The 71964-nt window shown below is 38.6% G+C and overlaps 2 protein-coding genes across 4 annotated transcripts; one reads left to right on the top strand and one right to left on the bottom strand.

Annotated features, from left to right (window-relative positions):
• Positions 1–8149: 8149 nt before the first annotated feature.
• Positions 8150–13859, top strand: RAB39B (RAB39B, member RAS oncogene family). Its single transcript, XM_023193644.1, has 2 exons — positions 8150–8665; positions 11425–13859. Exons 1-2 carry the CDS (start codon positions 8451–8453, stop codon positions 11849–11851), a joined length of 642 nt encoding a protein of 213 aa, XP_023049412.1. The 5' UTR covers positions 8150–8450; the 3' UTR covers positions 11852–13859.
• Positions 13860–34795: 20936 nt separating this feature from the next.
• VBP1 (VHL binding protein 1) lies at positions 34796–57965 on the bottom strand. Of its 3 annotated transcripts, none has more exons than XM_023193641.2 (6): positions 57732–57965; positions 54082–54206; positions 47148–47214; positions 45973–46071; positions 38250–38388; positions 34796–35846 (listed from the first exon to the last, which is right to left on the bottom strand). In XM_023193641.2, exons 1-6 carry the CDS (start codon positions 57948–57950, stop codon positions 35776–35778), a joined length of 720 nt encoding a protein of 239 aa, XP_023049409.2. In that variant the 5' UTR covers positions 57951–57965; the 3' UTR covers positions 34796–35775. The 3 variants fall into 3 exon arrangements, with proteins under 3 accessions (XP_023049409.2, XP_023049411.1, XP_023049410.1); XM_023193643.1 differs by having other exon boundaries at positions 54082–54202; positions 57732–57870; XM_023193642.1 differs by having other exon boundaries at positions 54082–54226; positions 57732–57853.
• Positions 57966–71964: the final 13999 nt, after the last annotated feature.

The following is a 71964-nucleotide window of genomic DNA, read 5'->3' on the forward strand; positions in this document are numbered from 1 at the left end:
AAGAGAAGGCAATAAAAGATATTCAAATTAGGAAATCAGAAGTCAAATTATCCTTGTTTGCAGATGATATAATCTTATATTTACAAAAACCTGATGAGTCCACAAAAACTGTTAGAACTAATAAGCAAATTCAGTAAAGTTGCAGGATACAAAATAATACATACAAAAGTCAGTAGCATATGCCAAGAGCAAACAACCTGAAAAAGAAACCAAAACAGTAATCCCATTTATGATAGCTAAAAATAATAAACTTGACCAAAGAAGTGAAAAATTTCTACTATGAAAACTGTAAAACATTGATGACACATTGATGAAAGAAAGAAAAGAAGAAAGGATATTGCATATTCATGGTTTGGAAGAATAAATATTGTTAAGATATCCATACTACCCAAAGCAATCTACAGATTCAATGCAATCCCTATCAAAATTCCAGTAACATCTTCACAGAAATAGAAAAAATAATTCTAAAATTTATGTTAAACCATAAAAGACCCAGAATAACAAAAGCCATCCTGGGAAAAAGAACAAAACTGGAGGAATCACAGTACCTGACTTCAAATTATACTGCAGAGCTATAGTAACCAAAATAGCAAGGTACTGTCATAAACGCAGACACACTGACCAACAGAACAGAAAAGAAAATCCAGAAATAAATCCATGCATTTACAGTCAACTCATTTTTGACAAAAGTGCCAAGAACATACATTGGGAAAAGGACAGTTTCTTCAATAAATGGTGTTGGGAAAACTGGATATCCATTTGCAGAAAAATGAAACTACCCCATATATAAAAATCAAATCAAAATAGGTTAAATAATTAAATCTAAGACCTGAAATTATGAAACTACTACAAGAAGACATTGGGGAAACATACCAGGACATTGGTCTGGGCAAAGATTTCTTGAGTTAAGACCTCAAAAGCACAGGCAAGCAAAGTAAAAATGGACAAATGGGATCACATCGAACTAACGAGCTTCTGCACAGCAAAGGAAACAATCAGCAAAGTGACATCGAATGGGAGAAAGTATTTAAGAATACTCATTTGACAAGAGATTAACAACCAGAATATATAAGGAGCTCAAACAATTCAATAGGAAAAAAACAAATAGTCCAATTTAAAAATGAGTAAAAGAGCTGAATAAATGTTTCTCAAAAGAAGACATATAAATGGCAAACAGGTATATGAAAAAAAGTGCTCAACATCACTAATCATCAGAGAAATGCAAATCAAAACTACAATGAGATATCATATAATCCCAGTTAAAATGGCTTTTATGCAAAAGATGGGCAATAACAAATGCTGGTGAAGATGGTGAAAAAGGGGGAGCCTTCATACACTGTTGATAGGAATATAAATTAATACAACCACTATGGAGAACAGTATGGTGGTTCCTAAAAAAATAAAAATAGAACTACCATATGATCCAGCAGTGTCACTGTTAGGTATATATCCAAAAGAAAGAAAATCAATATATTGAGGAAATATCTGCACTCCCATGTTTATTGCAACACTATTCACAATAGCCAAGATACAGAAGCAACCTAAGTGTTCATCAACAGATGAATGAATTTTTAAAGTGTCTGACAGGTACACAATGAAATATTACTTGGTTATAAGAAAGAATGAAATCTTGTCATTTGCAACAACATGAATAGAACTGGAGTATATTATATTAAGTGAAATAAGCCAGGCACAGAAAGACAAAAATCTCATGTTCTCACTCATATGTGAGCACTAAAACAAAATGGAACTAATGGAGATAGAGAGTGGAATGATGTTTTCCAGAGGGTGAGAAGGGTAGTGGGAAGAGAATAAAGTGGGGATGGTTAGATAGAATGAATAACATCTATTCTTCAGTAGCACAATAGGGTGACTACAGTTAACACTAATTTATTATGTATTTCAAAATAACTAAAATAGTAGAATTCTAATGTTCCTATCACAAAGAAATGATAAGGGCTTGAGGTGATGGATACCCCAATTACCCTGATTCAATCATTACACATTGGATGCCTGTATCAAAACACCACATGTAACCCATAAATATATACAACTATTTTGTACCCATAATACTTAAAAATAAAAAATGAAAAATGGGAAAAAATGATTTATCACTTACAAGGGAACCCTAATAAGATTAACAAATGACTTCTCAGCAGAAACAATGGAGGCCAAAAACAATGAGGTAACATATTCAAAGTGATCAAAGAAAAAGAGTCACCCAAGAATTTTATATCCAACAAAGCTATCGTTCAGAAAAAGAAAGCAAATAAAGACATTCCCAGATAAACAAACAAAAACTGAAGAATTTGTTGCTGGCATATCCACCTTACAAGAAATACTGAAGGAAGTTATTCAGACTGAAAGCAAGTGATCTCAGATGATAATTCAAATCCACAGAAACAAATAAAAAACCAGAACACCAGTAATTATGTAATTATAAAAGACTGCATAAATGTATATTTTTCCATTAATTGATTAACAAAGCAATTCCATAACATATGTATATAATGTATTATTCAGTCCATAACATAGAATGCAGTATATTTGCCAAAAGCAACACAAAAGAGGTGGCTGAGAGCAAAGCTATATTGGGATAAGGAAATATAGATGATAAAGCAATAATTATAACAATGTATTGATAGGTTTGTAACATTAATAGACATAATATGCATAATAGTAGTACCATAAAAAGACAGAAAAGACAATCAAACTATATAGGAGTCCGGGCATGGTGGCTCATGCCTGTAATCCCAGCACTTTGGTAGGCCCAGGCAAGTGGATCATTTGAGGTCAGGAGTAGCCTGGTCAACATGGTGAAGCCCTGTCTCTACTAAAACTACAAAAATTGGCCAGGTGTGGTGGCGCACGCTGGTAGTCCCAGCTACTTGGGAGACTGAGGCAGGAGAATTGCTTGAACCTGGGAGCTGGAGGTTGCAGTGAGCTAAGATTGCACCACTGCACTCCAGCATGGGTGACAAAGCTAAACTCTATCTCAAAAAAATAAAAAAGAAAAGAAAAGAACTATATAGGAATAATGTTTCTATATGTCACTACAATAAAGCTAGTGTAAATCTGAAGGTGATTCTGATAAGTCAGGATATATATGGTAAGCTCTAAAGCAACCACTAAAAAATACTTCAAAATATAGTGAAAAATTTTTAATCAAGAATTAAGAAACTCAAATGGTACATCAAAAAATATTTGCTTATTGCAAAAGAAAGCAATAAGAGAAGACTAGAGGAAAAAAATATTAAGACATACAGAAAAACAAATAAATGGCTGACATAAATCCCACTATATCAATAAATAACATTAAATGTGAACAGATTAAACAATCGGTTTAAAGAAAGACAAAGATTATATGGCTAGATGTTTTGAATGATACAACTATATGCTGTCTACAGCAGACACTTTATATTCAAAGATACAAAGTGATTGAAAGTAAAATGATGGAAAAATACATATCATGCAATCACCAATCACAAGAAAGCTGAAGTGACTATACTAATATCAGAAAAAATAGACCTCAAAACAAAAACAGCTACTAAAAAAGGACATTTCATAATGATAAAAGGGTCAATCTATCAGAAAGATACAACAATTACAAACATATATGCATCTAACAATAGAGCTCCAAAATATATGAAGCAATAACTGACAGCTAAAGTGAAAAATCATTCTACAAGAATAGTTGGAGGCTTCATTTTCCATTTCCAATAATATGTAGAACAACCATACTGAAGATCAACAAGGAAACAGCAGACTTATGTCTAAGTCTTTATAAACCAACTAGACATAATAGATATATATATATAATATATATATTTTATATATATATATAAAACAGCAGAAGATATATTATTTTCAAGTGCACATGGAGCATTACCAGAATAGATGATACACTATGCCAAAAAAACAAATCTCAAGAAATTTAAAAGGATAGAAATAATACAAAGTATGTTTTCTGACCACATGGAATGAAACTAGAAATCAATAGTAGGAAAAAGATATGAAAAACTCACAAATATGTGAGAATCAAACAAAACCCTCATAAATAACAAATGGGTCAAAGAAGAGATCAAAAGGAAAATCAGAAAATAGTTTCAGATAAATGAAAATGACACAAGAAAGATACCAAAACTTATGGGGTTCAGATAAAGCAGTGCTCAGAGGGAAATGTATAGCTGTAAGTGCCTGTATTAAGAAAAAAAATCTCAAATCAATAACTCAACCCTACAACTTAAGAAACTGGAAAAAGATGAGCTAACTAAAAGAAAATCAAGCAAAAGGAAGAAAATAATAAAGATTAGGGCAGAGATAAATGAAACAAAGGGAATAGATTAACAATAGAATCAATGAAACCAAAAGTTTGTTCTTTGAAAAGAACAACAAAACTGTCAAACCTCTGTTTTTGGTTCCATGTGAAATTTAAGGTAGTTTTTTCTAATTCTGTGAAGAAAATCAATGGTAGCCTGACTGGTCATTAGAGAAATGCAAATCAAAACCACAATGAGATACCATCTCACGCCAGTTAGAATGGCAATCATTAAAAAGTCAGGAAACAGTGGCATGTGCCTGTAATCCCAGCTACTTGGGAGGCTGAGGCAGGATAACTGCTTGAGCCCAGGAGATGCAGGTTGCAGTGAGCTGAGATCATGCCACTGCACTTCAGCCTGGCCCATGGAGCAAGACTCTGTCTCAAAAAAAAAAAAAAGGAAACAACAGATGCTAGAGAGGATGTGGAGAAATAGGAACACTTTTACACTGTTGGTGGGCGTATAAATTAGTTCAACCATTGTGGAAGACAGTGTGGTGATTCCTCAAAGATCTTGAATCAGAAATACCATTTGACCCAGCCATCTTATTCCTGGGTATATACCCAAAGAATCATAAATCATTCTACTATAAAGACACATACACATGTATGTTTATTGCAGCACTGTTCACAATAACAAAGACTTGGAACCAACCCAAATGCCCATCAATGATAGACTGGATAAAGAAAACGTGGCACATATACACCATGGAATACTATGCAGCCATAAAGAAGGTTGAGTGCATGTCCTTTGCAGGGACATGAATGAAGCTGGAAACCATCATTCTCAGCAAACTAACACAGGAACAGAAAACCAAACACCACATGTTCTCATTCTTAAGTGGAATTGAACAATGAGAATACATGGACACAGGGAGGGGAACATCACACACTGGGGCCTGTTGGGGAGTGGGGGTGTAGGGGAGGGATAGGATTAGAAAAAATACCTAATGTAGATGACAGGTTGATGGGTGCAGCAAATCACCATGGTACGTGTATACCCATGCAACAAACCTGCACGTTCTGCACATGTATCCCAGAACTTACTATTTAAAATAAATAAATAAAAACTATTAGGACTAATAAGCAAGTTCAGCAAGGTTGGAGGATATAAAATCAATATACAAAAATTAAATTGCATTTTATAAACTTGCAAGGAGCAATCTAAAAATGAAAATAAGAAAACAATTGCATTCACAATAGTATCATAAATAACAAAACACTTGAAGTACAAAACTTATACACTGAACACTATGAAACATTGTTAAAACAATTTTTAAAAACCTAAATAAATGGAATGATATCCATCTTGTGCTCATGGATGGAAACACTTAATTTTGTTAAGACAGCAATACTCTCCAAATTGATCTACAGAGTCAAATCAATACCTATCAACATTCCAACTGCTTTATTTGCAGAAACTGATAAGCTGTTCTTAAAATTCATATGAAATTGCAAAGGGCTCCAAATAACCAAAACAATCTTTGAAAAGATTGGATCCTCCTCAGTAGGAGGACTCACACTTTCTGATTTCAGAACTTTCTACAAAGCTACAACAGTCAAGACAGTGTCATACTGGCATAAGGGCAGATATATAGACCGATGTGTATTGGCCATTTCATTTCCTCTTCTGGGAATTGTCTCTTTATATACTTTGTATTTTTTATGTGTAATCTTTTATCACTGCCTTACTGTTTTAAAAAAAATCAGCTTTATTAACATAGAAATAGAAAGTCCAAAAATACATCCATACGTCCACGGTCAATTGATTTTCCAGAGTGTCAAAATCATTCCATAGAGAAAGAATAGTATCCTCAATAGAGTGCTGGGATAGCTGGATATCCACATGCAAAGGAATGAATTTGAACCCCTTTGTCACACCATGCATAAAAAATGAACACAAAATAGATCATAGACCTAAATGAATGAACGAAAACTATAAAACTCTTAGAAGAAAGCATGAGTAAATCTTCATGACCTTGGATTTGGCAAAGTATTCTTAGACATGACACCAGAAGCATGAGCAACAAAATGGAATCTCGATAAATTGTACTTCTTAAAAATCTAAAACTTTGTTTGGACACCCTCAAGAAAGTGAAAAAAAAAAGAACACACCGAATTGGAAAAAATATTTACAAATCATATATCTGATAAAGGACTTGTATCTAGCATATATAAAGAACTCTTACAACTCAATAATACAAAGACTAGCAATCCAGTTTAAAAATGGGCAAAAGATCTAAGAATATTTTTCCAAGGAAGATACACAAATGGCCAATAAGAATGTAAAAATATGCTTGAAGTCACCAGTCATTAGGGAAATGCAAATCAAACTACAATAAGGTACCACTTCACATCCGTGTTAGACTGTGGAGAAATTGGAACCACATATGCTGCCATTGGGATGTAATATGGTACAACCACTGTGAAAAAGTCAGGCATTTCATCAAAGGGTTAGACATAGAGTTGCCACAGGACTGAGAAATTCCACTCTTAGGTATAAATCCCAAAAAATTGAAAACAGATATTTAAAAAAAAACTTGTACATGAATGTTCAACGGTAGGATTATTTAGAATAGCCAAAAGGTGGGAACAACCCAAATGTCCCTCAATGAATGAATGGATAAACAAGATGTGGTCTATCCATACAATGGAATAGTATTCAGCCACAAAAAGGAATGAAGTACTGATACTTGCTATGGTGTGAATGAACCTTGAAAACATTATGCTAAGTGAAAGCAGCCAGTCACAAAAATGCACATATTATATGATTCCACGTATATGAAATGTTCAGAATAGGGAAATTTATAGAGACAGAAAGTACATTAATGGTTGCCAGAGGCTGGAGGAACATGAGATAGAGAGATGATAGCTAAAAAGTTCTGGGTTATTTTTTGAAGTGATAAAAATGTTCTAAAATTAACTGTGGTGATAGTTGTACATATTTGTGAGTATATTAAAAATCTATGCTAAGAATTTTTCACTTTAAAAGGGTGAATTGTACAGTATGTGAATTTCCATGTTAATAAGGCTGATTTTTTTAAAGAGTAAGGCAATGATAAAAGATTACACACAAAAAATACAAAGGATATGAAGAGACAATTCCCAGAAGAGGAAATGAAGTGGTCAATACACAAGACTTGGTATTGACCTCATCAGTAGTCAGAGAAATGTAAAATAAAGCAATGAGACGTATTTTTATTTAACTACATTCTATTGACAAGAATTAAGAAAGAATAAAACATACATATGATGCTTGAAATAATGCAGAGCAATGACCTTTTCACACATTGTTGGGTAGAGTTTAAACTGCTAAATAGTTTTGGAAAGTAGAATGGCCATGTCCATTAAATTTAAAATACTCATACTCTTTGAATTCATGGCCCCTCTTTTAAGACTCTAGCTCATAGAAATAAAATACGTGTGACTACATTTTAAAGAATCTTTATTGCAGCATTGTTATGACAAAAGTGAAATTAGGTGGAAATGGAAAGATATTTATGATGCTTTATTAACTGCAGAAAGCAATTATTAATTGAAAGTAAGGCCTCAGTTTAATTTTTTGTAAAAACAAACAGCAATAAATGTATATGGGAATACAAACACATATAATATTTGTGTGTTTACGTGAGCATGGAAACACTTGTAGACTAATATATAATTATGTACCTTCCCTTTCTTGAGTAGTTTTGTATTGCTTTGCTAGTTTCAATGAAAAGGTATGACATTTGCAGTTTGAACGACAGAAAACATTTTTAATTAACAGAGGGTGGGTGGGGTAATTAGAAAGGGAGGGAACGCGCTAATTTTGCAGCCATTTTGTGTGCGCTCCTCTTACAGACAGTGCGGCGGCCCAGGCGTCGCGTCTACGCGGGGGATTACAGTAACCCGGTTGTCAGTGATGAGTCAGAGTGCGTGGTGCTGATGCTGCTGCCATTTCATCACCTTTGCGAGCGCAGCATCCATCCCTCCGCTATCCGGGCGCCTGGGCCTACCCAGCTTAGGGTTCCCAGGTCAGCGATGCGCTCGCAGCTGAGCTAGATCCTGCCGAGCCGCGCTCTCTGAAGCGTCGGCGGGGCGCCCCCTCCCGCCGTCCCCGGTCCGAGCCAAGGAGACCTGCAGAGCCGCGGCCATGGAGGCCATCTGGCTGTACCAGTTCCGGCTCATTGTCATCGGGGATTCCACAGTGGGCAAGTCCTGCCTGATCCGCCGCTTCACCGAGGGTCGCTTTGCCCAGGTTTCTGACCCCACCGTGGGGGTGGATTTTTTCTCCCGCTTGGTGGAGATCGAGCCGGGAAAACGCATCAAGCTCCAGATCTGGGATACCGCGGGTCAAGAGAGGTTCAGGTGGGAGCGCAGTCCGGGCCCGCAAGCAGTGGGAGGGTCTTCGGGGTTTACACAGCCTCTGGGGAGAGAGAACTTCCTGGTCCTAGTCGCGGTCCAGGAGGGCAACACTAAGGGTCTTGGGGATTCTACCGAAGCCCACCTTTGGCTAACCCGGAGTTCAGTGCAAGGAAAGAAGTGCCCTGGCAGGGAAGGCCGGTCAATAACGCATATTGCTTGCACCACAACTCCACCAACCTGCCCCTTGGTGGCTAATAAACTAGCTGGAATTGATTTCTGTATCTGTAATTCATCAATCTCAGTCCCTATGTTATGTACTTTCAAAAATGTTCCCAGGTCCTCCTAACACAACTGACAGAGATTTAGATACATAAATACATGTGTATTATGTTTTATTTCCATATCTGTGTGTGTGCATATATATGCTAACATATGTTCTAACATAAAGGAAATACATACGATTGATTCCTTCTTGCAACCAGCACACATTCAGTGATCATCTACTATGTGCCAGACTCCGGGCTTGTTTCTGGGAAAACAGTGTGAGGAAACTCACACAAGGGGATGCCATGTAATCAAAACAGACAAAGCCCCTTCACTCTTGGAACTTCTGTGCTAACATAGTTGAGGGAAATAGATAATCAGCAATTACAAAAATGTGTCTTGCTCATATTTGTATGCCCACTCCCTACTGTAACACTTGGCACATAATGAATATGCTTAACTTCAATGAATTCATTGAATAATCAATGAATATGTTTACTTTCACTCAAAACCCTTTGCTTTTGTAGCATGTATTATTTGTAATTAAATGTATGAACACAGAGGAGGAAAGGTTAACTGGAGAAGATGAGACCGGATGAGTATGACTGCCCAAGCAAAGACAGGAAACGCCCAGGGATAGGAAACAGCATGAATAAAGACAGAAGTGAGAGGGAGCAGAGTGTACACAGAAAACTTTGCAGGGAACAATTTGAACTAAAGTAGAGCAGCAGGAACCAGATCAAGAAAACTCAATAGCCCAAGTTTATGATCATTTGCTCATTTATCTATTGAAAACTAACTAAGCATAGAAGATACTGGTTGGGTAACTGAAGAGTGGTAAGGAGAAATAATTACAAATTTAAGTTGCCTCCAGCTCCTCACTTCCACAAACAACACTGTGGAAAATTCCTTGTACAGGTTCACTTTGAACTTGTGATTGCATTTCTCCTAAGCAAAGAAAGGTATCTTTTATGTGTTTGTCGGAATTTCTTTCTATATGAACAGCCTGTTCACATCCACTGCTTATTATTTATTGGGCAGTATGGACTTGTAAGAGTACTTTATAGATTAAGAATATTAACGCTTTCCTGTCATGTATGTTGTAACATATATTCCTAGTTTATCATTTGTCTTTTCACATTAAGATTTTTTAATGTAAGGAGGAATTTAAGGTTTATGTAGCCTTATGTCCATGCTTAGAAGGCCTTTGTCACTTTCTTTGCTAAGTACTCACAAACAATTGATTTCTTGAATCAAGCTTTTCACAAATCAAAACCTTTGTTTGTTCATGTCTAATTTTCTGGTAAATCTACCATTCTCCATGAATATTCAAACCTAAGAGACAAGAAATGCTTTCAGTCCCCAGGGCTGATTTGCCTGATTCTGGAGACTTAAACTCATTTGTAAGTTTTACTTTTACCATCATCTAGCTTGGACTGTAGGTCCCTGGACAATGCTTGTTCTGTTAACACTGGGCCATTTTCCCTAAGCTATTGAGTCCTTCATTGTCTATCTTCTTTATCTGAGAAGACAGAAAACCTAAAAATAGACATAGATTAAAAAAATCACAGTAGTCTAAAGCAAGTGATTGCAGAGACAAATAGGTCTATACCCTGTAATAAGCTTTAATACACTGTAAGCAAAGTGCCATAATGTATATTTATAATGAGGCTCCTCAAGTCAAGAAGTTAAAACATGTGAAGTTTCTTCTGATGGCTCCTGAGTTGGCCTCTCTGAAATGTGTCAGGAAATAGGGCTGAGAGGCACTTTGCCTGAACCCTTCACCATCTTTCTTTTTCCATTCCCACAGGCCTGGAAAATAAAAAATAAAATTGTGTTTCTCCTCACAGAAGAGATTGAGGATCCCTGTTAGCTAATAGTAATAATTAATAATAATAATAATGGAAAGAGAAAAACATGGTAATGATAAATGGAAAAAATGGAGTATATAGCAAGATACCTACTTTAAATATTTTGTTAACTATCATAAATTCATTTCTATGTTTTAAAAATCCTGTTTCAACTACTAGCATTTGTAATGAACTCTCTATGTCACAGAACACTTTAATATCCATTGTTTCATTTTGCCTCATGGTAACACTGTGACTCAGGTATCCTATTTTGCAGAAAAGGAAGTTTCTGTCAGTTATTCAGATTTGGGGGATGGGAGAGTTAGTTGTAGTTTCACCTGAAGGCAAGAAATAGAACTAAGTTATGTCCCAGGGTCACTCTCCAGTGCTGAATCCATGGAAAATGCCTAAAAGTTCATGAGCATTCATTTCTAGAAGATACCCATCTCAAAGTTTTACCCAATTGGAAACTCACATATTAGTATTATTATGGAGTGCCATTTGTATTCCCTTGTTTAAAAAAAAAAACGAAAATCATTTTTATCAAAGGACTGTGTCAATAACCAGGAACATTTGAATATACTGAGTTCATTGACATGCAGAAGTTTGGGCACGGCCTTTATTATTTACTTCTTTCTTGTGTTTTAGATCCATCACTCGCGCCTACTACAGGAACTCAGTAGGTGGTCTTCTCTTATTTGACATTACCAACCGCAGGTCCTTCCAGAATGTCCATGAGTGGTTAGAAGAGACCAAAGTACACGTTCAGCCCTACCAAATTGTATTTGTTCTGGTGGGTCACAAGTGTGACCTGGATACACAGAGGCAAGTGACTCGCCACGAGGCCGAGAAACTGGCTGCTGCATACGGCATGAAGTACATTGAAACGTCAGCCCGAGATGCCATTAATGTGGAGAAAGCCTTCACAGACCTGACAAGAGACATATATGAGCTGGTTAAAAGGGGGGAGATTACAATCCAGGAGGGCTGGGAAGGGGTGAAGAGTGGATTTGTACCAAATGTGGTTCACTCTTCAGAAGAGGTTGTCAAATCAGAGAGGAGATGTTTGTGCTAGTCAGCTCTTTTATTTCCAAAACATGCTCTCCTACTTGAACTGAAAAGTAAGAGAAATAAATAGAATCTTTGTGTAACTGACGAGAACTCAACCTCCATTTGGATACCAAGTGAGCCTCCTTCTCAGGGGGACTCTGACAGACTCATGTGCGGGTGGATGGGGGTGCCTGCGTGCTGTGACCAAGGGACTGAACTGTGGCCCATGCTAGGCAGTGGCTGCTCCACGAGCCCTTTGTGGACCACATGTTAAGGGCCTGGGGTTTAGGAAGCTAAGTCCCAGGAAAGCATACCTACAGACAGGACAACTATTACTTGGTATTTGAGCTCAGGCCATGAACATAAAGAAACACATAAAGGGGAAAAAAGTATCACATTGGGGACAAAGATTATGAGCTCTACTTATTCCATGAGAATACCCTGCACCAAAGGTGTTTTCTGGGTTTGGTTAAAAGGTAACAATTAGCTTTTAACAGCTTATCTGTAAAATGAGGAACATAGACCAAAAGGTCTGGTGTTCAAGTAAAGATGATGTGAATATGAAAGAAAGGCTATCTACACAGTTATTAGCACATTTGAACACCCTTGTGATAGAATTACCAGCTGTATGAAACAAATTGTCCCGTGCAAATTACCCTATAACTAGGAAAGGGACAAAGGTAAAGCCCATTCAGGTATTATTGACAAGAGGGCTTTAAACAAGTGAATAATTGTACAACTAAAAAGACATTCGAACTGTGTGGGCTATAAGTGTTCTTATCACCAAGACACTGGATTTTTATTGAAAGGAACCACATACAGCAATGGCAATGGGGAGTGGGATAGGGATAAAATACTCACCCCAAATGACCTTGGCCATCTGTCTGCCGTATATGTACACTGAGCTCCTGTCTACCCAAGAGAGTCAGCCCTTAATTCTCAGGTGAACAAACAGCTAACTGCATCAGCAAACTGGAATGGCTGGCTTGAAGTTTCCATTATTTTCTTGAAGAGAGGTGATGCTTTAAATTACTTTTTGGATTGTAGCCAGTTCAGCTAGGCAAAAGCCATACTTTTCACAATTAAAAAAAAAAACTATTCTGATTAGAGTCACGTTTCTCATATCCATTGTGATAGGAAGGCCTAAGAATGGCAAATTGCTTTGAGATATATATTGAACTTCAGCATGAATGTGACTGAATCTGAAAGTTTGGGAATTTGCTTCAGCCAGAATAAAGAAGCCAAATCATGAAAATTATGGAAGACTGTTCTGCCACCTGTGCCCCAAGTTGGATGAGCAAACCACTTTGGATCAATTCACAGCATTAATTACAAGTGAACTGATCATCTTCTCTATATTCATTTCACAAGAGCTGGCTTAGGTGGGGTAATTAAATTGCCACCTTTATGGTTGTAAAAGACAAATAAAACATGGCAAATTTGATTAACACAAAATTTCATCAACTGCTATACTTAAGTATTTAGAAGATTCTGAAAGCAAGATTATCCAGTGGGTAAATGAGAGTTGAGTGGATTCTGTCAGTTCAAAAAAGGAAAGAAACAAAACTTCTCTACAATTTTCTTGACTAAAATTTATTGTATGTACACTATTCCCACTCCTGGCATTTTTTGGCAGGTTTAAAAATATTCAGCATAAATCCAGCAGAGGTGGCTGAGCTTAATTGCTTAAATAAGTTCTAGAAAATTTAAAAAACATTTTAGTAGAATTCAGTACCATTGTCACTGCAATAAGTGGGTTTTAGAAAATAAGTGTGAAAAAAATCAGGTGTTAATATAATACTAAGGATAAAGCTTTAGAAGCTATTTTACTACATAGGTAAAGAAAAGATAAACTAACTTGTAACAAAGACCACAACTGCATGTTGGATTAGATTGTCTCATATTTCAGAATAAAATGTACTGTATACTTTTCCTCACTTTGTTGTGCACTGTAATGAAATGTGAACAATGCTTTATTTAGCTGTATGTGAATGAAAATATGCTTGTATTTAGTAAAATGATTGATTATGTGACTGTGAGATTCCAAGTTGTGTGTTATAGCTATTTCCAGAATCTGTTACTACAGTGTAGCAACTCTACTACCAAGGATATCAATAAGATGTAACATATACCATACACAATCGTATTCACCATTATCTTAAAGTCAGAAAGAGAATGATTTTTGAAAGTTATCTGACCATTATATCAAAAGTCACTGGGACCTCAGTACTTCCTGGTGAGCCTAGGCCACTTTGAGAAAAGTTGGTTCCGTCAAGCCTAAATCTTCATCGTGGTGATTTTAAATGAAGAGTCTTAATTCTGTTGCCAGGTAGTTGATTACAACTATTATATTCCCTGGAAAGCCTTCTTTTTTCCAGGCTAAGTTACCTCAGCTTTTTCAAATCTTACTACGGCATATTTTTTATGCCAGGATCACTTACAGTGTGGCACCGACATAAGAACACAATAGTTTAGCACATTTCCCAGGATTGATAGTACACATGTGGGTGGGGGGAGGGTAAGAAAAAAAGGAAAGATAATGGATTCTGAGTCTGGGCATAAGTAGATAGGTAGGCTAAGTTCTGTACAGCTTTATCACTTTCATAGTTAAGAGGGAATGGAAGGGAGGGAAGGGGAGAACAAGGAAAGAAAAAAGGAAAAAATAACAATGTAATATCCCCTTCTTAAAATGCTCCCCAGGGCTTGATCATTTTTTCTTCATTTATATTAATTCTCTTGGTGGCGTCATTCAGTCCCATGGCTATAAATTAAATGTACAAGCCAATGAGTCCTGGATTTTTATCTTCAACTTGTCTATTTCCCATGGACTCCAGACCCTTATAACCAACTGCTTGCCTGACATCCCCACTTGAATGTCTATCAGGCATCACAAATTTAACATGTCCCAAATCAGGCTCCTAATCTTCCTTCCCAAATATGTCTCTCTCATAGTCTTCCCCTCCTCAGTAAATGGCAACTTTGTCCTTTCATCTACCTTTGCCAAAAATCTTGGTATCACCCTTGACTCCTTTCTTTCATAGTCCACATCTGATCTATCGGGAAATTATGCTGGCTCTACCTTAAAAGTATAACCAGAATATGACAGCTTTTCACCATTCTCAATGCTAACGCACTGGTGCTGTCCACTATCATTTTTCTGAATTATTGTGATAGCTGGTCTCCCTGCTGCCACTCTTGTCATCTCCCCTTCCCCACCCCTGCCATGCTTGCAGTCTATTCTCTACATAGCAGCTAGAAGGAGCCTGATAAAACATTAGTTATAAGCAATCATCTACTCATAATTCTCCAGTGGTTATACATTTTACTCAGCTTAAAACCCAAAGTCCTTCCAATGGCCTGCAGAAGAACCCTTGGAAATAAATTCTATCTCCATCTCATCACCTCTGTAACCTCATTTCCTAACCCTCTTTATTTTACTCCAGTTACATGGGTTCCTTTCCTGTTCTTCAAACGCACTAAGCACATTCCCACCTCAGGGACTTTGTATTTCCTTTTCCCTCTGTCTAGAATTCTTTTTCCTGAGATATCTGCATGGATTGCTCTCTCACCTTCATCAAGTTCTGGAGCTAGCAGCTTCCAAGAGTTGGAAGCAGTTTCCTCATCCTAGGGAAGACGCGGCTCCAAAAGTCATTGCTAACAGCTCAACCTAGAGTCTTACTCTTTAGTCTTCCCTGGGTAACAATAAAGTGTAGGGCACACAGAAAAGGGAAAGGAAACGTACAAGGAGACAATGAAATCCTGGAGAGTACATTTTTACAGGATGGCATGAACAGTAGTATCAAAATGCAGCAGCGGATTCAGAAAGATAAAAACTAAAATGAATCCCCAGGATTTGAGAGAACAGGAAGTCATGAGTGGCCTTTGCCAGTATAGTGTTGGTTCTGACAGAACTGAGAACACCAAGTTCCTGAGAGGCTTGATATAGGCAGCAATCATCTCTTTCTTTTCTCTATCTTCTCCTCTCCCTAGACAATCTTACCTACTCTTGTGACTTCAGTTACCATCTTTGCATTGCTGATTCCAAAATCAGGAACTCTAGCTCACTTTTCTGCACGTTATACCAATACAGCCAACTTGACTACTAAACACAGCCACAAATTTCTCAAACTCAACATATCCAATACTAAAATCAGTGTCTATCAAAATGTGCTCCAACCACCCCAGTCTTCCTCAGCTCTATAAATGACACCACCTGACACTACCGTTCACAGAAATTGGGAGTTATTCTTAAGTCCTCACTCCCCCTCACTTCTCATATCAAATCCATCATCTAGCACTGTCAACTCTAACTTCGAAATATGTGTCTGACCCTGGGCAACATAGTGAGACCCCATCTCTACTAAAAAAAAAAAAAAATTAGCCCAGCATGGTAGCACATGCCTGTAGTCCCAGCTACAAGGGAGGGTGAGGTGGGAGGATCACTTCAGTGAGCTGTGATCACACCACTGGACTCCAGCCTGGATGACAGAGCAAGAACCTGTCTCATATATATAATCTGTGCGTATACATATGTCTGCCATTTTTTCTCCATCTCCACTGATATTACGTTCTCTTACCACTATCAACTCTTACCTGAACTACTTCATTATCTTCCTAACTAGTCTCCCTACTCCTTGTTCCCACTCCCATGATATATTCTCAACATAACAGCCAGAGTGATCTTTTCACAACATAAGTCAGATCAAGTAATTCCTCTGCTTAAAACCCACTGGTGGTTTATTGTCACATTTAGAACAAAATCCAAATAAACCCTACATTTCTTAACATGGCTATAAGGCCCTGCATGATCTGGCCTGGGTCTACCTCCCCAGCTCTGAGGTCTACAAAAGCAGGAATCTGACTCATCTTGTTCACCAGTATTTCTCCAACTTGTTGCAAGTTAGGTGCTTGAATAATCTATACATACTTGAATGAATGATTGTTTTCTTGCTCTACTTTAATCCAATGACCTTGAGTCTTACTTCACATCAGTAAAATACACACATGTCCCTATCTTGAAGCATTACCAAATTTTATACAGCCTCTAGAGTTCTCATTATAAGCTATGGTTGCTCACTCTCTCCTATGAGCCCTGCCTTTAAATGTCTTTAGGACGTTTTAGGCAATCAACCAGTCCCCATTGCCAGTCTATTAATGTGCCCCTTGATTTTGTTTTCCTCCCCCTTTTTCCTGGCTCTTGTAGCCAACAGCATTCACCCATAAGTTCCTAAAGAAAATGACTGTTTAAACCTTGGTCTATTTCTTTCTGTATATTTTTATTTCAATTTTCAAAAGGTTGTTTAACATAGTGGTTAAGAGTATGGATTTTGGAATAAAACAGACATTGAGTTCAATTTCTGGCTACCAGTTATGTGTGATTCAATCTCTCTGAGTCCCAGTTTACACATATATAAAATTGGATAATAATAGTATTTAATTCATAGAGTTGTTGTGAGGATGAAATGAGATAATCCATATAAAGTACTTAGCACAGGCTCTGGCATTTGGTGAACATCACATAACAATCTTACTCAGAAAAGGTTACGTACTATAATATGTTTGCACCTAAATGAATCTTTTTCATAAAGGGTAACACATACTATGCCATTACCTTTTTCACATATTGTATATTCTCCTCAAATACACAAGGACAGAAGCTATGTCTGTTTTTGCTAACCATTATATCTTTACAGTTTATCAGTACCTGTACACATTTGCTGAATGTGATCAAGAGTTAGTTGACATACTAAAGATGACAGAGCAAAGATAGAAGAAAACTGGGTCCTTGATAATGTCATTGAGCTACAGATTTAACTACCCTGGAGTCACCCTATATTAACATTCCTTGCTACATGAGTAATAAATCCCATTTTAGTTTGTGCAATTTTTTTTCCACCTATAGCTGAAAGTCTCCTGATACGAAAGTATTCCACTGTATGGATATACAAGTTATTTAATCAATCCTCAGGTTATGTGCAAATTTTGCTGTTATAAAGCAATTCTAATTATGTCCTCAAGTCAAAATCCTAGAAGTAGAATTTATGAATCAAAGAAAATATACATTTAAAATTTTGATATAATTGATTAGATCGATATTTTTAAATGTGCATATCTTGGTTAGTGGTTTTCTGTGGCTTGCAGCTGAAGCAGTCCTATTTATTAGTATGATCTCCTTATATATGTAAATTAGTTTTTTATTCATCACATATGTTGCAAATTTTTTTAGGTTTTTCTGATTTCTTAAACTTTCTGATGGTTGTTAATACAGAAGTCTCTCATATATACGTGATTAAATCTGTTGTCTACAATAAACTGGAAACAGTCTTTGTCTCAGAATTGGGGAACTGATGCCTGGAAGACGAGCTGTGAGAAAGACTTAATTTCCATTGGATAACATTTGTATCTTTTGATTTTTGTGCCATGTAACTTATGTTCTCTTTCTTGTATAGTATGTTGTCTTAATGTTTTTTGGCAACAGTGTTAGGTTGAGATAGGCCTTCCCCACTCAAAACTAGAAAATGGTTTTCCTATGATTTCTTATAATGGATTTGGAATTGACTTAGGTATAGGAAGCAGAGATAGGGATAAGAACTATTTTCCCAAATGACTAGCTATTTGTCCCTCCACCATCTGACACTGATATATGGCAGGAACAAGTGTCTTTACAATATTTGCCCAAGAATATGTCATTCAATCTTTGTCTTTTTCCTGCTGTTATATGTTTCTGGCATTTTGACCTTAAATTATCTTTAATAGGCTATGGAACTTTTCACTGCATTATTATTTTACTAGGTGCTTTTAGAAAGAATGCATATTGATTTTTTCAAATGTCTTTCTGGTACCCATTGAGGAAATCAAATGGTTTTCTTCCCTTAACCTGTTAATGTAATTAATTATATTAGTAAATCTGTTTACGTTAAATCATATTTATTTACATTCTTGGAATAAACTCTACTTGTTCATAACGTATTTTTAAAATACTGCTTAATTTAATTTACCAACATTTTATTTAGGATCTTTGCATTTGAATTCATGTTTCAGATTGGTTCATAATACCATTTCCAGAAATGTATTCCATGGGGATTACAAAGAATCTAGGTGTGTGTTGGGGCACCTACAGTCAAACAAATTCAGAAAATTGTGGATTAAACAAAGCAAAATAGTATTCTGTAGGACTACTGAATACTATGGTATATTGGGACTCTCCATTGGGAGGTAATTTTATACAGCATCCCCTCAACTTATATGACAAAATAACTCACTTTCTGAAGCATCTTAACAGACATTTCAGTGAAAAACACATTGGGAAATGTTGATCTTTTGTGCTTTCTGTCAGGTTTTGGTATCATAGTTATGTTGGCCTTATGAAATGATGAAATGATTAGAAATCTGTCTTCTTCTATACCCTAGAATATTTTAAATAATGTGGGGTGGTCTGTTTCTTGAAGGTTTGATAGAATTCATTCATAAGAGCTTTTTGCTCCAGCATTCCTTTTTTTTGTGTACGTGGAAAGGGATATAGATCTTTGACAATCCTTTCCACTTATTTCATGGTTATGGCTAGATTCCATTTTCAACCATAATATTGACTGTTTTCATTTATGTTCATTGCCCTTCCCTGAAACAGGATTATATTTTCCTCTAATGATGTAGGTTTGGCCATGTGACTGGCAATGTCCCAGCTAGAGGTTTTTCTACTAGCTTGGATTCAGGAGTAAAGTCAACATGGAGCAGAGCAATCCTTGACCTATAATGGACATGTAGCCACCAGGACTGGGAATGACTAGCACAGCATGTCATAGCCTATCTAGATTAACACCTACATCTGGCTGGGTGTGGTGGCTCAAACCTGTAATCTCAGCACTTCGGGAGGCCAAGGCAGGAGGATGGTTTGAGGCCAGGAGTTCGAGACCAGCCTGGGCAACATAGTGAGACCCTGTCTCTACAAAAACAAAAACAAAAACAAAAACACCGCATATATCCTCATGAGTAAATTTTGGTAATTTATGTTTTCCTTGAAAATTATCTATTTCATGTAGATTTTCAAATGCATTGGCATACAGTTGTACTTAGCATAACTTAAAAATTTCTGTAATGGTGGATAGAAACCTATCATTTGTAGTCTTGTGTTTTCTCTTTCTATTGCTTATTTTGATCGGTATTTTCAAATAACCAGCACTTAGTTTTATCAATTTTACTTTCTCTGCATTCTAATTTATTGATTTTTAATGTTATCTACATAAAGTCATACTTTGTCCTTTTTTGTGTGAATGAATATTTCCCTGGTTCTTCATATGCCAACTAATTTTTTACTGTACTCTGAACATTTTGAATATTATGAGATTCTGGGTCTTGTTTAAATCCTATGTAGGATTTTGATTTTTTGCTTTAGCAGGCAATCAACCTGAGTAAATTCAAGTCACACGTTCCAACCTGCAGTGGTCTATCCTTTTGTTCACTTCTTACTCTTCAATACACTAATTAGAAACACATCCAAGCTTGTGCAGCTATGAGGTTGCTTTTCAGAGCTCCTCCCTCTCCTTGTCCTCCATCTCCAGCACTTTCCACTTCCCTGAAAATTCCCTTTTGGGTGCTCTAGACAGAAATCTTGGGCTTTAGCTATCCTGCTCTGCTGTTCTGTGTCAGGGGCCATGCGGCAGGAAAACTAAAGGAAAAACTTACCGGTTAACTCACTGTGGGTTCATTGGTACTCCAAATTCAGTTGTTCTTTCCTGATAGCCTACTGGTATTTTATTTTCCCTGTCTTTAAATAGCTGTTCCATGCATTCTGCCTAGGTTTTATAGCTGTGCTGAGCAGAGGAGACAGGATCAAGTGTGCTTCCTCCATCTTATCCACAAGTCAAATTTTACTCAATGCATTTTTACAAAGGTGCCAAGGTATTTATTAATTTAATGGGGAAAGGATAATATTTTTAACAAATAGTGTTGAAAGAATTGGACATACATATGCAAATAAATGAATCTGAACCCTTACTTCACACCATATACAAAAATAAACTAAAAGTAAATCACGCACCTAAATATGGGGGCTAAAACTTTTTTTTAATTTTTATTTTACTTTAACAAAATAAAGTAATAAGCATACTTATTGGTGTGTGTTGTTCCCCTCCCTGTATCCATGTATTCTCATTGTTCAACTCCCACTTATGAATGACAACATGCGGTACTAAAACTAAACTTCCAGAAATTTAGGATGAAAACTTAAAAAGTTTTTAAAACTGACAATATGATTTCATCAAAATTGGAAACTTTTTGCTTTTCAAATGACAGTTAAGAAAATAAAAAGTCAAGGCACTGACCTGGAGAAAGAATCTGCAATATGTGATAAAAGACTTACATGTCTAGATTATCTGAAGAACTCTCAAAACTCAATAATACAAAGATAAACAACCCAATCACAGTACATGATGAGTATTAATAGGAAGGCCATAGAGGAGACAGGTATACTTCTTGCCATTCACTAAAAATGCAATTTTCTTTCACAGGTATATTAATATATATATATAGCACTCCCTATGCCATCAAATGCTTTTCCCTTTCTAACATTTTAAGCAAATTGCTATTCAAACTATAATACTCAATTCAAGCATCACCTTCTTAGAAAATTTATCCACCTGATTTAAGTAACATCAAAAGGTCTCTGCTTTGTGGAGATTATACATGGAATACAAACACATATTTCTCTGTTAAAGCAGATATCACATTTTTTTACAATCGCATCTACTATACATCTGATTTTCTTACAAAAACACAAGTTCCTTGAAGGTAGAATCTTACTCTTAATTGGGGAAGTAATAGAGCTGAAACCTGAGGCACTGACAAACCACAATGGAAATAATTAATTTTGATTTTTAAGAAGTCTCACCTTTTCCTTGGGACATAATGTAGTATCAATGTAGCATCACATCTCAGACCAATTATTGAACTTCTGCACTTTAAATCTCCACTAGTTTCCAACAGCAATTTCACAAATATGTTTTTTTGACACCAATAGCAATTTCGAAGACATCTGCCCTCATCAACTCTTCTTAAAGAGGTCAGACTTATTTTTAAACATTTGAGCATATTTTGTCATGAAAGAACAGATTTTGCTGGGGGTGGTGGTTCACACCTATAATCCTAGCACTTTATGAGGCTGAGGTGGACAGATTGCTTGAGCTCAGGAGTTCAAGACTAGCCTGAGCAACATGATGAAACCCCTATCTCCACAAAACATACAAAAATTAGCTGGGCATGGTGGCACGTGCCTATGGTCCCAGCTACTTGGTAGGCTGAGGCAGGAGGATCACTTAAACCCGGGAGATGGAGGTTGCAGTGGGCCAACATTGCACCACTGCACTCCAGCCTAGGTGACAGAGGAAGACTCTGTCTCCAAAGAAAAAAACAAGAACAGATTTTTAAACAATGTTTCAAATTAGTATGCTTTATTAGTAATAAGCATACTAATAAGATGCATGCAATATCTGAATCCTCACTGTATGCAAAGCACCGTTGTAGGTACTAGGGATAGGTGAAGATGAGAACAAAAATTTCTGCCCTTATACAACTTCAAGTTCTAGGGTAGGGACACAGACAACGAGTAATATAAATATATAGCATGTAAAATAGTGATGAGGAGACTAACCACAAAGTTTATCGTCCAAGCTGGGCTTCTACTGAAAGTACAAAGAGGAGCTAAAAATAATTAATAGTTGTGAACAACACAAATAAACCAGACTGTCCCATGGCATACAATTACCCTAGAGTTAAGCACTAAAGGGAAAACAAAGCAAGGAAGAAGGATAATGATATGCATTTGTGTGAGGGAGGGGGGTAGTAATGAAGCTCGTATTTGAAGTTATATTTCAGTGAAGACCTGAAAGTGTTAAGGCGTAAACCGTGTAGATATCTGTACATTCCAGGAAAAGAGAATAACAAGTAGAAAAGTCCTGTGGCAGGAGCAAAACAAGTATGTTTCAAAAACAGCAAAGGAACTGGTGTGCTAGAGCAGAATGAGCCAGGGAAGAATGAAAGGGGGGTAAATGAAGAGAGAGAGAGTGGGTGGAGGGGGCTGAGTCATGTAGATTAATTTAGAGAGGGGGTGTGGGACCCAGATCAGGTAGGGCTTCTACATCATTGTAAGGACTCTGGCTTTGCTCTAAGACAGAAGTCACTGAAAAGAGACACTTGATCTGACTTACAATATCAGAATTCCTTTGGCTTCTTGTAGAGACTGAAGAGGAGCGACTGTGGAAACAGGCCATATCAGGAGACTGTTGCAGTGATCCACATGAGAGATGTTGGTGACTTGGACCAGGATGGTAGCTGAAGAGGTGATGAGAGGTGGTCAAATTTTGGATACACCATGAATTTAGTCAGGAATTGCTGATGAACTGAATATGATGTATAAGAGCATGGGTGGGATTTGAGGTGGAGAGGAAGGAGGAAGAATCAGTTTAGTTTTCAACACATTCAGTTTGAGATGCCTATTAAGTTTCACATATGGAGATGTCAAGTAGGCAGTAGAATATGAGAGTCTAAAATTCTGAGGTTTAGAGGTCCAAGCTGGAGATAAAAATCTGGGCATTATCAGTGCAGGGAGGACAATCATTTACATGAGATTGGATGAGTTCCTCAAATACACAGAAAAGAGGTCTGAGGAGTAAACCTTTGGGAACACTAGAATTTAGAGGTCATAGAAGATAGAACTCCTACATGAAACTGAGAAGGAGCAGGTGGGAGGTGGGAGGAAAACTAGGCAATATACTAGAAACCAAGGAGGCAGAGTTAAAAGGAGAGAGCAATCAACTGTGTCAAATGCTGCTGATAGATCTAATAAGATGAAGATGAAGACTGACCATTGGATCTCACAATGTGCATGTCTGGAGACCCTGACAAGAGCAGTTTCTGTGGAGTATAGCATAGAAAAACCTGGTTAGAAGAGGAGGGGAAAAAAGGAAAGTGAGTACAGAACACTTCCAAGGAATTTTCTGTGAAGAAGACAAGTAAGGATGACAGCTTGAGGGGATGACAGGCCAAGAGAGTTTTGTTGTTGTTGTTGTTTGTTTTTTGTTTTTAAGATAAGAAAGATTCAGTGGAGAAAGATTGAGGATTCAGGAGAGACAAGCTCATGGGAGAACCTTTCTTCTCTTTAAGATTGCAGGGACACTTTATCAATGCAATCAAAAAGTAAAGTACAGAGTGTTCCGCTGTGTACTATAATGCAATGCATGTGCTCCTAAAACTTTAAAATTCTGCAAAATTGCACAGCAGCTAAGTAATTTTGACTTACCTTATTTGTATTCTTGAATTATATGTTGAATTATAAAAATTCAACATGTACAAAGAATGAATTCAATTATTTAGAATTACAAATTCTAAATAATTTTGTAATTATACTTTTACTTTGACCTAAAAGTTCTTTAACATAGTGCTTAATTTTGAAATGTTTCAATTTTTCTCATTTAAACTATTATTCATTCCAATTTTATCTGCATAAGTTGAATTGTGTCCCCCAAAGATGTCAAAGTCCTTGCCCTCAGTACCTGTAAATGTGATCCTATTGTGGGGGGTGTGGGGCAGTCAAATTGTAGATGTAATTAGTTAAAATGAGGTCATACTGGAGTAAGGTGGGCCCCAATTCAATGACTGGTGTCTTTATAAAAAGGGGAAATGTGTGCACAGGAAAAACACCAGGTGAAAATTGGAGTTCTGCTACCACAAGCCAAGAACTACCAGAAGTTAGGAGAGAGGCTTGGAACAAATCTTTCCATAGAGCCTTCAGAGGAAGCAGGGCTCTGCGAACACTTGACCTCAAACTTCAATTCTCCAGAACTATGAGGTGATAAATTTCTGTTTATTGTTTATCATATTTGTAACAGCAGCTCTAGCAAACTAATATACTAACAGTAACAAGGCCTAAGGGAAAAATAGGTTTGGGGTGTACCACTTAAAATCAATACAATTTTGTGGCCAGAACACTCAACAGAAAAGGTCATTGGTACTTAGGAAACAACATGTGCACTGCCAGGCCAGAACTCCTCTAACTGGAGGCTGCGCCAGGTAATGTTAAAAATACACCATACATTGCCCTGGAAATGTTTATAATGCTTTGGTTAGGGCAAGACTGGGGGCTGAGATGAGGATGAAGCAAAGGTTTATGAATATGGGCAGATGGTGGGTAGATGTGGGGTGGAGTGCATGAAGAGTTCTCTGGTTGCTTCGGTCTTCTTGGCCAACTAGAAAGCAGGAACATCAGCTGTGAGCAACAACCAGAGAGGGAGTGTCAGGGTTTGAGACCAGGAGAGAGGGTATGAAACTATCTTACAGAGTAAGGGAATGAATGGATCACTGCACAGCATCACTGCCCTCTTGAGACTTGCAGTGGTGACCTTTTTTAGTTACATTAAGCTGCCTGGGAATTGGCAGAGTTGGTCTGAACCAAGACAGTGACTCAGCTAAGTCAGTATAGCAAAGCTGGATGACAAGAACATTGACAACATGTACAAAGAATGAAACACAAAAGGAAGAGAAGTAAGGATGTGCAGGGCAGTGAAAACCTGAAAAGGTAGGAAGTGGTGGTCAGGAAGCAGAATGACTTGAGGCTGAAATTAGGAAGGAGCTGCAGTGGTTGGTAATGACAAGGATTCACATAAATACGACAGAGTTAACAAAGAAGACACACATTATTATCCTAAGAGACAGATTATCCTTACTTTTAATGATGGAGGCAGCAAATGTTAGTGTTGGTCACTTGATTTGCTTTTTATTCTTTTGAGTTTAGCAACAAAGGCTTATATTTTCATCTGAATTCCCTGTTCTTAAGCTTTTTAGTGTTCTCATTGTACCAAATTCTAAATAATTTTGTAATTATACTTTTATTTTGACCTAAAAGTTCTTTAACATAGTGCTTAATTTTGAAATGTTTCATATTTTTCTCATTTAAACTATTATTCATTCCAATTTTATCTGCATTATAGTCAGAAAATGTGGCCCAGATGATTTGCACTTTTGGAAATTTGGCCTTTTTTATTAGCTTAATACATGCTCACTTTTTGTAAATGATTTTTGAGAACTAGGTTTGTAGGTGCCAACATTTATTAGATTAGCATTACTAGCAGTCTTGCCTAATTAACCTGTAAATGACTGCGATTAATATATTAGGACTCCTATTAATGTTTCTGTCCGTTTTCCTTGCATTTCTAATACTTTATACATTTTCACATGTTATTCACCAGATACATGTTCACGAAGGTTTCATCTTTGTCATAAATGGTAGCCTTTACCAATGCAAATAAACACATGAAAGGAAAAAGAAAAATTACCTTAAGAAAACGGCAACTTGAACTTCTACCACAAATTCTCAGGTGACCTGGCACTTTGGAACCCACAACAGAATGAAAGCTGGCAAGCTCTACACTTTAATAGAAGACCCAAAGATTGCTTGATTTTCCAAAATATCCAATTGCCATCTCATTTGAAGTTTTGAAAACATTTTTTAAAATGTATGTTGCTCTGAAATACTTTACATATACTAATTGTAATTCTGTAGAAATATTTTCTGGGGTTGGAAGACTTCCCTGAAGTGGGCAGGTTAACAAAAGTCATATTACATCATGTTTATAATATTTAATATGGTTGATAATTGCCATAAGCAGTGTTCAGTAATTCAGTATAGCCTGCCACTTTTAAGTACTAAAATACTGGTATCTATTTGCCATTATTCAGTAATAATCTAAATAATTTTGTCTCATCACATATGTAGTCATGCATGAAAAGTTTGAGCTGCCCAGTACTCTGATCATATTCCTCCCCCTTAAAAAAAAAAAAAAAAACTTCTGAAGGTGTATTCTTATTATCAGCTTTTTAAATGATCCTTTCCTTGGTCATTAGTATCAGTAATCCGTTTTCCCTACAGTTACTGGATTTCTCCCAGAACCAATTTGGGCCCCATCTACTTTCAAAAATTCCTGATGTAACTAACTTTTCACCAAGGGGAAATGGGACAGGTAGAGTTGGGGCTGGGGTAGAGAGATGTGCCATTGGATACATAAGGAGGCAGGTGTGGTAGGGACCAGAGTAGAAGGGAAGGGGCTCAGTCCTTAGTTTCCAGCTTTCCTGCCTTTTCAGGGCCAGACTCCCATCTCTGCTTGCCTTTTGTCTTCCAGAGTCATCTTTGTTTTGGGACTTGTCCACTCCTTCTCTAGGATAAAATTTATTTTCTCTGGACCTTCTTCCCCCAACATCTGACCTGCACAAACTCTAGCCAGAAAAGTTAAAAGAGAAAGTCCTAAACCATGGTCATCTCTCAAATAACCAGAGTAATGACCCTTTCCTTGGTCATTAGCATGAGTAATCAGATTTCCCTATAGTTGCTAATTACCTGGATTTCTCCCAGAATCAGTTTGGGATCTGGTGGCTGAGGACCAAGTGGAGAAGAAAAAGGCAACTGCAGTCCACTTTTTATTTTTATTTTTAAAGGTTCAGAGGGTACACGTGCAGGTTTGTTACATAAATATATTACATAGTGGTGATGCCTGTGCACCACACTGTTTAATGCATCACTGGTATCAGTGTCTCAGTGTGACCCAAAATTAAAAAAAAGGCAGCATGGCCATTTTACTCTGGTATTGCAACCAATAGCTACAGTAAAGCTGAAAATTGGTTAAAAATCTAACACCAATGAAAATTTAAATACCTAGGAATATACATTTAACCAAGGAAGTGAACGATTTCTACAAGGAAACTACAAAACACTGATGAAAGAAATCAGAGAAGACACAAACAAATGAAAAAACATCCCATACTCATGGATCAGGATAAATATCATTAAAATGATGATACTGCCCAAAGCAATTCACAGGTTCAATGCAGTTCTTATCAAACTACCAACATCATATTTCACAGAATTAGGAAAGACTCCTAAAATTCATATGCAACCAAAAAAGAGCCTAAATAGCCAAAGCAATCCTAAGCAAAAGAACAAAGTTGGAGGCATCACATTACCTGACTTCAAGTTATACTACAAGGCTACAGTAACCAAAAGAGCATGCTACTGATACAAAAATAGACACATAGATCAGTAAAACAGAATAGAGAACCCAGAAATAAAGCCACATGCCTACAACCAGCTGATCTTCAACAAGTGCTACGGAAAATGGCTAACCATATGCAGAAGAATGAAAATGGAGCCCTCTCTCTTACCATATACAAAAATTAACTCAAGATAGATTAAAGACTTAAATGTAACACCTGAAACTATAAAAATCCTCAAAGAAAACCTAGGAAAAACTCTTCTGGACATTGGCCTAGGCAAAGAATTTATAACTAAGACTTCAAAATCAAATGCAGCAAAAACAAAAATAGACAAATGCAGCTTAACTAAAAAATATCTGCATAGAAGAAATAATCAACAGAGTAAACAGACAACCTACAGAATGAGAGAAAATATTAGTGAATTATGCATCCAACAAGACTAATATCCAGAATCTATGAGGAACTCAAATCAAAAAGAAAAAAAACAATGACATTCTTCATAGAAATAGAAAAAATAATCCTAAAATTTATATGGAACCACAAAAGACCCAGAATAGCCAAAGCTATCCTAAGTAAAAAGAACAAACCTAGAGAAATAACATTATCTGACTTCAAATTATATTACAGAGCTATAGTAGCCAAACAGCATGGCACTGCCACGAAAAACAGACAAATACACCAATAATTGGGAGTAGAATAGAGAACCCAGAAACAAACCCACACACCTACAGTGCAGTCAAATTTCTTGAGCAATACCCCAAAAGTACAGGCAACCAAAGCAAAAATGGACAAATTGGATCACATCAAGTTAAAAAAACAAAGTCTCCCATCAAAGAAAAGCTCAAGACCTTATGATTTCATGGGCTGAATTCTACCAAACATTTAAAGAACTAAAACCAATCCTTCTCAAACTCTTCCAAAAATACTGAAGAGTATATTTCCACACTCACTGTATGAGGCCAGCATTACCCTGGTACCAAAACCAGACAAGGACACAATAACAAAAGAAAATTACAGGTCAATATTCCTGATGAACATTCGTGCAAAAATTCTCAAGAAAATACTAGCAAACTGACACCATTATCAAGTGAGGTTATCTCTGGGATGACAAGGATGGTTTAACATATGCACATCAACAAATATGATATACTACATTCACAGAATGAAGGACAAAAACCATATGATCATCTCAATGAATGCAGAAAAGGCATCTGACAAAATTCAACATCCTTTCATCATTAAAATTCTCAACAAATTAAGATGGAATGCATCTCAACACAATAGAGGCCATATTCAATAAGCCCACAGCTAACATTATGTTCAAGCAAAAAGCTGAAAGCTTTTCCTCTAAGATCAGGAACAAGACAAGGATGCCCATTCATCCCACTTCCATTCAACATTGTGGCGGAAGTGCTAGATGAAGCAATTAGTAAAGTAAAACAAATCAAAGGCATCCAAATCAGAAAGGAAGAAGTTAAACTGTCTCTGTTCACAGATGACATGATCTTACATATTGAAACTGTAAAGATCCCACTTTAGAATAAATAACTAATAGAACTAATAAATAAGCTGTTAGAACTAATAAATAAGCTCAGGAAAGCTGCAGGATACAAAATCAACATACAAAATCAGTACTACTTCTATATGCTAACAATGAACTATGTGAAAAAGATATCAAGAAAACAATCACATCTACAATAGCCAAAAAGTACTTGGAAATAAATTGAACCAAGAAGGTAAAAGTCTATACACTGAAAACTGTAAAATACCAATGAAAGACATTGAAGAAGACACAAATAAATGGATAGATACTCCATGTGCATGGACTGAATAATTAAAACTGTCAAACTGTTCATACTTCCCAAAGCAATCCATAGAATCAATACAATCCCTACGAAAATTCCAATGACATTTTGCACAGAAATAGAAAACAATCCTAAAATTCATAAAATCACACTCTCTGATTTCAAAATCAACTACAAAGCTATAGTAATCAAAACAGCATGGAACTGGTATAAAAACAGACACGTAGACCAATGGAACAGAATAGAGAGCCTGGAAGTAAATCTACACATTACAGCTAACTCATTTTCAACAAAGGTGCCAAGAACACAAAATGGGGAAAGGGAACGTTCTTCAATTAATGATGCTCGGGGAACTGGATATTCACATACAGAAAAATGATACTAGACTCCTATCTCATTCCACATACGATAATCAACTCAAAATGGATTAGACTTAATCATAAGGCCTGAACCTGTAAAAACTACTGGAAGAAAACATAGGGGAAAACCTTGATAACATTCATCTGGGCAATGATTTTTGGGGATATGATCCTAAAAGCACAGGTAATACAAGCAAAAATAGACAAATGCAAGAGATTGTTATCCACTGACCTTTTACTTTTAAATTTTTTACTTTTACTCTAGAATCCACAGCTTTGGTCTAGGGAACATAAACTGATTCAGTCTAAGATGGGTGTACTTGGAAAATCTGGGGAAAAAATCCTATTTGGTCATTGCCTACCTGTATAACAAATATCCACGGAAGGCAAACAGAGTTGTCACACAATCAACTAACACATAAAATTATTTGAAAACCATAATCAAGAAGCATGATCCTTTATAAAGAAACTGCTCAAAAATACCATGCACACCAGGTCTATCCTTTTTGACATGGCTACACCTAAATCTGACATCAGACAAGAGAGGAACACAAACACAAGTATATCCTCTAGTTAAACTTCAGAGCACAATCCATGATTTTCCATGTGCAGATGAGATCCTGGGCCATCTTCTCCTAACCAAACAAGAAAAGCAACTCTGTGCACATAATACGTGAATCAATTTCTCCATCCTTGGACACTTCCAATCTCAAACTGGTACCTTCTCACAACTGGTCATACAAGCAGTTCTCCCTGAGTACAGAAAAGAGTATTAATATATAGGAAATATGGTTAATTAGCAGGCCTAATGATGACACTGGTCATAGTTACAAAATTTCAGAATAAAAAGTATGAAAACGAAAATTAATTTTCATTAATGCGAAGCATCCTGTGTCCAAGCTAGGAAGGCTGCAAATGAATGTAAAAACCTGCTATGAGTCACAGCTTGGGCTCCAACAGTGCAGTGTACAACTTCTTCCTGGGCCTTGTCCCTAGCCAGAACCCAAGGATGCTATATGCACAGTGAACTGTTAAAAAGAGGGTGGCCCCTTATGGCTTCTAAAGTCAAGGTGACTCCTATGTCCTTTTGTGCAGTCTGTGGGGACTGCCAAGATAATTCCCATAAAACTCTGCCTAAAGCCATCCTCTGGCATGCTGTCTTGCCTGCCCAATGTCCTTCAGAGCAAACTGGTAACAGAGGAGGCCCTTCCATGTTATGGGAGTTTGTGTAGCTGAACCCAACACCAGCTGTGATGGGTGCTGCCCTAGCATTCAGAAGTGTCTTCAGAGGCAACCCTATCCCACATTAGCACCAAATTGTCACAGCCATGACTATCACAAGAGTATGCGATTAGAACCAATGAAGGCAAACCTTTAAAAAATGGTTTAAAATCTTTAAAGACATCACTGAAGTTTAAGGCTGAGAATAGCAAATATACAGAGAAAGGCAGAGCATTCATTCATTAAAAAACGGAACTTAACATTTTCCCCAAACTTAGCTATTACTAAGTAAAGGAGCAAGGCATCATGGTATAGAGGGGGAAATTTTCCCAGAAGCAAGGAAATGTGGCTCTCATTCTGGCTGTGCACATAGCCGCTGTATGGCCTTGAATAAGGTGCTTCTCCCTACAGATGTCAGTGTCTTTATATGAAAGAGGATGGGTAGTGGGAGCAGAGGATGAAGGAAAGCACAATTGAAGTATGGGAAAAACATGAATTTAGAAAAATGTTACATTAATAACAGCTGGAACAAAGAAAACACAAATTTGGCTTGTGTGTTTTAAATTGTAAAACCTGTAAACAAACACCTATGATTCTGGGCTTTTAAAGTGAGAACAAAAACAACTTCTTAAGTTTTTGCCTGTTGGTCTTAGTTAATAATGCTTCATTCAATTCTCAACATACCTGTTCGAAAACTCATCAGCCTCACAGTCTCTGTGCCAAACAAGTTCTATCTAACTAAACAGTACTTTCAGTTAACCCCAGGTAATGAAATGCTATGATCATTGACTCCATAATTCCATTGGTAATCTAGTCTCAGGAAAAACCCTAAATATAGGAAGAAGTCTTATGTAAACATAAACTGCTCAATTACCTATGCACATAAAAAGAAACAGAATACATAGAAATGTCAAGGGGGGACTGCAAATAGAACATCTTTTTTTTTCAGTTTTCTAAATTTTCTTAAATGAACATCCATTTTATAATGAAAAACAGTTCAATTTAAGTTGCATTTCCAACACATTTCTCAGCATCAAGTTCTGTAGTCAATCTTTTGCCCATATCCTCTCCTAGTACGCTATACTAATATTAAACTTCAAAATATGTCAAATCAGGATGGTTATGTTATTCTGAAAATGTAAACCACTCTAACAGAAATTATCTGGCAGAGGTAAGATTTAAATATCTTTCATTTAATTAACAGAGCCTAACACAGTTCCTGACACATAATGGGTGTTTTTAAATACCTGTTAAATAATTACCTTAATTTTTGGCCTGTAATTCATATCTCAAAAGAGTTTTGTTTCTTCATCGTCCTTGTAATTACCTAAAAATCCATATTCATACTTTCAAAGACAAAATGAAGACCTTCAGAGCAAATCATTCCTGTTCTAATATTAACAGGAACATTTCATACCAATATATACTTACCATAATAAAGTTTTTGGGGGAAATAAGCACATACAGTATCTCAAGATGCTTACAAACCTCAAATTCTAAAATACGAGAATTTAAAATTATCAAAGAAAAATTCAATCAAGGAAATTTTGTTATATTTTCAATGAACTTCTCAATTGTTTGCAGATCTATACTCCTTCCAAAGGGATTTTATGTTGTTTCCAGAAATATAAGAAGTTCTTGGAACATGCTAGTATATGTACAAGTAAACTTTACAAAAATGTGAAAAGACCCATGATAACTTTAAAAAGGTGTATTGTCTGAATCTCTGTGTCACCCCAAAATTGTTATGTTAAAATCTTAACCCCCTAGGTGATGGTATTAGGAGGTGGGGCCTTTGGGAGGTGAGTCTCATCATGATGAGATTAGTGCCATATTAAAGAGGCCCCCTGTCTTGTGCCAGTTTTCAAAGGGAATTTTTCCAGTTTTTGCCCATTCAGTATGATATTGGCTGTGGGTTTGTCATAAATAGCTCTTATTATTTTGAGGTACGTTCCATCAATACCGAATTTATTGAGAGTTTTTAGCATGAAGGGCTGTTGAATTTTGTCAAAGGCCTTTTCTGCATCTATTGAGATAATCACGTGGTTCTTGTCTTTGGTTCTGTTTATATGCTGGATTACGTTTATTGATTTGCGAATGTTGAACCAGCCTCGCATCCCAGGGATGAAGCCCACTTGATCATGGTGGATAAGCTTTTTGATGTGCTGCTGAATCCGGTTTGCCAGGATTTTATTGAGGATTTTTGCATCGATGTTCATCAGGGATATTGGTCTAAAATTCTCTTTTTTTGTTGTGTCTCTGCCAGGCTTTGGTATCAGGATGATGCTGGCCTCATAAAATGAGTTAGGGAGGATTCCCTCTTTTTCTATTGATTGGAATAGTTTCAGAAGGAATGGTACCAGCTCCTCCTTGTACCAAAGGGCTAATATCCAGAATCTACAAAGAACTCAAACAAATATACGAGAAAAAAAATAACAACCCCATCAAAAAGTGGGCAAAGGATATGAACAGACATTTCTCAAAAGAAGACATTCATACAGCCAACAGACACATGAAAAAATGCTCATCATCACTGGCCATCAGAGAAATGCAAATCAAAACCACAATGAGATACCATCTCACACCAGTTAGAATGGCAATCATTAAAAAATCAGGAAACAACAGGTGTTGGAGAGGATGTGGAGAAATAGGAACACTTTTACACTGTTGGTGGGATTGTAAACTAGTTCAACCATTATGGAAAACAGTATGGCAATTCCTCAAGGATCTAGAACTAGAAATACCATTTGACCCAGCCATCCCACTACTGGGTATATACCCAAAGGATTATAAATTATTCTACTACAAAGACACATGCACACGTATGTTTATTGCGGCACTATTCACAATAGCAAAGACTTGGAATCAACCCAAATGTCCATCTGTGACAGACTGGATTAAGAAAATGTGGCACATATACACCATGGAATACTATGCAGCCATAAAAAAGGATGAGTTTGCGTCCTTTGTAGGGACATGGATGCAGCTGGAAACCATCATTCTTAGCAAACTATCACAAGAACAGAAAACCAAACGCCGCATGTTCTCACTCATAGGTGGGAACTGAACAATGAGCTCACTTGGACTCGGGAAGGGGAACATCACACACTGGGGCCTATCATGGGGGGGAGAGGGATTGCAGTGGGGAGTTATACCTGATATAAATGATGAATTGATGGGTGCTGACGAGTTGATGGGTGCAGCACACCAACATGGCACAAGTATACATATGTAACAAACCTGCACGTTATGCACATGTACCCTAGAACTTAAAGCATAATAAAAAAATAAAAAAATAAAAAAAGAGGCCCAAGGGAGCTCCTTGCCTCTTCTGCCACGTGAGGGCATAGTGAAAAGGTGCCATTTATGAACCAGGACACAGCCCTTACCAGATACCAAATCTGCCAGCACCTTGATCTTTGACTACCCAGCCTTCAGAATTGGGAGAGATAAATTTCTGCTGTTTATAAGCTCCCCAGTCTGTGGCATTCTGTTATAGCAGCCCAAACATAGTTAGACAAAGAGTAACATGAAAAAAGTGCTCTGCCATAGTTTTAGCATCACTGTTTTAATATCATGAAATACAAGTACAAAACATTGTATACTTTTTACTACACGGAGATGAACTAATACATTTATGTTTTTATCAGAATCTGTATCACCCAGCACTGACCAATGTACTAGGAGCTTTCCACAGGGATTTTCTTTTTTTTTTTTTTTTAACTATTCCTATAAGGTTTTATCATGAATAAAAAAGCTCACAACTCTTTTCAGCCATTGCAGATTTACATTTATCTTAATATTCCTGTTTAAGATGCTTTGGAGAACTGTTAAGAACTACAAAATCACCTTAGGAAGAGTTTTGAATGAGTAATTTTATTTCACATTGGCCAAGATCTCCCTTATGTTGGCACTGCAAAGACACTGCACTTCTCTGAGGTTAGAAAAAATGTTGTCTTAATAGCCCCCTTACTGTGTAACAAGGCAAATTACCATTTCCTGAAATGTCCAGAATATCAGAGTAGATAGTTATTTGTTAAGCAGTGAGTCATGAAACCCCACTTACAGAAGACAACAGCAACACAGGACCACTAAGTCCTAAATATACCAAAGAAAAACAAGTTTACAAATATTCAAACTGTCTGTCTTCTCTACCTCTAAAATGGTTTAACCACATCAAGTGAGAGTAACATGAGCCAATTAGAAAGGGAAATAGTAAACTGCTAGTGTCCGACATTCAGCTTCCATAGCACGTCTCACAGTTTTCGGCCTTTTCAGCTAAGAGTTTTCTTATGACAGGCAAAAATAATGATTAAAATACCATTAGCTTTGCTGAGAAATGTGAAAAAAAAACCACAATGTCAAAAATATTTGAAACTAATTTTGTTTTTATAAATAAATAAAATGGTGTTTATCTTTTCTTAAAATTCTTGGTGTTAAAACATTCAAAGTTATGTCAACCTGTAAGGATAAAGGGGTATTTAAGATAACATGTTTGGAAAACTGAACCACATTTTTAATTGCCAGCATTATGCTTTATTCTTGGTAGAACCATCCTTGTTTCTTCTTTTTACATCCCAATTATAAACCCTGGCCATATCTGCAAGAATTGTCAAAGAAAATGCAAATGCAATTCTAAAGATAATGCATGCAATGACTATTCACTCCACTTGCACAAAGAATCAAAGAAACAGGAATCACACATACACAAATACTGGTAACAAATAGTATTGTTAAGACATCCTGCTATAATGTCAATTGCTAGGAAAATACTGTAATTAAACTCTATCAAAACTAAGGACTCAAATCAACAATTGTTAACCAACTGTTTACTACGGTATTAGTCAACTGTCAACTAGTCAACTATGATATATTTAACAAATATGTACTAGACACTCTCAATAGTTTCAAAGACAGTCCCTCATCCAAGAAATTTCAAAGATTGCTCAACCCATATCCTGCCATGTAATATTTATATTAGTACAATTATCAATAATTTTATCTCTTACCCTCCCTTTGGCTTAATAAGTTTGTTAAGCATCTACTGTGTTTCTGACTAGGTGCTGTACAAAGCCCTGAATAAGACAGGTGAAGTCCTTTCCCTCATGGAGCTTAGACTCCAATAGAATAGTCAATGTGACAGAGACTGTTCGCCCTAGCTCCCTCACTTGTCTGCACGCCTTCCTTTCCTACCTTTTGCAGTACTAGCAATAACAAATGGCATTTAACTAAACTTGCAGGACTCATCTGAGAGGATTTCCTCTCTTTTGGCTCCTGTACCCATCTAAGTCACTGGATCCTGTTTTTTCTCTAACGTTTAATATCTTTTCCTTTCCACAAGCACCACCGTCCTAGACCCTCGTCATCTCACAGCTGGATGAAGTTTCCACATTACCCATCAGATGACGATGATCAGTACACTAGGCCCCAACAGGCCTGCCTTCCCTCAGCCAACCATGAACACCTGCCACATGCTGCACACTGGAAAAGAAGAGAAAGTACAGCTCCTACATTTGAAGAGCTCATGGTTTGGCAAGGAAAAACTAAGCAGTATGTGTTAAGCAAGCACACAAGAAACACCCTGAGGATCAGAAAATGTTCAGGAATGCTGATGCTTGAACTGAGATATTTAGAGTAAAAGGGCAAAAAAAGAGCACCTCCTGTAAATATGTGAAAGCCATTCCAGTTAGGAGGAACAAAGGGTAGAAATACAAAGGGTGTGGCACATTTGGGGAGTGTGTACAATAACTGATTGGGGTTATCTGGAACCTGGAATGCACTGGGGAAAGTCAAGAAGAGGTCAGTGGCATGAGGTGAGACAGGCTGGGGTCACTTCACAAGAGTGCCTGTATGTATATCTTGTAAGTAACAAGGCACTGTTGAAATATTGTAACCAGAGGAATAAAAATGAGTGACTTAGTAAATTCATACTAGAGATAGTGGGCAGGACAGATGGAATGAAAGGAACCTAAAAAGCTACTGAGTGCAGGTTTTGGAGTCCCAGAACGAGAACAGTAATGGTCAGAGAGATTTATGAGGGAAATTTGATGTGAATCTGGTGATTGATTTGTTATTGGTAGTGAGGAAGAGAGAAGTGTGAAAGGTGACTCCCGTGATTTTGTCTTGGGTGACTGTGACAGGAAGTAGGAGGAAAAGACAGGCCAGAGAAGAAAGGCAAAGAGCTTGCCTTCCTTCTTGACCAGAATACCCCACTCCCATCTCTTCTCTCTGCTGATCCTTAAATCCTACGCTGCCTTTAAAAAAGCAGCCTAACTTTTATCTTCTCAACAAAGCCTTCTTTGAACTAACTCCAGTCTACATCTATCTTTCCCAAAGTTTAAATTGCCTTGATGTTGCATATGTTACCTTACTTATAGTTTGCTATGAATGATCATTCAGCTGTTTTACACGTACAGTTCTAACAAACAGAGAAAGACACTGCCACTCTTTTCTAAAATTGATTTTCATGCCCCATATGGCTTAACACAGTTGCAGGAACATAGGAGACCCTCAACAAATGCTTGTGAAATTAAACTATTTAAACAGTTACAAAGCTGTCTTGGGAAAATATGTGGAAGAAAAATACTCATTCACCTATGTGAATTTGCTGTTTCCACATCACATTGCAAAGTCACTAATCTATCTACAAACTTATTTAAGTACTAGTTCCAAATATCTTATTTATTATCTTATAAAATCTATAAACTTATGTTAGCCTAATAAGGAAATTCTTCCCACTAAAGCAATGTAAGAAAGAATGTGGGAGGTTTTTTGCATTCTAATTTTTTTTAGTTCTAGGGTACATGTGCAGGATGTGCAGGTTTGTTACAAAGGTAAACGTGTGCTGTGTGGTTTGCTGCACCTATCAACCCATCACCTAGGTATTAAGCCCAGCATGCATCAGCTATTTTTCCTAATGCTCTCCCTCTGCCCACGAAAGAATGTTTTTTTAAAAAAATCTTTCTCCTTTTTTTCCCTTGCTTTTTCTTTTAAGAAAGGATACTGACTTCTGTGGTAGTAAATTGATCTCGAAGAAAGTCAAGGTCTTCCTCAAGGGAATCAAGATTCTTTGTGGCAGTCGATAAATTCTTTTCCAACAATGCCTGAGCTTCATCAATATCATATTCAAGCATTACATTAGCCTGAAGAGAGAAAGTCATGACAATTACTCAATATTTACACAGAGCTTTATAGGTTAGAGTAAGTGTGGGCAAACTACAGCCCTCAGGTCAAATCTAGCCTGCTGCCTTTTGTTGCAAGTCAAGTTTCACTGGAGCCCAGCTATTCTCTACTTTGGCTTTCATACCACAGTGGCAAAACTGAGTGGTTGAGACAGAAACCATGTGATCTACAAAACCAAAAATATTTACTATTTGACCTTTTACAGAAAGTTTGCTGATCCCTTGGTTAAAGAATATATTTACATACATTGTATCATTTAATCCTCAACCCTGCTGAGGCCAAAGTTGTCTTCCTCACAGTTAAAGAAATGAAAGCTCAGGTTGCCTTGGCTGGCATAGCTAGTAAGAAAATGGGAGAATCAGGATAAGAAACCAGTATGTTTAGATACAAAATTCTATCTTTCTACTACCTCCATCGTGACACTAAACAGTGTTAGGTTTGTATCAATTTAAATAAATTCTGAGCTTCAGATACGGTATTAATTTAAAATTTTTCAAAGACATTTTTTATCATCTACATTTGACTAGGTAAGAAAGACAGCTAGCTTTTACTTGTCCCTTCCTACTACTTCTGACAGATGTTAGGGATTAAGGCAAGGTTATGTGTCTGTCATTCTGAAGATCTAGTGTTACTGCCAATATTCAGGGATGCATGTACCCTAGAATTGGGAAGCCATACCTTTTACAGCTTTGAACTCCCCCATCACCTGACTGACCACTGGGCATTTCCTAAACCACTTTCCTCATCTCACAAATGCAATCTTAAAATTACTCAAAGGATTGTTGTAAGGATTAAACAAGACAACATGAAAGTATACGGCACAAAGTAAATGTCAAATAAATACTTACTGACTGAATAATCCAATCCATAATTAGAAAACTGTATTAAAGTCCAGATAGGACAAAAATATTCAACATAAGCAAAGACTGAACATAAATATAAGAATCCACAAAGAAAAAAACCAAAGCAGGGGACACAAAAATTTCTAAATCCTTCATTTCAATAAAATGTTCCTGAAATGTGACACATGCACATACTACACACACACACACACACACACACACACACACGCACACACACACGCTGGGTGAAATGACACACAAAATGAAATGAAAGGGTACACTGTATACCTTGGGGAAATTGACTCAAAAGTCCTTTAAGCATCCAGGCAAAAAGAACACATCACTTAGAAAGAAATCAGTTTGCCATCACACTTTTTGACAGTGATGCTTTACAACAAAAGAAAATGGAGCACTGTATAAGATGCTGAAGGAAATAAAATGTGAGTTTAACATTCAGCAAAACTGAATCTCAAGTACAAAGGCCACAGACAAGTTGTCAGCAACATGAGATAACTCAGGGAATATCATTCCCATAAATCTTAAGGCAATCTACTTATCAGACAAATGAGTAACATACAATCAAAATGACTGGGGGGACATCAACATAAAGACTATGATGTGCATTCAATATTTACACGAAGAACAAAGATAAATGAAAGACATGAGAGTGAGCAAATGGTATATAATGCCTCTGCTCCAACATTATGGGAACAACCTCATAAAGAATGGGTAAGGACAGGAAGAACATATGCAAAAATGTCAGTGGTAACAGGGTTGGGTGGTGTTATTCTAAGAATGCTTTGTGTGTGAATAGTAATGTTGTCTAGTTCAATTCTATCACCCTTGGTATTTCTGAAAACCAGAATTCTTGATATAGAAGAAACAAGGGGCCCGGGCGTGGTGGCTCACGCCTGTAATCCCAGTACTTGGCAGGCTGAGATCGTGTCACTGCGCTCCAGCCTGGGCGACAGAGCAAGACTCCGTCTCAAAAAAAACAGAGGAACAACTAAAGTGAAAACTCTGTTGTCCTGAATTTGAATTGGAGGTAACAATATGATTTCATGAGGTACACACATAGTAACCTGCACCTTTGTACACAAGTTTATGCAGGCTAGCTATATCCTACTGGTTCTATTTCTCTGGTTGAACCCTGACTGATAACAGATTCGTTCACTTACACTTTGCTTTATGCAATTTTCTGATTTTTTGTTTATATTTAACATTATATACATATAGAAAAGTATTCATATCATAAATATATAGTTTGACGTATTTTCACAAACTTAACACATTCATGGAACCAGCATCGAGATCAAGGACAGGTTATCACCAACACCCCAAAGCTTCCTTGTGAACGCTTCCAGTTACCACCAGCACCCTCACCCCAAAGGTAAGCATTATCCTGACTTAGAGCATAGTTTTGCCTGCATTACAACTTTACATAAACAGAATGACACAGTATATGCACTCTTTTGTGACTGACTTCTATAGTAGGCAAGAATTATGGCTCCCATAACAGCTGTCCCATTCTAATCTCTGGAATCTGTGACTCTGATGAGATATTTACATCATTTGTCAGAGTTGAACTTAATATACAGACTGCCTAGGTAGGCCTAATTTAGTTATATGAGCACTTAAGAGCAGAGAACTTTTTCTGGCTGGAAGCAGAATGAGAAGTTTGAAAGATTTGAAGTGTAAGAAAGACTAGTCATATCATTGCTTTGAAAATAGAAAGGACCACAAGCCAAGGATTGCGAGTGGCCTCTTGAAGCTGAGACTGACTCCTGGACAACAGGCAGCAAGGAAACAGGGACCTCGACCACAGAGAACCGGATTTTGCCAACAACGTGAATAAGGCTGAAATCTAATTCTCCCCCAGAGTTGCTAGTAAGGAGTACAGCCCTGTTGACAATTTAATTCTGGCTTTGTGGGACCCTGAACAGAGGACCCAGCCAAGCCCATCTAGATTTCTGACCTATACAGCTAGGAGATAATGGATATTGTTTTAAGCCTCTAAGTTTGTGGTAATTTGCTATGCAGTTTCTTTCACTCAACCTTGTTTGTGAAAATCACCCTTGCAGTGCTGGCGTGTAGCAGAAGTTCATTCCTCCTCCGTACTGTATAGTATTCCATGGTCTGAATACATCATGATTTAGTCATCCATTTGACTGTGATGAACATTTCGGTTGTTTCCAGGTTTTCGTTACTACAGAGTTGATATGAACATTCTTATACCTTTCTTTTAGTTAATATTCATACATTTCTTATATATAGCAAGAGGCAGAAAGAGATGGAGACAGGCATGGAACTGCTATGGCGTAGGCAATGCATATCTTCTGCTTTAACAGACACTGCCAGTTTCCCCAGCGGCTGTGTCCATTTACACCTTCACCAACAGTAAATCAGTGTTTTCACTATTCCATGTCCTACCATCACTTAGTATCACCCTACCATTCTGGTGGGTACACAGTGAGATCACATTGTGCTTTTAATTTGCATTTCCCTGTTTACTAATGAAGTGGGACAACTTTTCATATGTTTACTGGCCATTGGGAGGCCCTCTTTTTGGGAGTCACTCACCCATTATCCTGAAGAGTTGCTTATCTTTCCATGTTATCCTTAACAAAAAAGTTTTCTAAAAAATTTAAGTATATAAATATTAGGAAAAATAAAATGTTTGCAGATTTGGTGAAAGGAGTATATTGTTAAGATAAAATTATAAATGTCTGATAAAGTTGATTACATTAAAATTTAAAACTTCCAAGAGGTACCACAAAAGACAAGTGACAGATGAGAAAAAGTATCAGCAATATTAAGAGAAGACTCTGCATCTGAAATACATAATACGTAAAGAAGACCTAAATGTCTATATATATATTTTTAAAAAAAAGAATCCAACAGAAAAATGGAGCAACAACACAATCAGGAAGGCAAACAGAAGAGGAAATACAAATGAGCATTTTGTCATACAAAAACCTGTAAGATGATAATATTTTCACCTATAAAACTAGCAAAAATCTACATATGTGGGTGAGACTGTTAATAAAAGGGTATTTTTATATACTGTTGGAGAAAATGAAAATTGGTAGTCTTTTCTGGAGAGCAATTTGATAGTATTCATCAACATGTTAAATGTGCATACTCTTAGACACAACAATTCCATTTCAAAGCAGCATACAAAAATATGCCTTTGTGTACAAGTCTATATGTGCAAAAATATTTACTACAGCACTGCTCACTCTACAAGAAACTTTAAAACAATCTAAACACCCCTTGACTTGGGAATATTATCACATAGCTCTACCACAGAATAGTAAGCCAATAAAAACAAGGAGGCAAACTCTGTGTCTACTCACAAATAAAGACATCTGTGCTATTAAGTGAAAAGTCAGGTGCTGAACAATATATATCCCATTTTTGTAAAAACAATTAACAAAATCCCCAATATTTATGTACGTACAGATATACAGACATGATTAAAAGTGGGTGCATCTGGGGATGGAGGAGTAGCCTGCTGCTTTCTATTGTAAAACTTTCTGTCCTATTTGCTCTTTTAACCATTAGCATGTATGAACTCTGATAAAAAAAACAAGAAAAATGTCATTCACCCAAGAAAAATTTTTACTGAGCACTTATTATGTGTCAGGGAACTGGTAAATACACCAATCAATAACATATCAGGGAGTGCTAAGTACTTTGAAGGAAAACAGTACAAGATAAACAGGGTGAAACCAAAGAATGCTGACAGACAAGCCATAGCAGGTCCCTGGGGGAGCTAACAATTGGAACTGAGAACTCAAAGGATTGAGTGTGAAGAGCACAGAAGTAGAAATGTGGGGCCACACTGGCAGGTTCCAGGAACAGTTAGGGGGCCACAATGGCTACAGCAGAATGAGCAAAAGAATGAGCATAAATGAGTGCTGAGAGGGAGTAGGGCTGTCCTGTGGAAAGGACACCTCTGTATTCCACCCTTGGTGACAGGGAAACCACTGGGGTCTTGAGCAAAGTGGAATGATCCGACATGTTTTAAAAGCATTACTCTGACAGCTTAAGCAGAGGAAAGAGCTAGAATAAAGGTTCTGAAGCCGGGCCATTCCCAGCATGCTCTAAGTCCGGCAAGAAGTCCAAGTGTGGTCAAGCAAGGAAGTAGGGCATTAGGTAAGAGAAGAACAGAGAGACTGGACATGGTGGCTCATACCTGTAATCCCAGCACTTTGGGAGGCCAAGGTGGGCAGATCACCTGAGGCCAGGAGTTCGAGATCAATCTAGCCAAAATGGCGAAACTTCGTCTCTACCAAAAAATTTAGCTGGGCGTGGTGGCACGTGCCTGTGATCCCAGTTGCTCAGGAAGCTGAGGCACAAGAATTGCTTGAGCCCAGGAGACAGAGGTTGCAGTGAGCTGAGATCACACCACTGTACTCCAGCCTGCGCGTCAGAGTGAGACTCTGTCTCAAAAAAAAAAAAAAAAAAAAAAGAGAGAGACAGAGAGGTAACAGAGAGTACCAGGATGTACAGGAACTTGTCAGCCACTCAAAGAACTTGGACTTTTCCTTGGAATATGATAAGAAACCATTCAAAGATTTTGGGCAGAATAATGGAATGACCTGATTGAGATTTCAAAGGATTAATCTGACCACTGTGCTGGAAAGGCTTTAGGAATTCCAGCAAGGGCAGAAGCAAGACAGTGAATTAGGGTATTATTACAGGTTAAAGAGTGTCGCCAAAAAAGATACATTTAAGTTTTAACCTCTTATACTAGTGAATGTGACCTTATGTGGAAGTAAGGTATTATGCATTGAATTCTGTCTCCCCAACAAAAAGTTGGACTCCTAATCCCCAAAAGCTCAGCATGTGACTTTATTTGGAGATAGGGTCTTTCAAAAGGAGAAATTTGGACACATGCATGCACACATGTGAAGAGGAAGGCAGAGATCACAGTGATGCTTCTACACATCAACATGCCAAAGACTGTCCGCGAACACCGAAGCTAAGAGAGAAGGCTAGAACAGATTTTCCCTCACAGCCCTCAGAAGGAATTGACCCTGATTCTGGGGCTGATCACAGACTTCTGGCCTCCAGAACTGTGAGACAATCCATTTCAGTTGTTAAAGCTACCCAGTTTGTGGTACTTTTATTATGGCATCCCTAGAAAACTAATACAGACATTATTCCCACAGTCCTGGCAAGAGACAAAGGTGGCCTGGACCATGGTAATAGCGGTAAGGAAGTGAGAGATAGTTGGTTTCTCGATCTATTCAGAAGAAGGAACCAGTGGGGTTTGCTGAAGAACTGGTTGAGAGATATAAAATAGAGAAGAGTCAAAGATGACTCAAAGATTTTTGTTCTGAGCAACCAGGCAAAAGATTCTGCCATTTACTGAGATGGGGAAGATTGTGGGAAGTGGGAAGTGCCAGTCTATGAGTGGTGAAATGAGGATTTAAGCATTCAAGAGGAATAAAAGAAGAAAAACATGAAAAGAGCAAGAAGAGCTCAGCAAAGAAAATGAAGAGAAAGAGAAACAGAAGAACAGTTATGAAAGACAGAGTAAAAGCAACAAAACAGAATAACTAAAAGGGAAAACACAAAGTCATGGGGAAGCAGCCAGAGGAAATCACACAAAATGAAACAGATCAAATAACTGAAAACAGAGAACATGACAGGTACTGAAAATAAAGGAGATCCAACATATGCATATTTATTATTCCCAAAAGACAATAAATGGGGCAAAAGTCACATTCAAGTACACAACAGAAATTATCTTTCCTGAAATAAAGTAACACTTGAATTTGTAAATCAAAAGATCATGCAGTTTCTACAAAAAAACTGAATACAGAAAAATCATTCAACCCTTAGACACTCAGGTATAGGTGCTATGCTTCAAAGTTATTTTTTAAAAAGCCTTAGTGATAAATACTAAATCCTTCCTTTCAAATACAGAACTAAGTATAGGAATTATGATTGTAGAGTGAAATGTAAATGTTGTACAAACTTTGAGCAAACCTCCTTGGGCTAATCTAGAGTGCCTCTCCGGAGTGATTCTACAGGACAGCAGCTAGGGGAAATCCTCCCAGTAGGACAGCTGGTAGAAGTACACTCGGCTTGCTACTTTGTATGAGAACTCGCCTGAGGTAACAAGATCCATGGACAGGTAGCTGGATAGTCAGAGGACTGAGAAGAGCGAGACAGGTAAATCACAGACAAGCTCAATGAAATCATTGAAAACTGAAATATATGGTTTTAAAAAATAAACTCTAACCTCAAGCTTTTTGTAATACTCTTTTTCCCTTTATATTCAGAGGGATCTTTCTAGAATTATTAAACTCTTATGGGAAGAAGCATTTATCCAAAGTTCAGCAGTACCTTCTATTTTACTTCTCTTGCTCTTCCTCCATTATATTTAAGAGAGATAAAGCATTAATTGGAAGAGAAGCAGGGTTTGTTTGATCAGTTTTATCTTGATTGGGAGAGACTTCAGTACGTTTTTGCTGCGATCTTCATCGCACTCCTGATTCTAGTCAGTTTCTAATATGAACCACTTGAACTCTGCCCCTTTGTCCCTTCCACAATCAAAAGGAGATGAACACTTTCACATCTCGAGCAATACTATTAAAATACTAGCAAATACTAGCAAAACCAGTGTGCTTGCTGGAGAAAACACACTGGTTTACAAATATATCAGCTGGGGCTATAACACTTACTTACCCCCAACCACAGACACACTTTATCAGTAGGAGGAACTGAAGCTTTGCAATACAAGTTATCTGCCAGTAAGAATCTGGTCTCCATTGAGTTGGTGGACTCCTTCAAAACAAAAAAAATGACACTACCATAAACAGGCCAGTTTGATATCAAGGTTATAAAGGAGAGATCGCACAGTTGAACCTAGGACATTTAAAACAGTACCATCATGCAGGTTAAGTGTAGTGGTAAAAGAAATGAATGCTAGACCCAGGTGGCTGGGTATGGACTCTGGCTCAGCTACTCACTAGCTGTACAAATCTGGCACCTCACTTAACTTTTGTGTCTCAGCTTCTTCATCTGTAAAATCAGGATTATAACAGTCCCTACACCTATGAAGTCAGTGATAAGCACTGAGTACACACGTACACACGCACCCCACCGAGTGCCTGACATACAGAGAAAGCGTTATTATAAGAATTAGCCATTCTTCTATTATTTCACTGGTGCTTCATGCCCAATCAATCAGTTGCTGAAGTCTTACAAAGTTCACCACATATTAAAATGTACTAGAAATAGTTATTCTAACAGTCAAGCAAAATCGTAAGCGCACACACAATCTTTTAAATATAATATGCTTATGAGATTTAATCTTTACAACCTGCTTTTATTTAATGAATACTGGATTAAGACTTAGAAGACTCTCAAATTCAGTTCTGCCAGTAACTAACTACATAGACACTGGTCAAGTATAACCTCTCCGTAACCATTTCCTCAACTATGAAATGAGAACCTGAAACAGATGATCTCTAAGATTCTTCCCAGCTCTATAAATCTTGGACTAACTCCTTATTCTTAGGGAGAAAGACAACAACAAAGAAAAAACCCTAGATGCTGCTAGCACAGAATAAGACATTTTCTTTGTATACGTAAAACAATTTCAAATTGCATTTAAGTTTCACAAGTACTAAAGATAAGCAGAGTAATCCAAATGTGGGCCCTAGAATTAAACCTGACTTTTGGGGGAAGGCTGCAAAGTCACATTTGCTACAGAATCACATCATAACATTAGTGTATGTGCTTAAGAAAGCAGACTGAATTCCACAGCACAGATCAAATATCAGTGACCAAAGAGTCAAAGATGAGTTTCTGCTGACATATCCTAGTTTGTTCATATTTACAAATAAAAATGCACTTACTTTTTTCTTCTGCATGTATTTTAGAATTTCCAAAGTCTGTTTAATTTCAGGAATCTGACCTTTTAGCCTGTGAACAAGAAAAAGACTAACTTAGTATTTTGCAGGCAAAAATAAACAACAGGGCATGGTCTTTACTAACTTTGCATTTTCTACTAATGTGTTCTGGAGGACTACGTACAGATATAAAATACTTAAGATATCTTTAGATATGAGATACAATATTTAAGATATAAATATTTATAAAATAAAATATTTAATGAAACATTTACTTAAAGAAAATATATTTAGTAAAATATTCATAAAATATTTAAAGTAAAAATACTTTAATAAAAATATTTAAGATATACTAGCAAACGTTTATGGAATGCCTATTCCATGAAGACAAAGCTCTGTTCTATTATGTCAAACACCCCATTGTTATTTAACATTTCTAGAGCAGACTATATTCCACAGAGGTGATTCATAGGTTCTGCATTTGATTAGAATGACATTTTAAATAGATTAATTTAAAAACTTAATTTAAAAATAACATGGATTCAAAAGTTATATTCTAAAATAGAAGATACCAATCCCCTATCCAGTGATGCACATAGCTGCTCCTGGTGTGTGCATTCGGTATACACACATGTACATCACAGTCAGCTAAATGCCAGGCAAAGCACAGTGACACCTTCTCAGTATGTGCACTTGTCACACTGTGAAAAATGTACACCATCATCTGAATGCCAAACACATCACATTATGATACAGTATAATTTGGTGATTCTTTTTAAGCTTTGGGTACTTCTTCCTTAAATGCTCTTCTTTTCAAATTAGGTAACAATCATTCTTAAAATTATAAATAGATCACTGATTTAAACACAATAAATTAAAAAAACAATGATGGACATGATCCGACTGATCTGACTTAATGGATAAGTTATATGATAGCTACTAGCAAAAGGCTAGTAAGTGACTCCCAAATGCAATCAACCTCACTGACAAGAACATAAGAGAAAAACATAGTATGCTAAAAACATTCAGTCAATTAAAGAGAGAAAACAATGACACCTTTTTTGTCACTGGGGTTTAGTTCTTTATGGTGATTAGATGCAAGTGTTTTGCATGGAGATACATGCAAAACAGTTCTAGGGTCTCTGTCAAATCACAATGTAATTTCTAGCAAAACAGACTAAGGATATAATAACAAAGCTCTGGTTCTTTCAAGATAAATTTACTAAATATTATTAGAGACCAGAATGTAAACAAAATTTAAACACAACAATGAAAATGACCTTATTGCGTCACAGAAAGGAAGTCACTCCATGTGTGCAGGAGGCTGGCAGGGCAAATTTACTACACCCTGTGCTACTGACCTGGCAAGAAATGTGTTAAATGAGCCTGCTGCTTAAAAAAAAAAAATAGTGTCATCATTTGATAATACAGTCCAGTGAATAATCTAGAAACATATGGCATTCATTTTTTCACTACAATTCAATCTGGATGCCATAGATGGCTCAAGTTTGCTTATTTTTGTATGATATGTTCATATAGGTAAACACCACAAAGATGTTATACATTTGTAAAATATGTGATACACATACATCATAAGGAGTATGTTCAGATCAAGATTTTTTGGTCATGTAAATGACTTTTAAGATGCATTTTGTATATATAAATATTGTATGTAATACATTATAAAGCATATTAATCAATCAAGCAGCTGCAGCCCTAGCTAACTCAGGAACCAGACAACCAATGACATTGTACGTGCCCAAGCAATACACTCCTCCCTACCCTGCTTCACCTGAAGAGAAAGTAGCTTGGCTGGGCAGACTGATTCACGCCTGTAATCCTGGCACTTTAGGAGGCCGAAGCTGGTGCATCACCTGAGGCCAGGAATTCCAGACCAGCCTGGTCAACATGGTGAAACCCAGCCTCTACTAAAAACAATACAAAAAAGTTAGCTGGGCATGGTGGTGCATACTTGTAATCCCAGCTACTTGGGAAGCTGAGGCGTGAGGATCCCTTGAACCCAGGAGGTGGAGGTTACAGTGAGCGGAGATAGCACCACTGCACTCCAGCTTGGAATGCCAGAGCAACACTCCATCTCAAAAATAAAATACAAATAAAAACAAAAGAGAAAGTAGCTTGCCTGAACAGTGTGTTTACAGTCCTGTTTTTTCTTTTTCAATTAGTTTCACCCTATTTGTGTGTATCCCTAAACAAAATATTCTTTAACATTGGTGGCTTCTGACCTTAATTCAAATGGTCTCATGCTGTATGCATTTTTCTGGGGTTTGCTTTTATATTATTATTATTTCATTTTTTTGAGATGGAATTTCGTTCTTGTTGCCCAGGCTAGAGTGCAATGGCGTGATCTCGGCTCACTGCAACCTCCGCCTTCTGGGTTCAAGCAATTCTCCTGCCTCAGTTTCCCGAGTAGCTGGGATTACAAGCATGCGCCACCAGGCCCGGCTGATTTTGTATTTTTAGTAGAGATGGGGGATCTCTCCATGTTGATCAGGCTGGTCTCGAACTCCCGACCTCAGGTGATCTGCCCACCTCTGCCTCCCAAAGTGCTGGGATTATAGGCGTGAGCCACCACGCCCGGCTGGGGTTTGCTTTTTAAACTCAATCAAGATCCTAAGATTTGTTCATTCATTTTCACTGCTATGTACTATTCCATTACAAATATAACAAACACAACTTCTTTATCTACTCTTCTGTCAAAGGGCACTTCTGCCAGCTCCAGGTCATTGTTATTGTAACAACAATGGAAACCTCCAGGTCCTAGGAGGGGCTAGAGCTGTGAAAGCGGAGACAGCAGCTTAGAGGGAAAGTGAATCAAGCCTTCAAAAGAGGAATAAAGCTAAAAGAAAATGTTCTAGCTGTGTTCCTTTTCTCCCTCTGAACTGCCCCCAGGGAGTCACATTACCTACCTCATCACTGCTACAGGGCAGAAAAATGGCAGAATTGGCTAGTGGCAGGGGGAAGGCCAAGTTGGGAAGCTAAGAATTACAAGTACTAGTCCCCAGCAGCCCACCTCTCCCGACTCCCTTTCCCTCCTGTGATGATAATGAAGACAGCAGAAATGGAAAGAATCCCCCAGAGGTGGAATTATCTGGTTGGGGAGAGGTATTTGTCTGATGGCTATGCCCTTAGACTGGGATACCAGCAGCATTCCTCCCACCCCTACCCACCAGGAGTGACTTAAATTACCCCCACCTCCACATACATTACTGACCAAAGTAGCTGATATCCCTGAGGGAATCTAAGCTGACAGGGAAAATAAATTAGAATTTGATCATTATAATAAATAAAGACAATAAATTCAACAGACTCTACGATATGAAACAAAATTAACAAATACCAAAAGATAAAATTATACATTAAATACTTAAAGATACCACAAAGAGAAAAGAAAGAATATTGGTAATATGAAGAAGAACCAACCAGAACTACTAGGTATAAAAATCGTAACAGCAGCCGGGCGCAGTGGCTCAAGCCTGTAATCCGGGGCACTTTGGGAGGTCGAGACGGGCAGATCACGAGGTCGGGAGATCGAGACCATCCTGCCTAACATGGTGAAACCCCGTCTCTACTAAAAAATACAAAAAACTAGCCGGGCGCGGTGGCGGGCGCCTGTAGTCCCAGCTACTCAGGAGGCTGAGGCAGGAGAATGGCGTAAATCCGGGCGGCGGAGCTTGCAGTGAGCCGAGATCCGGCCACTGCACTCCAGCCTGGGAGACAGAGCGAGACTCCGTCTCAATCTAAAAAAAAAAAAAAAAAAATCGTAACAGCTGAAACAAAGAACTCATGGCTATCCATCTACTTGCCAAAAGATAAATGACAAAGACAGAAAAAAGGGAAATAATATAAAGAAATGGAAGGCAGAATTAGAAGTGTCAACATCTGTTAACAGGTATCTCAGAAAGAGGAAAAAAAATTAACTGATGATAAAAAAAAAGAAGTCATAATCACAAAATTTCCAATTAAAGAAAGATAAAAGATCTCAGATTCAAGAGTCAAAAAAGAGATTAACACATGAAATACTAAGGAACTTTTAAACAGCTTGAAGGTAAAGTTACATGACAGGCTGCAAGAAAAGATTTACAACATATATAAAAAGGTTAGCATCTAAACTACAGAACCATCTGCTGCAACACAACTAGATCATGGCACAAAAAAAGTTTTGTTGCACAGCTGACATCATAGGGATGAGAGAAATTCCAGAAAAATTAAAAGAGAAAAATAGCCTTCCAACTACTTGGGAGGCTGAGGTGGAAGAACTGCTTGAACCCAGGAGGTCAAGGCTACAGTGAGCTGTGATCATACCACTGCACTCTGGCCTGGGCAACAGAGAGAAAGCCTGTCTCAAAAAAATAACCAACCCACTATTAAAATAGGTAAAACTCAAGAAAGTTTTCCTAACTCACTATCTCCAACTCTACCATTCTCTTTTAAAACACTAGACAAACACTGTTCTCATCCAGAACACCAATGTTCACTGATGCTTCCTCAGTGCTTCGAATTTTTACCCTTTCTCCCCACACTTAGGCCTAGACCATATGTTAAGCTAGAGTGAGTATCCTGCTACATACCACAGTTGTAGAGTTAACAATATAACTTTTTTCTTTTTTTTGTCTATCATTAATTTACTAGTTAGAAGAGCAATGTAACTTTGATACACAAATTTCCCCCTCTCCCAGGACTCGGTCCCAAGGCTCATTTTCTTTTCCTTTTTTTTTTTTTTCTCTTGAGACAAGGTATCACTGTGTTGCCCAGGCTGGAGTGCAGTGGCACACTCACAGCTGACTGCAGCCTCAACCTCCCTGGCTTAAGCAATACTCTCACCTCAGCTTCCCTAGTAGCTGGAACTACAGGCATGCACCACCACACCTAGCTAATTTTTGTAGATAGAGGGTTTTGCCACGTTGCCCACACTGGTCTTGAACTCCTGGGCTCAAGCGATCCGCCCACCTCAGCCTCCCAAAGTGCTGGAATTACAGGCATGAACCACTGCACCCCACCCCAAGGCACATTTTCTTCTCTATCTGTAACCTCCCTGTAGATGATCTCAAATCCAATGGCTTTTTCGTTTTCAAATAAACTTTTACTATCACAAAAGCAGTACATGTACATTGTAAAAAATTAAGAATACAGATAAGCAAAAACAAGAAAAATGCCATATTCTAACTACCCAGAGATTACCACTGTTAATATGCCTTTAGTGTGGACTTCTCCAGATACTCCTGTGCATAGATACATTTTTTTCCAAAACAAGAGTATACTGTTCTTAATGGTTTCTATCTTGCTTCTGTCCATTGACACTTTCCATCTCTCCATGTCAATGACTTTTCATCTCATCTAATACAAAGTACATATTCAAATTTCTACAACTGTCACCAAAATCAAATGAGAAAATACATCTACAAACTTCCAGATCCTTGCATAAATGGTACCTTATGCACAGACTACCCTTCCTCACTTTAGTCTGCCTCCAAACTCATAACTAATCTTTGAAATTCTACACAGGTATCTGTTCCTCTTAGAAGCTTCCTCTGAACCTCCTTGGCCCCTCCAGATTAATGAGGTGCTTTGGTACAAAGTAATGAGTTACCAACCCCCTGTAACTCATTACTTTGTACCAAAGTACCTCCACTGCTCTACTTTGTATAGATTTTATTTATATACCTATAATTTTTATTTATATACCTATAATTTTATTTATATACCTATAATTTCCCCCAACCTGTGTCCCTGGTTTTTTGTGTGGTTTGTTTGCTTTTTAGACTGGATCTCGCACTGTTGCCCAGGCTAGAGTGCAGGGGCATGATCACATCTCACTGCAGCCTCAACGTCCTGGGTTCAGGTGATCCCCCTGTGACCACAGGTGCATGCCACCATACCCAGCTAATTATTATTATTGTTATTATTTTTGAGACAGAGTCTTACTCTGTTGCCCAAGATGGAGTGCAGTGGCGCAATCTCGGCTCACTGCAACCTCCACCTCCTGGGCTCAAGCGATTCTCCCAACTCAGCCTCCCGAGTAGCTGGGATTACAAGCCCGTGCCACCATGCCCGGCTAATTTTTTTGTATTTTAGTAGAGACGGGGTTTCACCATGTTGCCCAGGGTGGTTTCAAACTCCTGAGCTCAGGCAATCCGCCCACCTCAGCCTCCCAAAGTGCTGGGATTGCAGGTGCAAGCCACCGCGCCCAGCCTAATTATTTTTTAATTACTTGTAGAGACAGGGTCTCCCTAAGTTGCCCAGGCTAGTCTTGAACTCCTGGACTCAAGAGATCCTCTCACCTCAGCCTCCCAAAGTGCTGGAATTACAGGTTTGAGCCACCATGCCCAGTCCTGTGTCCTTGTTGAAAGCAGATACTGGATGTTATTTCACCCAAAACAGTATGTGGCATCTAGCTGGCATTCCATAAATATTTATCTCACAGAAGAATGCTGGCACATGCACAAAACAGAGATCTACAAATATTTATTACAGTGAATTGACTTTATAAGCTATATAAAATTATGTAGGGAAATAAAGAGTTGAGAGTAAGGATACCTTTCTTCCTATGCCTATTAGTTATGAAATCTTGGGATTTCATAACTAATTAAGTCTTGTGCCCCAGACCCTGTGGGTCTCTAATCTCACTGGCAAAATTAGAAGGATGAACTAGACATATAAGATGTTATGATTTTGAAAGCTTTGGAATACAGTCTTTAATAACCATTCTGTTTTCAAAACCACATTTAGACTGGCAATACCAAGTGTTGGCAAGGATGTGGAACAACTGGAACTCTTGTACATTGCTGGTGGGAATTTCATATGGTACAGCCACCTTGGAGGACTTGACATCTGAATATTTTATCATATGTAAATTATATCTCAATTTTTTTAAAGTTCAAGCCATATACGATTTTCAAAACTTAGAAATTTTTACACTTACCTTCTTTTCTTTTGAGCAAGGTTGAGTTCCATAAACTTATACTTCTGGTACTGTTCATCCAGCTTCTTTAATACTGTATCTGCAGTCTCATTCCCAGGCTGTTTCATGAAGGAATCTACATCTTCCTTTAATATCAGAAATAATACTTTACAAATTTTAGAATTCACACCACTCATCAGATTTTTTGACTGCTTTGTTTTTAAAACATAAAAGAAAAAAAGCTTTTCCTCCAAAGGTTTGTTTTTAACTAAAAGTACAGGTTAAGCATCCTTATCTAAAATGCCTGGGACCAGAATTGTTTTGGATTTTAGATTTTTTTTTTTTTTGGATTTTGGAATATTTACATTATACCAGTTGAGCATCCCCAAGCCAAACATCCAAAGTCCAACATGCTTCAATGAGCATTTCCTTTGAGCATTATATTGGTGTTCAAAAAGTTTTGGATTTTAGAGCATTCTGGATTTCAGATTTTCAGATTTAGGATGCTCAACTTGTAGTTATAAAAAGTTAGAGACAATTTCAGACAGTATATATATATATTATATAGCTAACTTATTCTTTCACTTTCCTCTTCATTTTTTTTATTCATAAATAGGAAAAGAAGAATGACTTTGCCCACTATTTATGCATTTCCCATGCATCCCTAGTAGTAAATATGAAAATACTAACAATCAAATACATTGCCTATTCATGCATCCTATTCACAAAATGATTTTACAGGTTGTATGTCAAGATTATCAATTTTATTACTTATTTTTAATTCAACAAGTTTTGCCATAGAAATCATACTAAATATGGTTACTGGGTTCCCAAGGCAATCCACAAATGCTTCCTTCAGTATCAAATAACCGACACAAAGTAAATCTAAAAGGCAAACAGAATAATCTTTTGTAACAGAAATAACTGATCAAAAGAAAGGCAGTAAAACTGACGTTAAAATATTTTTATACCACATGCTGATCCTTGAAGAAAGGCTAGTTAATTAGATAAGGATCAGAAACAAGATGAAAATATATGCAAACTTAAAAGAGATGCTACAAGAGCTGTCTAGTACTTTACAGAAGTCTAGTTCTTTATTATAAGTAACTTCAATTATCTTATAGCTTCTAAGATCTTCAAATCATTATTCTTATCCATATTTATTAGCTACCAGAGAATATCTTAGCTGAAACAAGGGAAAAAAAGGAAGAGAAACACAGCAAGGGAGTGAACTATGAAGCCATCAAACTAGAGACAGTAAAGGAAATTGAAAAGGTGAGGCTGAGAGTTAATGGCTGAGTTCTGCATGTAAAAGAGAGTTGCCATCTTCCTAGAAGGGTCACTGGAGGGAAGAGAAAGAAGTGTAAGTTTCTAGCACATGATACATGTTATTAGGTGCTGGAGTTCAGCAAGAATTAACTATAGCAGCATATGCGGTGGTTAAGAGACAGGAGGTGCCTGGTTTGAATCCTGGCTTCACCACTCACTAGATGAGTTGACCTCAGGGAAGTTATTTAACCTCTCTTTGCCTCAATCTCCTCATCATCTGTACAAGTACCTTTTCATCACCAGAAATTAAATGAGTTAGCATAGGTGAGATGCTTATAAGAGTACGTGACACCTATCTATAGCATAATGTGCCACAGGAACACAAAGTGCCAGGGATTTTGTTTTGGGGTAGAGGTCAGCGAAAACTGCAGGGAGGTGATAGCTGAACTAGATGTGGAAAGATGAAGAGGTCATGAAATGGACAAGGGTGAAAGAACAATTCAAGCGGAGAAAGAAAACAAATTACTGCCTCAGTGGGGTTGGGGAATGGACTGGGTCTGATTTCTAACCACTATGGTACATTGCCTCCTATCATCATGAACATTAATATCTATTCGACACCTACTACACTGCAATACTGCAAGCATGTCCTCTGTTTCCCATAACAAGTCTCTAAGTATTGTCATCCCTATTTCAGTTAAAGAAACTCAGGGCCAATAATCTTTCTACAATACCATGTCACTTCAATTATTAATAGTTTGGAAACAAAAACAGTTATGTAAAATTTGGGTTGCTTATTTACATTATGCAGGTAGAAATTTTAAGGTCTAGAAAAAAATAATCATGACATTGTAGGGAAAAAGCATTTTAAGACATTATAAAGCCCTCAGATAAAGTGTCTCCTCCCGAGTTAGATTTCTGAGGCCATCTCTAGCTGAGCACTATGAATGTAATATTTCAGGTACTATGGAAATTCAATTAGACACCCAGTTTGAACTTATACTATGTGTCAGGCACTGTGCTATGACCAGGAGAAGTGGGGCGATGCATGAGAACTCTCTGCTACTTACATTACCCAGTAGCAGAGCATGAGGGGTAAGCCGCCGGTCTGGACCTCCACAGATTGCCCAAGTTCAAATCCTGAATTCCTCACTTACATCCTGTGTGGCCTGGGCAAGTTACTCAAGGGCCCCGTACCTCAGTTGTATCATCTAAAAAACGGGCATAACAGTAGCTACCACCTCGAGTTTTGTAAAATCATTAAGAAAGTGCCCGGCACTCAACAAATTTTATTCTTTGTTATGATTTGATAATAGATCAATGTAGAGAAATAAATGACACAGCTCATAAAAACACAAAGTAATAACCAAACAATTACGAAATTCAATCAGCAAATGCAAATATACAATACGAAGTGTGGTATAAATAAATGAGTCTTTAGAAGGATATAAGACATGGTTAGTGAAAAAGGCAGAGGTAAGGTAAGGTACAAACCAAACGGTCGAGAAACTTCCATGAAGATTTTATAGTAGCTAAGTGGGGACGGACAGATGATCTGGCCTGGAGGGCCAGTCAGACGTTTTCTCTCATTAGTCAAATAGTTTTCAACTAGTATTTCTAAATTAAATAAATAAAATAAGAAAATTTTAAAGCCACCCAGAACAGGCAGCGTCCTCCAGAACGGCCTCTGGAGCGACCCGATCCCCTCTCGGACGCTAGCGAACCTGGGACCTAGCGCCATCACGAGGGTTCAGCCTCCTCTCTCAACAATTCATTCTCCACTAAGTTGTCAGAATGATGTACCTAAAACGAAAGGCCTTCTGATGACAGCCCGTTGCCTACCGGAAAAACCTCAATTCCTTAGCAAAACACAGAAGGACTTAACACTCTCACCCTATCATCCTACTTTCCCATCGGTCTCTTCTTCCATTTTCCCCGAGGCAACAGACCACTGCATTCCTTCAACAGACAAGGTGATATTCCGTTTTCACATCTTAGCATTGGCTGTTCTGCCTATTCATTGTACTGTCTCTCCAGCATCCATGCTGAGTCGAGCTCCTCACCACCTCCCCTTTTCCAACCAGCAGGGGGACGAAAACCGGCGGCAGCCCGGAGGTCCCTCAGGCCGCCCTGACCCGCCGCCCGCCGCCCGCCGCCCCTCGCCCCTCGCTGCGGCCCCACACCCCGTTCTCTTCTAGGGCCTTCTCGAGCTACGTTTATGCCGGGCGGGCCCCAGCAGAGCTCAATCTATCCAGGTGCGAAGAGTGAGGGCAGACCGAGCGCCCCCCTCCCTGAACATTTAGCTCAGCTCCTTCCAACAATCGAGGCCTGGGTGGGAGCCGGGAAGAAAGGGGCAGTCCGCGGCCTCAAGCCAAGATGCCAGGGAACAGCGTGCCTCTTACCACAAACACGGCCTCAGGAATCCCCAGGTGGAGCCGCCGCCCATTCCCTGTGGCCATTTCTCCTTTGCCACAACTGTCCTTAGCGGCCGCCATCTTGGGGATGCGAGCGCGCGACTGCCTCCCGGGCCGCCGGTCGCCGGGATTCCGTGATTGGCTTGTTAGCACTTGCAGGCCCGCCTCTCCATGCACTTTCATTGGTGCGCAGGGAGGGTCCCCCATAAGCCCCCGTTCTCCTTTGGCCGAAAGTAGCCCAACCTGTAGGTGCTCATTGGCTGCCCTCAGGTGAGTGACAAGCGTGGAAGGGCCGCGGAAGAGAAGCTAGAGCGACAGGAAAAACCCATACGCCCTCCTGGGAAAAGGGGATTTGTGAGTGAGCGGTGCTAAAGCCCTAGGAATAGGGACCTAGCCTGACCCCACCCCGACCCTAGAACTGGCACAGCCTTCACAATGGCCTCTGGAGAGACCCAATCCCCCTCTGGGATGCTAGCGAACCTGGGACCTAGCGCCATCACGAGGGTTCAGCCTCTGTGCCTTTCTGGTCTCACCATCCCAGGGAGCTTCCTGCCCCTTGAAGGGAACTTACGTTGTGTCTGTTTCAGAGTGGTTACTGGCCTCATTCTAATAAATACCCTGCCTGTCGCACCAGCCTTTCCTGAAAGCCACCTTTGAACAGAATGCCTTCTCTCCAGCTCAAACGTTTCCAAAACTTCATAGTCTACATACAAAATCCTAAGAACTCCACCTAGGCTTCTAGGACCATGGACTTACCCAATGTCATCCTACACTACAACCCTTTAAAAGCACATGTGTCATACAGAACCAAGTAATTATTCCTCGGGCTGTTTTCTGTCCTTTCTGTTCTTTCACTGGAGTGTTTCCCAATAAGGCAGTGCTTCATCCACTTGCACAAATTCTACCATGAGCCTAAGAATTATGCAACGGAAAGTAAGTCTCTCTTCTCAGAGGCAATCACTGTTACCGGTTTATCTACACAGATAATGTACGATCAAGCATATAGACATATATATGTCCTTATATATAATATGAGGAAGAAATTGGTATCGTCATATTGTGAATGAGGAAACTAAAGCTCAGTGAACCTGTACAGCTTCTCCAAAATCCTACAACTACATAATAGTGAAGCCGGAATTCCAAACTAGTTCTCCAGTGGCTTCTATGCGATTTGGCTTGAGAGGATGAAGACATGTTAGCTAACCATGACTCTGACCTTTTCTGGTCAGCAGCTTTGTGAGATAATGTCTCTGTTCCTGGAGAGAAAAGTAAATGAGAAGTCTATTCTTCTCCACTCTCCCCCACCTCAATGCCTTCCAAAAATTTTTTTTGTTTTTGAAAAGTAGGTAATGTTTCTACAGAAAAACATTGAAATATCAGACACACATGCAAATTTGGTTCAACTTCACTGATCCCCATCTATATTAATCATTGTTAAAACTAATCAAGGACTTACTTCAAACTTTAGGAAATATTTCTCCAAATTATCACTAATTCTAATCTGGAATAAATCCCTCTAAGAGATATATGATTTGACATTTCGGGCCAGGTTTTTCTTTTGAAGCCAAAAGCCTTATCAGCTTATCACTCGTGTTTTACTCCCTTACAGGTACAAACAGAAGATTCTCTTATTTATACTGCTGAATGTATTTCCTTTCTAGTCTTCTCTTAATTAGAAAGTTGTATACCAATTCTTTCTGACTCCTCTATTTCCTTCCTGCCATGGCTACAGCAGCTTTTCCAAGAGTACACTAAGCTTATCAACTCTATAGGTGGTCATTTTCTTATCTCTTGGCAAAAAAAAAAAAAAAAAGAAAGAAAGAAAGAAAAGAAAAGAAAAGAAAAGAAAAGAAATTTCCTTTGCCAGATCCAAATCTAGCTATTACCTGACCTTAAATATGATTGATCTTTAGTAACCCTTCAGTAGGCCAACCTTTTACAGCTTATCTTTAGATTGCTTTAGTAAAAGCATTTTTTAAAACAGACTTTAAAATGTTGTAGTTTTTCACCATGGACACTTTTGAAACAAAACAAAACAAAATGTAAAGAAAATATGCATACAACAAGAAACAGAACAACTTTAAAAAAATCATTTCACGGCCGGGCACGGTGGCTCAAGCCTGTAATCCCAGCACTTTGGAAGGCCGAGCCGGGCGGATCACGAGGTCAGGAGATCGAGACCATCCTGGCTAACACAGTGAAACCCCGTCTCTACTAAAAAATACAAAAAAACTAGCCGGGCGAGGTGGCGGGCGCCTGTAGTCCCAGCTACTCGGGAGGCTGAGGCAGGAGAATGGCGTGAACCCGGGAGGCGGAGCTTGCAGTGAGCCGAGATCGCGCCACTGCACTCCAGCCCGGGCGACAGAGCAAGACTCCGTCTCAAAAAAAAAAAAAAAAAAATCATTTCACAGAGTGTTGTGCTGATAAATGTTCAACTAATTCTCTTTAGAAAGGGGGTAGGTATTTATTATAAATTGTATTGATATAAAAGGTGTATAGCACACAATTTCATAAATGATAATAAAATATACAATACTCTTTAATATAAATTCCGTATAACCAATTCTGGCAGGATGCTTTTGATTTTTGCCAAATACATATCTCCCTAGACAACCTATAGTTGCAATTGATGAACTAGTGTAGTTCTGACATAAATGTTGGTTGATATATTCATTTATGTTAAGTAATAAAAAAGGTAATTCAACAATTATTTTTATATTGGTACTTGGATCATTCATCAACAATGTGAGTGACTTACTTGCTGAATTGGATAATGGTTTTCAAATACCAGAAAAATATTGCCTCATTTTTTGGTGCTATTCACAATAATGGCTACAGACGCAACTCACTTTTAAGCTGAATCTGCATTAGTAACATTTTCTCCATTGCTTTCAAGTCTAGAGTTACAAACATAGATCAAGCTGTAGTTTGTAGCATCTACCAATTTCTGTTGCATAGATACTCTCACAATGGCTGATTTCAATCCATGTTGAGTTGGGAAGACATGCCCAGTAGCATACAGATAAAATCGACGTAAATAACCTCAAGAGCACAGGTAACATTCAAATGTCAAAAAATAATTAGAAGGTGATAAATTTTGAATATTTATTATCTTTGCTTTTAAAATAATTTAATTGTAAATTTTTATAATTTAATTTTGAATGATGACTGTGTTTAACAACCATCTTGCAGAATTTCTAGAAATTTAACAATTGGTTCTCACAAGCTGGTACAAGCCAGCTCTAGTGCACCACTGGCTCATATTTTGGGAAGCCAGAGTTTAATGACTTCAGTGAATAGTACCTGCAAATGTCACACTAATGTGCTCTGCAGAGAAGGAAGAAAATGATGTGATATGCAATCGGAGTTCCCTGGAAGAAGAGGATGATATCCTTAGCAACTTCCAGAACTCAGAGGACCAAGAGCTGACTTAAATTTGTACAGCTGGGAACCCACAACAACTCTCACTCCATCTTTGCTCTGTGCAGGTAACAGGTTCTGTCCCAATCTCCACACGCCTCTGAAATTACTCTGTGCAAATCCTGAGGCTGGGGGAATGTGTCTCCTTTTTCCTGAGCCTGGTCACTGGGGTCATTTCCTCTCAGGAAGCCCACTGGGAAAGAGCCCAAGGCCTTCAGAGAGATTCCAAGCATTTCAGGATGTTCTGAGACAGCCTCTGCTCGACCTTCTGATTCAGTTTCTAATCCTGACTTCTGAGAGCAGAAAGTGCAGTTTCCCCTGGAGGGCTCCCAATTGTGATAGTGCTCCTGCATGCTAAGCTGTCCCAGCCTCTTGGGGCTATTTCCTAGTAAGTCAGAATACATGTTTCTTCTATTTCCAGACATGCCAATGGGCCTCCATACTCACTACCCTGGGTTGCTGAATGTGCTGGTGGTGTTCTCACTGTGTATTGTTGTTGTATCTTCTGTGTTTTTGTTCTGTTTATACAAGAGAGGACAAAGTAGGATTTTCCTAGACAAGGTAAAATGTGGCAATGTGATTTCCTTTTTCCTGGGACTGATGTTATTTATCCAAGGTGATGTGGAGAAGTCCTTTGTTCTAGGCAACTAATCCTTCTGCAACCCGACCCCACCACCTCATCTGCCAGAATGATGGCCCTGGGGACTCCCAGACATTACCTTGCTTTATTTCCAGAATCCATTCCTAGGCTTGCCACTATGTAATAGGCCCTAGAACCTGGGGTCTAGTTTAACCCTGTCATTAACAGGCTGTGCCTCATTAGACAAATGTCTTCACCTATCTAGCTCAGTGTCCTCACATGTGAAATGTGAACTTTGGACTAGAGGATCTCCAGACTCACTTCTAGTGCTAATACATTTTGACTACGACCTCTGGTGAGTCATCAGGGCACTAGTACTAATTCTGCATCCCATGATTGTCACTAAATCCCACTGGGTCCTCCGGGTTCCTTCTGTAACTATGCAGTTCTCAATTTAGAAAACCTGATCTTCGGCCCCAAGGTGAGTAATTACACCCCTCCAAATACCTCTGCCCCTATGTCCACCCAAGCTCTTCCTTTCCCACCAAACCCAATAAAAAGCATGGATGTAAAAAGGTTTGAACTCTGCTTTCATGTTCCTGAATCTCCTTTGGGCCAAACTCCTCAGGCTACACGAAGACCTTCAGTATAAGCCATGGTAAATTCCCAGTCACAAGATTTCCTGGATAATAATTGGGAAAGATGGTGCATTCAGCATAATGGTTAAGGCTAAGAGCATGTACTTTGCAGTCAAGCTTGATTATTTATTGGCTATGGGATATTAGGTTAGTTACTTTAACAGTGGCTCAGTTTTCTCCGTTGTAAAATAACCATAATAATGGGGCTTTGGGCACATATTATTAAGTAGATTGAATGGAATTACACATATAACATACTTGATACTGTGCCTAGTACCTAGTGAGCCCTCAATAAATTTCAGCTACTGTCCTGATAATTGAAAGGCATGGATATGGCACAGAATAAGAAACTCAGGGGTCTGAGACATGAGCCATAACATGTCATGATAAAGGCCTCATGATGGGGAGAAATCACACAGCCTCCTGATAGCATGGGAGATCTGCAGGATCCCTCAGATAGACATCTGTTTTAAATCCCTCACAGCCTCCTGGGGAGGAAGAAGGGCTATTCTTCACATATATAGATAAGAGAGGGCATTCAGTCTGGCTCAGGACCAAGGCTCCAAAAACATTGGAGCCCCATGATATTGCACAGCTCACTGGGCCTGCTATTTGTGGATATGTTGAAATGCCTTGAAATATGAAAGCCCAAAAATATGACCAACTCTTTTCAACTTGACTCTAAAATGTCTGATGTCAGTACCAAAGAAAAAGAGAAGCTGAGATGAGTGCCTCTATCAGCCTATAAATTCTTAAGGGTAGGGACTTGTTTCTCTTGCCTTTGCTTCTCTGGGCCTCACACTGAGCCTGATACATAGCAGCTTCATCATTATTTATTGGCTGTGTGAATCAATCAAGCAACAAATGTTTGTGGAGCATGTACAATGTGCTCAACATTGAGGTAGTGAAGATAAGTTACACTAGAAGAATTTGATGCAGTGTATAACTGGAGATAATAAATCTAGTTAAGAAACTAAGACACTCACAAGAAAAACCACCTAGCTGGGCAAGACAGTCAATGCTAAGTGCCAGAGACACTAAGTGTAGTGGGAATCCACCTTGCATGGAAGGCCTGCTTTTGCCCATACATTGGAAAAAATTCTGGATTTGGAGCCAAGAAACCTTGGAAGTCATCTCTCTTAGGGCCTCCATTTCCCATTCCTAAAGAGGATTTTGGAATTGCTAATCTCTAAAAAATTCATCACCTTTCACATATTGTAGTCTCTGTTTACAGATGATAGTTCAAAAATAACAATGTGTGGGCACATTACAGTTTCAAGAAAGCCAAGCCAGCAGAGACCAGAATATTTGATGAAATTTCCCATGCCAAGGTGAGCTTATGTTACTCAGGGATCACACTCCCCGCCCAAGACAAGAAATCGTAGGCAACCATTGCTCTTGCTATTGCTTAGAAAGCAGCTACAACAATTACATGGTGGGAGTCTGGAGACTCTGCTCAGGAAATCCATTTTGGCAAAATGATGCCACCCAAAGGATTATAAGTCATGCTGCTATAAAGACACATGCACACGTATGTTTATTGCGGCACTATTCACAGTAGCAAAGACTTGGAATCAACCCACATGTCCATCAGTGACAGACTGGATTAAGAAAATGTGGCACATATACACCATGGAATACTATGCAGCCATAAAAAAGATGAGTTCGTGTCCTTTTTATCCCCATTTCCAGGGTTCTTTTCTCTATTCCTGTTAGCCATCTCACAAAGCATGTGCTTATTATTTCTCATACAGCTGCCATTTTTTCCAATGCAAGAAAAGAATGTGGATGGATTACTTTCCATTTAAAAATATCTGTGTAATTTTTTTTTCTGTTAGTAGTTGTAACCATATATCCAACTGTTGATATCTTAAAAGAGGCTTTTCTGGCCAGGTGCGGTGGCTCACACCTGTAATTCTAGCACTTTCGGAGGCCGAGGCGGGTGGATCACCTGAGGTCAGGAGTTCGAGACCAGCCTGGCCAACATGGCAAAACACCATCTCTACGAAAAATGCACAAATTAGCCAGGTGTGGTGGCAAACGCCTATAATCCCAGCTACCTGGGAGGCTGAGGCAAGAGATTCACTTGAACTCGAGGGGCGGAGGATGCAGTGAACCGAGATTGTGCCACTTCACTTCAGCATGGGCAACAGAGTGAAACTCCATCTCAAAAAAAAAATGAATTGTTTTCAAAACCCTTCCTTATGGTTCTCTAGCAAACAGCTGCACAAGATAAACAAAGTGAATAATCATACAGTATCGACGCTCTGTGCAGAGCCTAAATAAAACAAGCTACAAAATTGATGAATTCCGTCACAAACCATTTCTAACATAATGCATAATCCATGTGTTACACCACAAGGTCCCATAGCTTTGCAAATCATTCGAATTTGATCTTGATCCCAGGGTGTTTCCAATCTTGTGATATAGTCTTTCCACTATATTACTCAAACTATCCTTGTGTTATATACTTTGTAAACTATGTCCTCTTTGACTACTCAAGCAAGGTATAGCATGATAAATTGGAGAAATTTAATTGCAATTGGGTGTAATTGATTCAAAATTTTCTAATAAACTCATATGAATGATATAAAAAGAAAGAGCGTTTTTTCTTCCTATACATAGGCATTTGCTGGGGAGTCACTGGAGGCAGAACCTTGACAAAAAGTGTCAGTTACCATATAGTAAATTTTCTACTAGTATTTAATAAGCAATATTAAAAGATACAGAAAACATTCTGCTGTATGTTTAACACTGAGAACAAATTCATTGTGAACTTTCTATAGCCAAGACAGTGATCATTCCTTAAGCAATTATCTTTCCTTAAGAGGTTTAAAGACATCGAATTATTGCTATGTTGGTTTAGAAGGCAGAGCAGAGTTCACAATAGCTCAAATTTCCTGAGGAACAGGAATTTGCTTGGAAAACATTCCACATCAGAGAATAATGTGAACTTAGCTAAGAAAGAAAGAGTTGTGACTCTTTTCTGTACTGCATAAACAAAACAATAACAATAGACAAAAATAAAGAAAAATTTGAACCATAATCGCATTACCTGCAACAACTAAAACTTTCTCAATTTTTCAGTGTTCACTTCCAGTCTTCGTTTATAACATGTTTTAGATGTATACAATAATGTGAAAAATGATAAGTTGGCTTTCAACACAGCAGATGAAAAGCGGAGTAATACCAGTCATAACTTTAATCCCTTAGTTTCTTTGTCCATTACTAGGTGATACAACATGAGACACAGTGACTTCTGACTTTAGAAGTACTCCAGAGAGCTAGTGATCAGCTACAGGGACTTGAATTAGGAGGCAGAAATACATTTTTTAATATCAGTCTTTCTGATCCTTCCCAAAGTATTCTTACACCCTTGCTTCCAATTCTGCTATAAGAAATTCCTTCATTCTTTATATATATCATATGAGCTAAAATTGAATGTGCAGCATCACACCCAGCTAATTTTGTATTTTTAGTAGAGACAGGGTTTCGCCATGTTGGTCAGGCTGGTCTTGAACTCCTGACCTCAGGTGATCCACCCGCCTCAGCCTCCCAAAGTGCTGGGATTGCAGGTGTGAGCCACTGCAGCCAGCTGAATAATTTCTGTTCTTGGTGCTGGTGTCCTGTGCATACTGGGCAGTTGCCATTAGACATTGTTATTGAAAGTCTAATCCATTGACCAGAAGCATCAACATCACCTGGAAGGTTGCTAGAAATGAAGAATCTTGAAGGGAGGGGCCAAAATGATTGACTAGAAAAAGCTGCAGTCAGAGGTCCCCACAAAGAAGAACGAAAACGGAGAGTGAATCCTGCACTGGCAATTGAGGTATCCAGGTTCTCTCATTGGGAATGACAAGGCAGATGGCACGACCCACAGAGCCACACAGGGCAAGGGGAGCCCCCACCCCGAGCCAAGGGAGGCAGTGAGTGATTGTGCTACTCTGCCTAGAAAACCACGCTTTTCCCGTGAATCAATGCAACCTGGGGATCAAGAGATCCCTCTCATGAGCCCAAGCCACAAAGGCCTTGGGTCCCAAGCACAGAGCTGGGCAAATTCTCAGCAGCCACACAGCTGGAGACTCCCTAAGATGACTGAGTTCCCAGGGGGAGGGGTGGCCACTATCATGGCAGCAGCTGGCTGCCTAAGACTACTGAGTTCCCCAAAGCCCTCACTGTGGCTGCAGTCTGCTGTTTTTCTCCTGCCGGTGGCAGGGAGACTAGATGGTTTGGACCCAGGAGATTTTGGCCAGACTGCCTCTTTAGTCTTTTTTGTTTGTTTGTTTGTTTGAGATGGAGTCTTGCTCTGTTGCCCAGGCTAGAGTGCAATGGTGCAATCTCAGCTCACTGCAACCCCTACCTCACGGGTTCAAGCAATTCTTCTGCCTCAGCCTCCCGAGTAGCTGAGACTACAGGTGTGCCACCATGCCCAGCTACTTTTTGTATTTTTAGTAGAGACAGGGTTTCACCATGTTGGCCAGGCTGGTCTCGAACACCTGACCTCAGGTGATCTACCCACCTCAGCCTCCCAAAGTGCTGGAATTACAGGTGTGAGCCACCACGCCCAGCCCAGACTGCCTCTTTAGGCCAGACCCTAACCTAACCCTCCTCATTGGGTGGGGCCTCGCTGCAGGAATTTCAGCAACTCCAGCCAGGGGTTTACGCACAGAACTCTGATCTCCCTGAAACAGAGCCCCTGGGGGGACGGGCAGCCACAGTCTCCATGGATCAGCTGACTTAGTCTTTCTCTCTGCTGGCTCTGAGGAATCCAGGTAGTGTGGGCGAGTGCAATTTCTCCCCAGCACAGTGCACCCCCTCCACCAAGGGGCAGCCAGAGTGCTTCCTCAAGTAGGTCCCTGATCCCATGCCTCCTGACTGGGTGAGACCCCCCAGTAGGGGTCTCCAGACACCTTATATGAGAGTGTTCCCACTGACATCAGGTTGGTGCCCCTCTGGGACAGAGCTCCCAGAGGAAGGGGCAGGCAGCCATCTTTGCTGTTCTGCAGCCTCCATTGGTGATACCTCCATGTGCAGGAGGGACCCAGGTGACTAGGATCTGGAGTGGACCCCAAGCAAACTGCAGCAGCCCTATGGAAGAGTACCCTGACTGTTAAAAGAAAAAACAGGAAGCAACAGCAACAACAGCATCAACCAAAAAGTCCCCATAAAAACCCCATCTAAAGGTCAGCAGCCTCAAAGATCAAAGTTGATAAACTCATTACGATGAGAAAGAATCAACAACAAAATGCTGAAAGCTCAAAAAGCCAGAGTGCCTCTTCTCCTCCAAGTGATCACAACACCTCTCCAGCAAGGGCACAGAACTGGGTGGAGGCCAAGATGGATGAATTGACAGAAGTAGGCTTCAGAATGTGGGTAATGATGAACTTCACTGAGCTAAAGAACCATGTTCTAACCCAATGCAAAGAAGCTAAGAACCATGATAAAACATTACAGGAGCTATTTACCAGAATAACCACGTTAGAGAGGAATATAAACGACCTGATGTGTTATGGGAAGTCGGGGACCCCAAACGGAGGAACCAGCTGGACCCGCAGCAGAGGAACATAAATTGTGAAGATTTCATTTTAATATGGACATTTATCAGTTCCCAAATAATACTTTTATAATTTCTTATGCCTGTCTTTAATTTAATCTCTTAATCCTGTTATCTTCGTAAGCTGAGGATGTACGTCACCTCAGGACCACTGTGATAATTGTGTTAACTGTACAAATTGATTGTAAAATGTGTGTTTGAACAATATGAAATCAGTGCACCTTGAAAAAGAACAGAATAACAGTGATTTTTGGAGAACAAGGGAAGACAACCATAAGGTCTGACTGCCTGTGGGGTCAGGCAAAAAGAGCCATATTTTTCTTCTTGTAGACAGCCTATAAATGGACATGCAAGTAGGAGAGATATCGCTAAATTCTTTTCCTAGCAAGAAATATTAATACTAATACCCTGGGAAAGGAATGCGTTCCTAGGGGGAGGTCTATAAATGGCCGCCCTGGGAATATCCGTCTTGTGCAGTTGAGATAATGACTGAGATATGCCCTGGTCTCCTGCAGTATCCTCAGGCTTACTAGGATTGGGAAAACTCCGCCCTGGTAAATTTGTGGTCAGACCGGTTCTTTGCTCTCAACCCTGTTTTCTGTTGTTTAAGATGTTTATCAAGACAATATGTGCACTGCTGAAAATAGATCCTCATCAGTGCTTCTGCTTTTGCCCTTTGCCTTGTGATCTTTGTTGAACTCTTATCAGTAGTTCTGCTTTTGCCCTTTGCCTTGTGGTCTTTGTTAGACCCTTATTAGTAGTTCTGCTTTTTGCCCTTTGAAGCATGTGATCTTTGTACCTACTCCCTGTTCTTACACCCCCTCCCCTTTTGAAACCCTTAATAAAAACTTGCTGGTCTGAGACTCAGGCAGGCATCATGGTCCTACCGATATGTGATGTCACCCCCCCCAAGGCCCAGCTGTAAAATTCCTCTCTTTGCACTGTCTCTCTTTATTTCTCAGCTCGCCGACACTTAGGGAAAATAGAAAGAACCTACATTGAAATATTGGGGGCAGGTTCCCCCAATACTGAAAAACACAACATAAGAACTTCACAATGCAACCACAAGTACCAATAACCAAATAGACCAAGCAGAGGAAAGAATTTCAGAACTTGAAGACTATCTTGCTGAAATAAGACAGACAGACAAGATTAGAGCAAAAAGAATGAAAGGAACAAACAAAAGCTCCAAGAATTATGGGATTATGTAAAAAGATTAAACCAATGAATAACTGGGATACCTGAAAGAGAGGGGGACAATGGAACCAAGTTGGAAAACATACTTCAGAATATCATCCAGCAGAACTACCCCAGCCTAGCAAGACAGGCCCAACATTCAAATTCAGGAAATCCAGAGAACCCCAGTAAAATACTCCATGAAAAGATCAACCCCAAGACACATAATCATCTGATTCTCCAAGGTCAAAATGAAGGAAAAAATGTTAAGTGCAGCCAAAGACAAAGGCCAGGTCACCTACAAAGGGAAGCCCATCAGACTAACAGCAGACCTCTTTGCAGAAACCCTACAAGCCACAAGAGATTGGGGGCCAATATTCAACATTCTTAAAGAAAAGCATTTGCAACCCAGAATTTCCCATCTGGCCAAACTAAACTTCATAAGTGAAGGAGAAATAAGATCCTTTTCAGACAAGCAAATACTGAAGAAATTTGTCACTACCAGGCCTGCCTTGCAAGAGCTCCTGAAGGAAGCACTAAATATGGAAAGGAAAAACTGTTATCAGCCACTACAAAAACACACTGAAGTACAAAGACCAATGACACTATGAAGCAATGACATAAACAAGTCTGTGAAATAACCAGCTAGCATCATGATGACAGAATCAAATTCACACCTAAAAATATTAACTTTAAATGTAAATGAGCTAAATGCCCCGATTAAAAGACACAGAATGGCAAGCTGGATAAACAGTCAAGAGCCAGTGGTGTGCTGTATTCAAGAGAACCATCTCATGTGCAAAGGCACATATAGGCTCAAAATAAAGGGATGGAAGAAAATTTACCAAGCAATGGAAAGCAGTAAAAAGCAGGGGTTACATTTTATTTATTTATTTATTTTTTGATACAGAGTCTCACTCTGTCGCCCAGGCTGGAGTGCAGTGGCGTGATCTTGGCTCACTGCAAGCTCTGCCTCCTAGGTTCACACCATTCTCCTGCCTCAGCCTCCAGAGTAGTTGGAACTGCAGGCACCCACCACCATGCCTGGCTAATTTTTTGTATTTTTAGTAGAGACGGGGTTTCACAATGTTAGCCAGGATGGTCTCGATCTCTTGACCTTGTGATCCGCCCACCTCAGCCTCCCAAAGTGTTGGGATTACATGCGTGACCCACTGCGCCTGGCCGCAATTTTTAACAAAACAGACTTTAAACCAACAAACATCAAAAAATACAAAGAAGGACATTATATAATGGTAAAAGGATCAATTCAACAAGAAGAGCTAACTATCCTAAATATATACGCACCCAGTACCAGAGCACCCAGATTCATAAAACAAGTTCTTAGAGACCTACAAAGAGATTTAGATTCCCAGATAATAATAGTGGGAGACTTTGTCACCCACTGTCAATATTAGATAGATCACTGAGACAGAAAATTAACAAGGATATTCAGGACTTGAACTCAGCTCTGGATCAAGTGAATCTGATAGATATCTACAGAACTCTCCACCCATAAGCAACAGAATATACATTCTTCTCAGTGCCACATGGCACTTACTCTAAAATCAATCACATAACTGGAAGTAAAACAGTCCTCAGCAAAGGCAAAAGAACTGAAATCACAACCAACAGTCTCTCAGATCACAGCACAATCAAATAAGAACTCAAGATTAAGAAACCCACTCAAAACCACAGCAACTACATGGAAACTGAACAATGTGCTCCTCAATGACTCCTGGGCAAATCATGAAATTAAGGTAGAAATCAAGGAGTTCTTTGAAACCAGTGAGAAAAAAGAGACAATGAGCCAGAATATCTGGGACACAGCTAAAGCTGTGTTAAGAGGGAAATTTATAGCACTAAATGCCTACATCAAAAAGCCATAAAGATCTCAAATTGACACCCTAATATCACAACTAAAATAACTAGAGAACCAAGAGCAAACGAATCCCAAAGCTAGCAGAAAACAAGAAATAACCAAGATCAGAGTGGAACTGAAGGAGATAGATACACACAAAAAAAATCTTTAAAAAATCAACAAATCCAGGAGCTGTTTTTTCAAAAGTTAATAAAATAGACTACTAGCTAGACTAATAAAGGATAAAAGGGAGAAGAATCAAATAGACACAATAAAAAATGACAAAGGGGATATCACCACTGACTCCACAGAAATACAAACAACCATCAGAGAATACCTTACAGTATTATTTATAGACATATTATTTGTTATTTATAGACATCTCTATGCAAATAAATGAGAAAATCTAGAAGAAATGGATAAATTCCTAGACACATATACCGTCCCAAGACTGAACCAGGAAGAAGTTAAATTCATGAATAGATCAATAACAAGTTCTGAATTTGAGGCAGTATTAGATAGCCTACCAGCTGAACTCTACCAGAGGTACAAAGAGGAGCTGGTACCATTTCTTCTGAAACTATTGCAAATAATTGAAAAGGAGAGACTTCTCCCTAACTCGTTTTATGAGGCCAGCATCATCCCGATACTGAAACCTGGCAGAGATACAACAACAAAAAAGAAAACATCAGAGAGGGGCGGAGCAAGATGGCCGAATAGGAACAGCTTCAGTCTCCATCTCCCAGCGCGAGCGACACAGAAGACCGGCGATTTCTGCATTTTCAACTGAGGTACTGGGGTCATCTCACTCGGGAGTGCCGGACAATCGGTGCTGGTCAGCTGCTGCAGCCCGACCAGCGAGAGCTGAAGCAGGGCGAGGCATCGCCTCACCTGGGAAGCGCGAGGGGGAAGGGAGTCCCTTTTCCTAGCCAGGGGAACTGAGACACACAACACCTGGAAAATCGGGTAACTCCCACCCCAATACTGCGCTGTAA

This window comes from Piliocolobus tephrosceles, chromosome 12 (assembly GCF_002776525.5).
Source record: "Piliocolobus tephrosceles isolate RC106 chromosome 12, ASM277652v3, whole genome shotgun sequence".
In the NCBI taxonomy this organism is placed as follows: Eukaryota; Metazoa; Chordata; class Mammalia; order Primates; family Cercopithecidae; genus Piliocolobus; species Piliocolobus tephrosceles.

Bases quoted from the DNA above. Each gene is read 5' to 3' on its own strand.
- VBP1 (XM_023193641.2), bottom strand. From the start codon at position 57,950: ATGGGGGACCCTCCCTGCGCACCAATGAAAGTGCATGGAGAGGCGGGC. The intron at 54,207-57,731 runs GTAAGAGGCACG...CTGATATTAAAG, and splicing joins TTCCTGAGGCCGTGTTTGTG to GAAGATGTAGATTCCTTCAT. The intron at 38,389-45,972 runs GTAAGTAAGTGT...TTCTCTCTTCAG, and splicing joins AAGTGTGTCTGTGGTTGGGG to GCTAATGTAATGCTTGAATA.
- RAB39B (XM_023193644.1), top strand. From the start codon at position 8,451: ATGGAGGCCATCTGGCTGTACCAGTTCCGGCTCATTGTCATCGGGGAT. The intron at 8,666-11,424 runs GTGGGAGCGCAG...CTTGTGTTTTAG, and splicing joins GCGGGTCAAGAGAGGTTCAG to ATCCATCACTCGCGCCTACT.